The 72089-nt window shown below is 38.9% G+C and overlaps 4 protein-coding genes and 1 long non-coding RNA gene across 5 annotated transcripts; 1 reads left to right on the forward strand and 4 right to left on the reverse strand.

Annotated features, from left to right (window-relative positions):
- Window positions 1–11634: 11634 nt before the first annotated feature.
- On the reverse strand, window positions 11635–13676 carry LOC115783484 (thyrotropin-releasing hormone receptor). Its single transcript, XM_030734319.1, has 2 exons — window positions 12900–13676; window positions 11635–12024 (listed from the first exon to the last, which is right to left on the reverse strand). Exons 1-2 carry the CDS (start codon window positions 13674–13676, stop codon window positions 11635–11637), a joined length of 1167 nt encoding a protein of 388 aa, XP_030590179.1.
- Window positions 13677–16824: 3148 nt separating this feature from the next.
- On the reverse strand, window positions 16825–19152 carry ocstamp (osteoclast stimulatory transmembrane protein). Its single transcript, XM_030734810.1, has 3 exons — window positions 19115–19152; window positions 17320–18328; window positions 16825–17226 (listed from the first exon to the last, which is right to left on the reverse strand). Exons 1-3 carry the CDS (start codon window positions 19150–19152, stop codon window positions 16876–16878), a joined length of 1398 nt encoding a protein of 465 aa, XP_030590670.1. The 3' UTR covers window positions 16825–16875.
- A 9216-nt stretch (window positions 19153–28368) lies between these two features.
- On the forward strand, window positions 28369–28786 carry LOC115783826 (uncharacterized). Its single transcript, XR_004020241.1, has 3 exons — window positions 28369–28401; window positions 28568–28608; window positions 28714–28786. It is a non-coding gene; the product is annotated as an uncharacterized LOC115783826 (long non-coding RNA).
- A 667-nt stretch (window positions 28787–29453) lies between these two features.
- On the reverse strand, window positions 29454–41074 carry slc13a3 (solute carrier family 13 member 3). The gene is made up of 13 exons (XM_030734838.1): window positions 40672–41074; window positions 39903–40168; window positions 39369–39547; window positions 38601–38670; window positions 37509–37688; window positions 37284–37409; window positions 37054–37146; window positions 36844–36948; window positions 36638–36735; window positions 34071–34183; window positions 33403–33564; window positions 32071–32208; window positions 29454–31989 (listed from the first exon to the last, which is right to left on the reverse strand). The coding sequence occupies exons 1-13, from the start codon at window positions 40774–40776 to the stop codon at window positions 31807–31809; spliced, it is 1818 nt and encodes a 605-aa protein (XP_030590698.1). The 5' UTR covers window positions 40777–41074; the 3' UTR covers window positions 29454–31806.
- A 24391-nt stretch (window positions 41075–65465) lies between these two features.
- tcf15 (transcription factor 15) lies at window positions 65466–66845 on the reverse strand. The gene is made up of 2 exons (XM_030734420.1): window positions 66153–66845; window positions 65466–65707 (listed from the first exon to the last, which is right to left on the reverse strand). The coding sequence occupies exons 1-2, from the start codon at window positions 66630–66632 to the stop codon at window positions 65645–65647; spliced, it is 543 nt and encodes a 180-aa protein (XP_030590280.1). The 5' UTR covers window positions 66633–66845; the 3' UTR covers window positions 65466–65644.
- Between the last annotated feature and the right edge of the window lie 5244 nt (window positions 66846–72089).

The following is a 72089-nucleotide window of genomic DNA, read 5'->3' on the forward strand; positions in this document are numbered from 1 at the left end:
CTGCAGAGAGCACCTGTTGTCAGAAGGGGAAATGTCAGAAATGGGTGGTGCTGCAGTTGTGGAGAAGAGTGAAGGGACACACAAAGAAATGAAGCTAAATTCAATTTTTTTTTTTTTTTTTCAAAAAACAACAACAAAAACTTGCAACAATGAAAAGTGTCCACTGCAGCTACTGACTGTACTTTCATACAGTTTCCCCTCCTATCTTCCGGAACATGCGTCATCCACGTCAAGCAACATGCAGTTGTGATTTTGGAGGACTGCACAGGAGTATATCTGCGTTGGTTGGTTGGTTGGGCTCTCCATAGACAAATACCTCAACAAATGGAAACAATTGTGGTGCTATTGACTAATTAAACATTAGCCAACCTCCATTCTTACCAAATCCCTGCAGCAAGAGGACTACATGAAAAGACTCATTGATTTGTAACATCTGGCAACATCTGTGTTTTCGTGTGAGTCCAGAAATTTCAGTCACAACAAGTTTCATCTAATTTGGTAATTTTTCTAATTTGACCAAAACAATATCTATAAGTAATATTTACAATGAAATTGCCTCTGAAATATGCAGTGATGTGTGTTGTGATGCACCAGTTCCAGTTAATCAATTTTGGAAGGATTTTATCTGAAACAAGTGAAGACGTTAAATAAAGGCACAGCTTAAACATCCTGTATTTGTGATGGTTGCACAGGCAAACACAAAGACTCATTCAGCTCCTGTAAACATGCACGGTATATTACTGCACACTTCTTATTCATCATTACTTTAATCTATAGAGCAGGAATCAAGGTCAGGCTGTCTCATAGCAACCTCTCCATAACCTCCACATTCAGGGAGGTCTCTGATGCTAATAGGCCCTGATTCCGAGAGACTCAGGGTAGGAAAACCCATGGTGAGATGTACACTGAAAGAATATACAGTTTATTTCCAAGCAGTATGAATATATGTACTGCTAAGATGGAAAAACTGAGCCTGTTTGATGAAGAGAAGGAAGTCAAATATATCTGATTTTTTTTTTTAATTTTGTCTACCAAATATACAGGTTTGTTCATATGAAAAAAAGTAAATGAAGAAGGTCCAACAACAAAACTGGCAAAAAAAAAAAGTCAGACATTGAATATCTGTCAGTGTTTCCTCAAGCATATAAACATATTCTTTAAATATTTAGAGAAATTAAAAAGATAAAAGTAAATGGATTAATTCATAGAGTTATAAGATCTTGCTATTCTCAGCCCTGCATCACTTTGAGGCAGCCTCCATGATTTAGTAAATTGGGGAGCTGTCCACAGAATTGTAATGTTGCCATGAAGTTTGCTCTTGCCTTAAATGGTCATGTGGTGAGGTGAGGAAGAGACCCAAATGCAGGGCACTGGTGCAGGCAAAAGGCAAAACTCAGGAAAATAAAATCCACAAGTAAAATTAAAGGTGAATTACAAAAGACAAAAACAGGACTGTGTACACACTGTGTACATAATGAGACCCAGGTGGGAACAGGGTACTGGTGGAGACAAAGTAAGGTGCTCAAGCACAAAGGAGGGAACTCAAAGACACAAGACACAAAGGAAAATAATTACCCAAATACAGCAGGAATATGGAGGCGCGAACACACACAGACAAGTCAAAACACCGGGATGATAAACATGTTAGGAATTAAAATAAAATCAAAACAGGATCAAAGAACCTGTTTTTTGCAAATTGATGTGTATTCAGAAATCATGTTTAACATCAGTTAAGGAAGGCCACAAGGTCAATCCCAGCAGATGAGTGGAAATGCCAGGCCACATCAGCTGATGTGATCACACTTTAGTGCAGCCAGTTGGTAAATCTTGAATAGGGTATGCTGCTTAAGATGTTTTAACATGCCCAATCCTGCTGCACATCTGCAAGTCACTAAGCAACCTGCCTTCACCTGAGTGCCTCCCTTCACTGTGTCTCAGTTTTACAGGTGTTGCTATTTCTCTCCCCCCTTCACCTTTCCATATATTGAAGGGCAGGGAAGTCCCACAATGGAGCCATATCGCCAAAGATAAATTACTACTTGGTGGGTTTGACTGAGTTAGCCATTTAAACTTACTGTTTGCCAAATAACCTTTATTTTATAGACAATCCCTGGAAAAATCAGAGCACCATTGCAGCTGTTTTAAAATACTAGCAATTAGGTTCTTCAAAGGTAAGCTGTAAATTGAGATTTTGGAAGCATATCAATATTAACAATGTTTGAGTAGTAAATGGCACTCTTAAAATGAAATGACAGTAAATATGGTGCACTTGTAAATTGTGAGCGATTTCAAACAGACAGTGGGAAAAGTACCAACAGTAACAGCTCTGAGGCCAGCTCACTCAAGTTTATAAATTCAAGTTTATTTCCAACTTCTAGTTTGCAGCTCTGAGATTACATTAGTTTTGAACTTTTGGCTGCTGTCAAAATATTTTATTGTTAAGATTATCTTGTTTATTTTGTAATGTTAACGTGAAATTTGATGAAAAGTTGTCACTTGGTGTATGCTCTGTGCAGTTAGAGACTTGTATCTTTAGGTGAGCAGTATGTTAAAGCCTGTGGTGTTGTGTCTGCCATGATTATGGCAATGATAGCATAACAGCACACAATCTGATAGTGAGCATAAATCCTGTCATCTAGATTTACTTGGAAGTGTTTTCATAGCCACCAGCTGCAGAGAGGCTCTGCTGAGGAAAGGAAATCAATTATGTTGGTGTCACGATTCACTGCTTTTTTTAATGTGTGCATTGCAAGAATACTGGATTGTTTGAGTAACTTTTTTTTGTTTTAAAACACTATGTTGATCCTTGTGCAAGTTGATCTTCTCACATAATAAAGTGCCAGTCTATTTACATTTTAATGGATTTAAGAAAAAAAAATGTAAATGTAAATTTATACATGCCTCACTGCTTTGAATATGATCAAGTACGTACCTGTCTAAAAGTCAGTGAGAGAAAAACTGATTTTTTTTAGTGCTCTGCTCCAGCAGGCTTCAGAGACCAGTCTGGCAGGCTGTTGGATTGCAACATAAACATGTATATTAAATATTAATTCATGTTTAATGCATTTTCATTGTCATTTCATAACAGCATTTTATGGTTTAAAAAGTTATATAAGAATACAAGTTCTTGGTAGCAGGTGTTTAAATCGTTGATGTTCTGCTTCTTAAAGCTACAGCTGCTGAATTTGATAAAGATATAAAAAACAGTGTCTTACATTTGACTACATCTACAGTGTTTTAGCAATATTTCTATATTTGCAATTAGAGTATTACAGTATTTTTCTACCACTCACATGTTGTCATGATCCACAGCATTATTTCTATAGTTTAATCTGCACATTGGAATTGCAGTTATATAAAAAGAAAAGACACCCCCTAATATACTAAGGTTTTACATATCAGGGCACAGGTTCAAAAATTAAATAAATATAACCTCAGATGAACACGACCACCTGACATATTACACAGTGTCATTATGTAAGAAAAACTAAGCCATAAGCGCTGAAGCCAAGTCAGTAAAACTAAGACCAACCATACTGCTTCCATAGGAACTAAGAAGGCAAGTAGATGATCAGCAATAGTAATCACCTCTATAAAAGCAGAAGATTTGACTGTTTGCTGTCTGGAGCTTTCAGGTGTATTTTAATATAATGCCAGGGAGGAAAGCAGCAGTGATCTTAAAGAAGCAGTTGTCGCTGGAAGGGTTATGAGGCCATTTCCAAACAATTTAAAGTCCATCATTCTACAGTGAGAAAGCTTATCCACAAATGGAAAACATTAAAGACAGCTGTCAGCTGTTTTAGGAGTGGATTTCCAAGAATATTCCAAGATGAGACTGTGCAATGTTCAGAGAAACTACAGAAAGCCCAAGAGCTACATCTCAGACTCTACAGGCCTTGTCCAATGTCACGTGACAGCATGCTCTTTTAAAGGACTCTTATAATTCCCCTCAAAACACATGCGGACATACTGATTTATTCAAAAACTTCTCTCTAAATTCACTGTGAAATCTACACAGCGCTGACAAAAAGACAATATAAGACACAGCTTGCACAATGACATTCTGCTGGTAAAAAAACAAAGAAAACTAATAAATTCCTGGTTGGCTTTATACGCTTACTAATGCTTGCAGCTGTGGCTTAAGTCCATTCACACAAGACCAGCACAATGTGACTTGTAAGGAAGCTTGACCTTCAGAATAAAAGCACCATAATTTGAGCTAAATAAAATAAAAAGGTACAAATTAAATAATTGGAAGAGAGAAAAGAGAAATCTAATGAAATCTAAATTATGTAAACAATATGGCAGTTACAACTGTATACCTTAAATATTTGCATACTGTGTTGCACACTTGCACAGACACTGAGCATGTGTGCGTGTATCTCAAACATCAGCTTGGCTAAGTTCAGCTCCTTTCTCATCTTGGAAACTTGGTGCCAACATTCAAAAACTTGAAGAGCTTTTGTTCTCGCTCCTTTTTTTTTTTTTAAAGAGAAAGGACAATATTTTAAAGTTCGAATTGTGTTTATGTATTTATATTTTTTTCTTCGAGACCTTCAGGGTGTTTATTTTTGTGCACGTCAGACTTCTTTGAAGAACAAAACAAAAGCAAAAGTTTTGCTTTGAGGGTGTTAAAAGTGTTAGATGTACTAAAACCCATCTCCTGCCTTCCTGCTTCATGTCACAATAAAGTCTGGACTCTGCACTTTGTAGTTTTGCAAAGAGTTTCTAAGAGACCAATTCATTCAAACACAGGAGGATTAATGGATAAGAAAAAAAAATAAGCAGCCTCTTCATTAGAGTGTAATGGGCTTCCTGTTCAACACAGAACACTCTGGCTGTCCTTTGATTATTTATGTTGATACCAAGAAGACAAGAGCTCTTGACAGTCGTATGTTATTAAATAAATGAATAATAACAAATGAACAAATTATTCATCCTGGCAGAAGAGCGGCTCCATGTTCTCCATTATCAAAAGGGCTTAAGGGTTTAAAATATAAAATACTTGCTGATGCCTGTTCTCTCTATATTCATCTGATTTATGCATGATTTTTACAAAAAAGGCTTGGTCTGATAAGAGCTTTGAGATTCATATGCAAAACAAATACAACTGTATTTGGTTCATTTCTTAATCACATTAAGATATTTTCCCTTACATCTGTTATGTTTATTGAATATAAGGGTTGTAAATTAAGAGTGCTCTAGACATGAAATGATGAAACCTTGATATTAGACATTGCCAAAGTGCCAGATAACAATGTCAGTCTATGTACAAGTAATTGCTGTGAGCTAAAATCCTAGGCTTCAGACACTAATCTCTACAATTAAATCTGTATGATGTCGCTGATCACGTCATCCCTTCATGACTACAGTGTACCCATCTTCTGATGACAGTCAACAGATCTCAATCCAACAGAGCACCTTTGGGATGTGGTGGGACTAGAGGTTGGCATCATGATGTACAACCAACACATCTGCAGTACTGCATGATCTCATCATGTCATTATAGCACCAAAACAACTTTATCAAAGGCAAGTTAGTTATTTTCCTTTTGTGGCTAGGATGTGGAGAGAGAGGTGGAGTGTAACTGAGTGTGTGTGTGTGTGTGTGTGTGTGTTAGACACCAGGAAAATTGGAAAAAAAAAAAAAAAAAAGATTCACTCAGATCAAAATAGCAGCCCAGCCAAGTAACAAATTAATAGTTATCAGGAGTGTCCAGGGGTGCTACCCACCAAATGTGCTTCACTGAAACTAAAAGCGTCTTACACTTGTCCCAGTGTTTTCACTCACATGGATAAATGTGGAGAGGAGACCCCACCAATCATTAATAAGTTAAAGCATTTAATCAAACCAAAATAGATTAAACAAGCCTAAACAAGACTGCAGCAAGGGAGAGCTATAACAAGAAGGAGGAAAAACACATATCCAGGGCCCACTGTACTACTATCCTACTTGCCACCATTGGTTCTATTAAACAGCCAATCAACCATCAGGAGAAATTAACCTGTTCCACTAACATTACGGTCAGACAATAACAGAAAAGGAAACACCAGAAGTGCTCCAAAAGCTAATCTAAACACATTAACTCCATTTTCCACGTACTTGTGACCATCACTGCCACTTGCAACCAAGATGAGAGCCAAAATACCAGGAGAACCTGAACAACAGGCCACAGGTGCGCCCTATAATCAGGCTTTGATTAGGAAGATGGGGGAGGAGTCAGTGTTCAAGCTGCATTCACAAGCACTACGCAGGAGTAGAATATTTTCCACAATGAATTCCACTATACTTCTTTATGCTTTATCCTAGGCTAATCTAACTCTGCAAGCTTTAATATGATATTTAACTGAAAGTGAATTTTTAAAGTTAAGTAATCATTAAGTAATGCAGTGATTGATGGGCAGCTTCATGTAGTAAATTCAGACATTTCTGAAACTGCTAAAGTACAAAGTGGACTGGATTTTCAGCTATTATTCATTCCTATCTGTACCCATATAAGAGTAACTTAAATAATTTGTTTAATGAAGTGAAAAGAAAATCAGGGTGTATTTGAAGTGGTTGAACAAACACTCGGCTTTAAACCAGGGGACTGGAGTTTGAGCCTTTTGTTTGACCAATTTCATTCGCTGTTTGATTAAGTTCGGGCACCAAAACCACTTAGGGTTAAGAATGTTATGATTTGAGATAAAACTGCTCCCTGGATGACACCAGGTCACATTTTGCATGCACTTATTCACATGGCTGCTAGAAGTTACTTTACCAAAGGTTGTAGCAAAAGCGTGCACAAAAAACCCATGGGGTAGTTTTCTTTTGTTCATAAAGACTGACAAATGAAATGCTGAGTGGGAGATTACACTAAGGTAGAGAGGCTGTGTAACACAGGTTAGGAACTTCAATTCTGCATAAAAGCATTCTGCTTTACCTAATCTTTTTATTTTCACCTTTTAAAAACACTTCACTATTCTCTCAGTTGCATTTAAATTTGAAATGAGCTGCACTTCATTAACATTTTAATTTGGTGTGAAACAATGGCAGCTGTTGAGGTTTTTGCTTTGTTTTTTCTTGTTTTGGTGACATTAAATCATTGATGTTGTTAAAGGTTAAGTATTAAATAATTGGACACAATTTCTAATGGAGTGAAGAAAAAAGAAACAGACAGCCACCGCTCACCAACTAATGAACACTATTAACATGAAAACTGTCTGTTGACAAATCTGTTTAGGATGACAGACACACAAACCTCTGGAGGAAAATTTAAATAAAACGTTCTCAGTTGTCACTGAACAGTTTATGAATTGTTGAATTCCTTCACTGTTATATGGAGAGGGCTGCTTTCAATAAACCACCTCGCTGGTTACTTTCTGCAAGGGACTGAATGATCTGCTACTTGACAACTCTCTGTTAACAACTGCCAGTGCCAAGCAGAGCGTGTTGTCAAACAACAAGACAAAATGTGGTAACCTGCCATGATTTTTCAAACTTGTTGCTTTAAAAGAAATTATATCACTGTTGAATTTGGCCTGTGTTACTTTGAGTCATCTCTTTTGCATGTCTGGATAGTCTCTATGAAACCTGACAACAAGAAGCACACAAAGGTGTTTAAACTGCAGCCTGTGACCTTTCATCTCTTCCAGGAATTTATGTAGTTTTTCTGTTTGTCTTGTATAATTTTTACACACACACACACACACACACACACACACACACACACACACACACACACACACACACACACACACACACACACACACACACACACACACACACGTATGTTCTTTGTTGTGTAATGTTGGTAATATTCAGTGCTGGTTTACGAATGGGATGCCATGTGTGACCAATCTAGTGGCCAGCACGAGGAGAAGGTGCCAGGATGTTGTGGCTCTGTATGGTTCTTCCACATGCTACTGATGCTCTGTTTGTTAAATGAATAAAATGTTAAATTGCCATTATGTCTTGTTTCTTCAGACTCAATTATCCAATCCAATAAATGACACCTGACAAGAGTCAATAGCATAACAAGCCGTTTGCCATTGGTAAGGAAGATTTGGCAAGTTTTTCATGGGCGCAACTCACATAGTCAACTCTGCTGCTCAACCCACAAGTGTGGCACCATTTAGGGTGAAATAAATAGGCTAAGTTTATTTGGAAGCACTTCTATTTTCTTTTATGACAAATGGCATAGTATATTGCACAGTATTTATTCTCCAATTTATGTGAAAAGGGAACTTTTTTTGCCAGTTTTCTGGTCTGGAATGCTCAGGTGTGTGTTCACACAATATTAAAATTTACTCAGGAGTGGATGTCCCAGACAATTCACCCCAAGGTCAGACTGTGCAATGCTGAGAGGAACTGCAAAAAACCCAAGAGCTACATTTCAGACTCTACGGGCCTCAGCTAGCATGTTAAATGTTAAAGTTCATGACAGTACACGTAGAAAAAGATCAAACAAATATGGCTTGTTTGGAATGGAAAGCCTCTTCTCTTTAAAAACAAGATAGCAGTGTGGCTTAGATTTGCAAACTTCTGGAACAATGTCTTTTGGATAGACAAGACCAAAGTGGTGATGTTTGGCCATAATGCACTGCACCATGTTTGGTTAAAAACAAACACACTGCAGCATAATCGACATTACTGAACCCTAACACACACAAGACGCAGCATGTCCAAGCGAGTATAATTCTTTATTCTATATAACTTTATAACGATATAACTTTACACCATGCTTTCACACTATTGCCAGTCAGCTTCTGTGTATTTCGCCAGCTTTTTCGCTGCCAGCTTCTTCGCTGCCAGCTTCCTCGCTGCCAGCTTCCCTCCTTCTGTCACCTCATCCCAGCATGCTACTGTGAGAAATAGAAGAGGCATAATTAGCTGATGGCTGCAAGCCAGCCTCCCCTAGCACTGCCCCCTGAACCCACTTCTCTACCCCTTCCCTGCAGCTGAGCCACAAGCCACATCCTGCCACCACAACACCATATCAGTAACTGTTGAGCACAGTGGTGGAGGGGTGAGGATTTGGGGTTGTTTTTCAACCGGAGGATCTGGGCACCTTGCAGTCATTGAGTCAACCACGAACTCCTCTGCATACCAAAGCATTCTGGAGTCAAATGTGAGGCCATCTGTCCAGCAGCTAAAGCTTGGCCCAAACTGGATCATGCAAACAGGACAATGATCCCAAACAAACCAGCAAATCTGCTGGATTGCAGACATGCTGATTTCAGAATGGGTGAAAAAAAAGAATCAAGCTGTTGCAATGGCCTAGTCAAAGTCGAGACCTCAACCTCTTTGAAATGTTGTGATGTGCCCTCAAAAGAGCTGTATATAAATGAACGTCTGTAAACCTCAATGAACTGAAACAACATTTAAAGATCTTTAAATTTTGGCCCACCCAAATTGCTCCACAATGATGTAAGAGATTGATAAATCATACATTATTATCATATATACATACATATTGTTGATCCTTTTTTCGCACTTTAGAGCTCAGCCAATACCTTCTGGTGGTTCTCTTTGACTCTGTACTGCAGGTTTCTGTCGTCACTGATTCTTTTCTTCAGACTTTTATGATTCGTTATATTAAAACTCTGCATGTGGCATTAATCCATATACAGACACACATTGTGGGTGGAGATAGGTTACTTAATATCTATGAAAACTAACAACAGCTACAGTATGTGCTGCTTGAAATAATCTGTAGAATTACTTGTGATTCACCTTAACATAAGAAAATCTACATTAAATTCCTGTTTTCTAAAAGAAATACTTAAATAATATTATAGAGATGTATTTTAATTCAACCCACAAAACTGTCATAAAGAGAATGAATACAATTAGATATGTAAAGGGATTTGTTAATCCCAGTTCACAGGGAAATACAAGCCTGTTTACAAAATGCCATAGTCAAGTACAGAATAGATAATTGCAATATATTCAACAGACTGTGAAAATGTTTAATACATGGGCCTCACACTGGCTCTTTACATAATAGGTTGACAAATGGAGCTGCATATATTTAGGTGCAACGACATGCAGTGATACAGCTGGCAGCACACGACAACAGCAAGAAGATGAGGGAGAGTGCACACTTGTTGATGCCAGTTACCATCACAATATTTATTTAATAACATGTTTGCTGTTAGATCTCTTTTGGCTAAAATAGCAATTATATTTTAATGTTGTCAAAATTAAACTGACATGTTTGCCATCAGGATTTCCATGGTCGTTACCTCTTTCCTGCAGGAACTGTAATCATACAAGCTTGTCCTGCACACGAATTCCTAAAGAGTCAGGAATAATTTTGATAGATGGAGTGAGGAAAAAGATTTGGTTAGTTTTAGGTAGAATAAGCAAATTCAGAGAGTAGAAAATGGTGATTACTGGTGTATGAAGAAAAACATTTTTGCTACTACGTCACACTTGAAAAACTGTGAACACTCATGCAGGAATTCAAATATTCTGTCTCTATGGATCTCTAGTCATGTTGAAATAAGGATAGAAGCAATAGAAGCAATAGAAGATGCACTTACACTGATACAGTCTGATACAGTCTGATACAGTTATTACCCACAGCCAGAAATTCATTTTAAGCTCAGTTTGCTGATGCTGTCTGTATATATTGTGTTGTTTACATGCAATAAATGTAATAATCCTTGGTGAAAAAAGAGAGAAACAATGGACTGTGGTGTGTGTGTGTGTGGGGGGGGGCTGTTTGAGTGGCCTGTGGGTGTCTCATTGACACACACATAGGCCACTCCAGCCAGTTCAGCACATGAAGAGCAGAAGAGCAGTTGTTATTAACATTTGTAGAGCCACATGCTGCTGAGAATTAGCTGCAGAGAACTAGGTCTTGACAAAACTGGTTATCATAAAGCCTGGACAATGTCTTGAGGCAAAATAAAAACCCAAAGCATGAAATCCCCAGTGTGTCTTATTACAAAGCATTTGAAAGAACAAATACATTTTGTTTAACAGACATTGTAACAAGAGCAGCTGGAGTTGTCATACCTCCACCAAGACTAAAAATTCCCTCCACATCATGCATGAAAGGAGTCACTAAAAGATATATGGCTGCAAAATATTTTGTGAGATTTTCTTGAGATCATCAAGACAATGTCTCCCATTTTTTTCTAATTCAATGTGACATGCATTTGTGAAGACATGCTGCAAAATGCAGCAATAAAGATCGAAAAAGATTTGGATCTGGATCTGGAACATTCTCAAAAGTTAATAACTTCTAATTTGGGCTAAGCCCCACGTCTGGTAAAATCTGAATCCATCTATAACATTTTTGAGTAATCCTGCAAACAAACAAACCAAATCAATAAAATAACTTCCTTGGGCGAGATAACTGAGCTCATGAATGCTTGGGCTGATGTACTGTAATGTATTTACAACATAGGTGTTACAATACTGTGCCACAAAGTACCACAACTATAAGACCACACATGAAAATATAATTTCACAGCTGTTAAAAAGAAAATCGACAGTTTTCAGCGCATGCTTTTGTTTTTTACAGGTGCAAAGAACAGAGAACCTCAACATTTTCATAAATAATTTATCATGCACCCACAGCCTATAACAATGGATTCATCAAACACACACACTCAATGAAATGCTTCATTTGTTCACAAGATTTCATGAAGAAATGCTGACTGCTTCATCATCTGTCATGTTTGACCTGTGAGTGATGTGGTAACTGACGTCTTCTTGCTCTGTGACTGGCTCGTTGCACTCATGGGATGAATTCTTCATCACGCTGTAATACATCGGCACATTGTACTCAGCCTCCCTCTGTCCCCAGTGGCACTTGCAGAGCTTTTTGAATGCAACACGAAACTTCTGAGACATGAGATTATAAACGATGGGGTTGATGGCACTGTTGGTGTAGATGCACATCCGGCAGAAGAGCAGGAACCAGGTGTTGTGGTAAGGTGGGTCAATGAAGGAGTTGACCACCACCAACGTTCGGTAAGGCATCCAGAGCAAGGCGAAGAGGATGACCACTACAGCCAGCATCTTTGTTATCTATTGAGACAGCGGAGGAAGAAAATGAGGAATAACAATTAAGAAGATTGCAATTATCTGAATTATCTCAGCAGACATACTGCATGCCGTGACTCACAGTTGTACTGTCAAGTGAGTGTTGTAGAGGATGTTCAATGAGAATCAATGAGGCATACAAATAGCTCTGAGGCTGTGCATAAGGACAGAATAGGTCAGTTTGCAAACATGCTTGCGGTGAAAATCAAAGAACCTGTCAGCAAAAGTGATAAAGTCTGCTGTCATAGACAGGCAAATAATAGATAATATGTTGATATGTTGATCAGAGCACTGAGTTTAAATCCTTGAAGATATTCATAGTGTTTACTTTTGCTAATTAGTTCTGAACACACACAGTTCCTCCATCAGCTGAGGCTGATGAGACTATTTATACTTTCGCAGATAACCTTTTGATTATAAACCAAACATTTGGACAAATGAATTTGTTTGATGAACTGATTCCTTAAGCTAGATCAAAATGTAATGGAGGAACAAAACAATCACAGTACAGCCTGAGGGGGGTGTGAGTGGCCAATCCAAATGTCACGGCAATCGCTCTAATAGTTTTCTATTAGTTTCCTCAAAACCACAAATGCCAGCTTAGTGGTGGTGGCAGACACTGGTTTCCTCCCCTGGGAATATTAATTTATTGGCAGGATGTTGAATAATTTCAGTCTGGGACAGTCAAACCCATCCATAAAGCCATTTTGAACCCAAACAAGTACCCTATTAAGATTGAACCTTAGTCTTTTTTGACATTTTAAAGGATTTTTAATGACAACTACTCAGAAGATTCCCAAAAAATTGTTTTTACGTTTACTTTCTTTTTCCTCTAAACTGTTTTTATCGCTTTGCAGTACCTGTTTTCTTGCAGAGACTGCACCCTTGTTGACTTTGTTGGTGGTGTTAGAGTGCCCCTGATGAACTGACCCTCCTCCGGCTCGGTCGTTGAGATGCGACGGTAGAGGGCTCATGAACAAAATCCTGGCAATGAGCCCATACAGCACAGTGGCCACAATGAGCGGGATCACGTAAAACAGAGTGAAGTCAAGGAAATAAATTGGCATGTAGAGACTCCTGGAGACACGGTAGCCACAGGTGACAACCACCCCGTTGGTATAGACAGTCTCATCTGTGTCCACTAAAAAGAACCACATTGTGCAGTAGAGTGAGGTGAAGATCCAGACCCCAGCTATGATTCGCTTAGCTCGGGAAACAGTACATATGAACTGTGCCTTTATGGAGTGACAAATGGCAATGTATCTTTCAATGGTGAATGCTGTGATGGAGCAGGATGACACATTGATGCCCAGGTACTGAAGATAAGTTATACACAAGCATCCTGTGTAGCCATATATCCAGAAGGCTACAACATCAGAGATATTAGGCAGGCCTGCAGCCAAGAGCACAATGAGGTCTGCGACAGCCAAGCTGACAAGGTAACAATTAGTAGGGGTCACCATGTGTTTAGTGCGCAGTACAACCAGCACCACCATGATATTCCCAGCAATCCCAACTCCACAAATGAGCATTGTCAAAAATATTGTTATGACTTGTTCTTCAAGAGGGTTCAGAGGCATTTCTGTCAGGTTCACAACCCGACTGATATCGTGAAAGGTGGTCGTGTTGTTCTCCATCTTGCTCGATTCAATTAACCTTCAGGGGCGCAAAAAAAAGAGAATCCTCAAGACAGAAACATGGAGAAACAAAATTATTAGAAAACCACATTGTTGGCATTTAATATTACAATTCACTTTTTTGTAAAAGCCTGTATTTTATGTAATACTCCCTCTCCCAGCTGCAGTTTGAAAATGGTCTACAGATGCACCGATCTCAATAAAAGAGGCAACAATTCAAATTCAAACAAAAAAATCTGTACATAAAAAACATCTAAAGCTTTTCTGATATAAAAATATAATGTGTCTGTGTTTTGCAAAACATTAACAAATTGCAGTTGGAAAACAATGACATAAATAATAACCTAAATTCATTAAGTCCATAAGATTTGGGGGTAAATCATGCATTTTGTTAAGATTGTTAAAGTTACACTTTTGAAGAATAATACTGTACAATACTCATTCACCCCAAGCTCCTGGACTTGTGTTATAATTATTTAGGCACGAGGCTTGAACACATCACTTTGTGACAATTCAGGAAATGACGGATGCTGTAGAAGGTTCTATAAACAATAATATATTAGTAAAATAGTCCTAACAGCCACCAATGCACTCATTAAAGGTACCAAATTTCAAATGATGAAAATGTGCCATAATTATGGATCTAAAATGCCAAACCTGTGCCTTAATATATGCCAACATTGGCTTCATTCAGCTTATTATTAAACTTGGCTGACACATTGATTTTATTAGATACTTGGCTGCAATCAGAAAAGCCTTGAAACTGAGATGGTTGTTCTCTGTGTTAAAGCCCATCATGCACACTAAAGCCACAATTTCCAACAATATTACCCTTTAAAATAATCTCACAGGGCAATGCTAGTCTCTTCAGCAAACGAAAGAAAAAGAGTTTGATTCTGTATAATAAAATAATAATAAAATAATGAGATGATTAAGAAATGAAAAATGACCAGCTTACCATCATTTGTGAAAGGCAGTGCTCAGGTGCAATCTAAGAAACACAGATGACGGCTCAGTCCTCTTTCAGAGTTGCTCCAGTCGCCCACATCTGTCTCTCTCGCTCTTGCTCTCTCTCTCTCTCTCTTTCCCAGTGTACTCCTCCCTCCATCTCACACCACTCACCATTATATCCAAACCCACCTCCTACAGTCACCACATAAAAATCAATTTCATCTTACCATCTAAGCCCTGAATGTCATGTCAGCCTCTGTGGCAATAACCCTGTAATCACTGAAAGAACAGCGTAGGTATCAAACATTTGAACACACCATCCACTGCAGTGATTGAACATGGAATTAAAATGACACTAATTGCTGCTTTAAGTACACCCTTTGTGAACACCAGATGTAATTTAGTTAACACTTCTCCTTGTGCAATTTATATTAAATTCTACAGTTTTGCAAAGTGTGTAGAATTAGAAAAATTCTTCTCCCCTGAGGGGCAAACAGACACAGACATCCTAAGATTAAGAGTCTTGCTTTTCCCATGATGCACATTTGGGAATGCTTTCACAGCTTCCGGCAGTCTGCATGTGTGGGTAGATGCTGGTACTGTTAAATTCTTGCACTCCCCATAGCAGGAAAAAAAAAAAAAAGTAAGTAACATTAAAAATGTTCATCTACAAAATCAGAAATGATTAAAAACCCTGCACCTGTGGACAGAGCTGTCACTGAGAATACAGATTATTGCATTCTGCTAATTTTCTGATTGAACTGTCGCATTCTATGAAGTCTGCCTATATAATGTGTCTGAACAAAGATTATAGTCAGCATGTTTATCTTTAGAAGCACACACTATCAAGTTGTCAAATGCACCAAAAATATCAGATTTTATGAAAAATATATATAAATTTTGTGTGATAAAAAAAAAGCAGTCATAAAAACACTTGAATTTAAAGGGATTTATTTTATTTTATTTTCATTAAAACACACTAGCAACAAATCATAATATCAGACAACAGACAAATAATTTATTATTATCATCTCTACCTGGCTGAGACAATTGTGAAGTGGGCAAAAGTCAGGAGTAAAAATAGACAGTGAGGTCTTCTATTAATATTCTGGTACGAGGTCTTAAAATAAACTCTCACAGCCTCATGGGAATTTTAAGCAGGAGTACAGTGATATGCAAAAGAGAAAGGAAATAGGGGCACTGTGATTAAAATAAGCTGGTGAATCATTGGACGTGTGGATGAAACAAATTCATTTAATCTATTAAAGCTATTCAGGTCAGTACAGTATTCAAAAAAAAACTGTAAGATCCAATCAGTTACTGTTCATTTCCTGACTGGAGATACTACTTTATATTAGTCTGTCTTCAGCTTTCCAAAGCACCATAGTGGCATCTAGTGGGGCTGAGTGGTAAAACAAACAAATAACAAAAAAAGAAGAAGAAGAAGAAAAGGAAGAAGAAGAAGAAAAAACCATTTGTCTGTGATTTTTGCATGGGGGCAAAGTTAGCAGACAGGTTTCTGTCTAAAACAAGATGCAAACGCAGCAGAATTGGCGGTGCATCGCTTTAAACCACAGGCATGAAGCTTTGAAGAGGCGAGTTTTGAGTGTTGACTCGCTTGCAGAGGAAAGGTGTTATAACTATGACTCATCCACAGGATGTACTGTATGCACTTTACATTGTGCAAAACAGAAACAAAGAAGACCACTCAATGTTACAGAACTTAGAACAAAGCAAAACACAAAAACAGGCATGTTAGCAGCTTTGTGATCAGTCAGCAGAGTCTTATCATGCTTTGACTTGCTGATGAACATTACACAAAAAACATTTTTTATAGGGCATCAGCTGCAATATTGAACAAAAAGGTCCTAAATTTAACACCTTGTAAAAGAATTACCTTATATAAGACCAGGGGCTGAAGCTGGGATAGAATGAAATAAGGGGTTGCAAGGCCCAGTGTGAGATAAATAATTGTGATTATTGTGAACTGTGAATCATGCATAGCTATTCTATCAGAATCCATCAATAAAAATATGGAATTAAAATAAAAGGTCGACTTTGAATCTAGTTTCTGCAGTTACCTAGCTGGTCACAAATAAAGCATACACAAATGACACAAACAGAACAGATAATTATATATAAAGTTACACAGCCACACTGCTGGTACCACTAAATAAACAACTAACGCAGGGGTCTGAATGTGCAACACAGTATCACGGCAGTCTATTAATCAGTTGTGACATGTCATTCAAATTTGCACATTAACAGAAATCTCCCCTTTTTGCTGATTTTTATTTTGCTTCCCTTGGATTTTCCTCATCAAGTAAGCCGTTCTCTTCTCCTCTTGCTTTCTGAAGAAGGATGCAGAGATTTTTCCACGTAGCCGCCTGGCATAAACCTCAAGGAAAACCAGAACGTAGCTCATTAGCCAGAGACATCCCAGCATGAGTGTGACTCCCAGATTTGGAGCTGAAGTTGTCACATCACAGAGAGATGGCCCAGGGCTGAAACTCCACTTGTAATCCCTGTGGAAGTTTACCAGCTCCCGTTTGACACACGATTGTGGGATAATACAGAAAGCAGGGGGGAACCACTGAACCTAAAAGCAAAAACAAATATGTAAAAAAAACCCCAAAAAAGCCCAAAAGCAAAAAAAAAAAAAAAAGATTAAATGGAAAGTGTGCTGTCTTACCTTATAATTGACGCTTATAACGGCAGATGTAGGTGGAAAATCCAGCAACCATGGCACAATCATCTGAACTATGTAGTACACAACATAATCCAAAACTACTATTAAGGTTATTGCAATGAAATATAATGTTACCACAACCAGTGATAGGAAAGAGGAGGTACATTCCCGACTTATTATTTTACAGTTTGTGAGCTTTATTTCATTTTTAGCTGGTCTTTTATTACTGGGCATTTTTTGCAAGAGCTCTTTGGAGATGTAACTATTATCAAAATGAACTGATGTCAGATAAGATTTCAGGTAGCGTGCAGATTCAGCGATCAGCAGTGCAACAAAGATGGCAGCAAGAATCCGGTTTGACAGCAGTTTGTATTCTTTGAGCAGGTTCCTGGCATGTGAGAAGTTCACCTCTATCTGCCCGATTATCTTAATAAACCTGCTTTTGACTTCTGACACGTCAATATGTGTGTAATGATCCAAAGTCCTTAAGTTGGTAACAATGCTCAAGTCCTCCCACTTCACTTTGATGGCTTCTTCGACAAGGTCTCTCTTAGCTTTGTTCAAAGGCTCGGATGAGTTTAATAAAGTCTTTGCAAAACCCTCTGTAGTGCACTTCAGGATGCGTGCCACTGCCCCCACATTTACTGTGATATTAGGGATGACTTTCAACACCAAAATCATGACAGAGGCCGTAATGAGGAGTTTGCGTCCTTGTTTGGTGCACACTGTAGGAAGAATCATTGTCAGCACACAGCGCAGGGGATGACACAGGAAGGAGACCAAAACCATGGCCACGCTGTAGATACAGGTGGTTTGAAATGATGTTTCATAATCATATTTCAGAGTCTTTGACAGCCAGCGGTGAAGAAAGATACCAGTAACACAGGAAAGTGTGAAACAGAGAGACAGCAGAGTGAAGATGTCTCTGCCTGCAGGAGAAGGTGCAGAATAAACATCCCAGAGGTATAACAGCAGAGACTTTAAGGCCTGTCTGCAGGATCCTGCCCTGTTTCTGAGGAAAAAAACAATTCAACATGCATTATTTAGATTATTATAAAGATTCAAAGGAGAAGTTGCACTTAGACGTGGCTCTAAGCATTACTAATTAACTTCACAGTGCTGTGAAAACTCATTTGCCCCCTTCCTGATTTTTTTTTTTGCATGATTGTCACATTTCAGATCAAACAACATTTAATATTAAACAAAGATAACCTGAGTAAATTCAAAATGCAGCTTTAAAACCAGGATTTCAGTTATTAAAGGAAATAAGATATCCAAACATACCTAGCCCTATGTGAAAAAATATTTTAGAAAGCAGAGTTCAATGTCACCAGCCCAGCCCAGGTCTGATTTCTGCCAGACCTGTTAAGTCAAGAAATGACTTAAAAAGAATGTCTGACAAAGTGAAAGTAGGCTAAAAGATCTCAAAAAGCAAGAAGCTCAAGAGCAAAGGAGAAAAAAAATCACTGACATCTATCAATCTGGAAAGCCATTTATAAAGCTAAAATATTGAAACATATCTTTAACTAAAAAAATTATATTTATTTCACCTGCATCTGAAACTGTGAAACTAAGTACAATTTTTTTTTTCCTGTTGTGTAATTTTACAAATCAGTAATGCATTTTCAGATCCCAGGCATATAAAAGATACATCTGATAGCAAAAGAAGTTATGTAATAATAATAATAATAATAATAATAATAACAACAACAACAACATTAATGACAGTACAGATATATAAAACCTTTTGAGTCACTGGACCATTGAAAATAATTAAAAATAGATCAACAACTCTTACCTGAACGGCAGAACAAAATTTTCTGTGATCAGCTTCATTCTCTCTAAGAAATTATGAGCCTGAGGTGGAGGAAAAACAAAATAGAATTAGGAAGTGTTGTTGAAGCTAAAAAGGGGAAGTTTGCACAACAGTCACAGTCATGTTGGTGTTTGTTGGTCGCCTACATGTTTTCACGTGGGAAATTAAAGCACAGTCCCTCTCCATCTAAACCATCCATGACACAAAATCATATGGAGAGGCATGACACATTCCAGTGTGGTAGGTCACGCTAACTAAAGTGCAGTTTCAGAATGATTTAGAGATTAGATAATGGTGACACTGTCAATACAAGTGTGATTGCTTAAAACTCCTGAAAACAGTTTAGCTGACATCACAGTGTACAGTATGTCATCTACTAGTTTCCTGTAGTTTGTCACATGAATATAAAGCTGGTGCGAATTTCCACAATTAAACTAAATGGCTGCACGAGAATTTTTTTTGTTATATATAAGTAAGGAAAACATGTCCTAGGACTGATTTTCTGGTAACTTAGTCTTTGTATTAAACTAAATATTTTCTGATGACTGATAATTTTAAAGGTTTATTCCACTGAAATACTGCTTTCTGTTTTGTTGTGTGTTATGATAGGAAATTATCATATTACAACCATTTTTTTTCCAGTTGTTGAAGGGAGGCAAGGCATGCATGAAGACAACCCAGGGTGCAAATTCAATATTACTTCACACATATTTAAAAAAAGCATGCCTTTCTTTTGCCCATCAGATAAGTGAAAATGGTAGGTGGGAAGTGCATTGGGGTAATCTGCTGCTCTGTATTTTGTCCAGGGATACCACAGCATGCAAACTGGATGAGCTGGAGATCAAATCACTGACCTCAGTGATAAACTTACCACTCTGCCTCTTGATGACAAAACAACTGCTCACAGTAAGACAGGGAGATGAACACAAACTATAAAGAAATACATGTTACTGGCATTTGACTGTCTCTGCAAAACACTTTCAAAATGAATGGCCTGGCTGATACCAAGCAATGAGGGGTATTCAGCCCAGTTTAATTACAAATCTGCAGTTTGCTTTGATTTTAATTAAATTTCACAATGAGTATTAAACAAGCATTCACACTGAAGAGCTGCTGATTTAATTAACTCTACAGGCACAGATCATACTGACAGGCTTTTATCATCTTATAAAGTTTAATTTAAGTGCTTGCTAGAATTTATTTTCATAGTCAATAAGTGACTCAGAGTTTGGCTTACCAAAAAAAATACATTAACAAAAAAACTGGGTATGCAAGCTGTCAGATGATTGTATGCAGTACCTTAAAACTACCACAGTCAGTCACTTTTCTGTGTTTTTGTCCAAATGAGAAAAGAAAAGAAAAAAAAAAAAAATCAGAATTGCCTTCAAGGTTAAACAAATAAAACTTGACATTCAGCAACCACACTGTGTGTTTGATATCTTGTCCACTGTGTCCTTGTTATTCAATTTGGTGCAGGCAATTTTATAAAAAACATAGGTCCTAGGAAGGTCCTGAAACCGCAGGCTCCTTTCACTGCAGGAACAAGCTAATGTTTGACCTGTGATGAGTCATACATATTTTATTTACTTACCAAAAGGCCTTTCATATTCAGGTAGCTTCATGTAAATCTGTTGGTGCTGTGTTTTAACAGTTTGGACATTCAGGCTTACTTTTGTTACAATAGCTTCAGTAAAGCATACCGTGTTTCATTCTTTTTTGACTCTAATAAGGACCATAATGCTCCAAATGAACTGTTATATTTAACAAGACTTTAAACTAGTTTTTAAGACTGTAAACCCATAAGGAAAGCATTTACTGAGGTCATTCAAAGAAGATGAGGGTTATTTTTCCACAGACTTCTATGCAATCAGACTTCTTTTGCAACCAGAGGAGTCAGAGACATTAGAAAGAACACAGGTTTAAGGCGCTGTCGTATTTCTGCAGGCAAAATTAGCAAAAAGCTTTTACAAGTACAAAATTACAGAGAAAAATAAATTCAACTGGAAGGAAAAACACAGGGTAAAAAAAAAAAACAAAAAACAACACCTCATGAAAAAGGAAAGCTGAAGCTTTTTATACTAAGTGATACACTAGGGCTAATCAGCAGAATAGGGTACAGCTGGATACAACAGGTGAGGCTAATCAGGGATACAAAGGAAGTTAAAAACAATAAAAAGATAAACTACAAGTGATGGACTACCAAAATAAATCAGGAAGTAATTAAACACAGAGACAAGTACTTGAGACACAAGGGAACATACAGACTAAAAGTTGGGCAGAAAACCTAATAAGAGTAAAAAGAAAAATGCAAAACAGAGTCAGGACCATGAAAGGCACTTCAGTACAGCTTTCAGAGATGTGCCAGTGCTGAAGACTCCTAAAAATCCTCCTTCAGAGTATTATTCAAGTTGAAGTATGTTTAGCCAACTAGTTAGCTGGGCAGACTGTGAGGACAGAGGAACGTTATTAAAGTTAGAGAAGACACACAATATGCTTATCAGTTATTGTATTGTGATGCTGAGAAATGTTTATATAGAAAAGCCTGTATTCTGTTGATTTACTGCCCCCTTGTGGCCGGATTTGAGTTAGGTTTCGTTTTTGTGTCAGAAAGTCAGTCAGTCGAGCATGGACTCTCACAGCATGGCAGAGAGACAGTGTTTTCAGCGTTTTTAAGCCTTGGAGTATCTTTGTCCGTAAGTTAACTAAATGTTATTGTATCTGAACATTGTTTTGATGAGAAATAACCGAGCTGTTATGTTGCCGTTCATAATGTTTCTGTGTTAGCCATAAATTAGCTAAATGTGTTTCTAGCTGCCTTAACAGCTATACATGCAAGCTAATGCTAATAAGAGATACTTTGATTGCTAACAGACGTCTGTAGCCGATTGTGTGAGCAGAAATGGGTCGACAAGGTTCACACATTCTTTCTTTAATTCGTGTGTTTATTTAAAAGGCAAAATATGCATGTAAAGTGTGCAAAATGTTGATGCATATCTTTTTTATATTTATTTTTTCAGTTTTACATAAAAGATGAAAACGTTATCAACGCCTGAAGTCTTTTTTGTCAGCTATCTGTCTAGCATGGTCCAGAACGCTTGTGCGAGGACAGAATAGTAAAAGGACAGTTACACGGCGGGCTAGAACCAGATTCACTGTCGACCACACACTGCAGCCAAGACAAGAACATCATGGACCAACAAAGGCAAGCAGACCAAACCGGAGATTTTGAGGTCGTGTCACAAATTGCAGGGTCCAAGTCATCTGGGAGATCAAGTAGGTCCTCAGCCAGTGCAGCAGCTACCAAGGCAAAAGCTAAAGCAGAGGCGGCCCTGGTAGAAGCCAGGTATGCAGCACAAGAAGCGGAGATGATGAAAGAAAAGGCCCGCATTGAAGCTGAAAATCGAAAAATGTTAGCTGAAGCAGAACAGCGCAAAGCAGAGTTGGAAGCAAATCTGTATGTCCTAAAAGTAAACAGGAGCGCTAAAGCAGCCTCAGCAGAAGCAGCAGTTTATGAAGCTGCAGCAGCAATAGAGTCTAATCCACTGGAAGAAATGACCCAGATATATCCTGAGGATCGCACTCAACGCACAAACGAGTATGTGCAGGCCCACTACGTGACACCAAACGCTCAGCAGCAAGCTCCGGTCTCACAGGAGTCACCTGCCATACCCATGAGTGCACAACGAGCATGCCCCGATCCGATTCAGCGGTATCCAACTCATGACCAGGACTCCCATTTAGCTAAGCTCCACATCGATAACGAAGGAATGCCTGGGACACAAAACAGAGGCTACCCACTTAGGGTTCCTGCCCCAATGTCTCACACATCCAGTGTGAGAGATTACCCATGTGAACTAGCACAAACAATGGATATCACCAAATATCTTGTTAGAAGGGAGATGGTAAGCTCTGGACTGCTGAAATTTGATGACCGTCCAGAAAATTACTGGGCCTGGAAAACATCTTTCCAAGACATTACTGGAGAGCTCAACTTAACAGCACGTGAAGAACTTGACCTGCTGATAAAGTGGCTCGGTCCAAACTCATCTCCACAAGCCATGCGTATCAGGTCAGTGCATGTCCACAATCCAACATCAGGTGTCGCTATGGTGTGGCAAAGGCTAGATGATACATATGGCTCTCCTGAGATCATAGAGAATGCACTTCTGCTAAAACTAGAGACTTTTCCAAAAATATCTAACAAAGACAACCAGAGTCTTAGAGAACTGGGAGATATTTTAATGGAGGTTCAGTCAGCTAAATCAGGTGGAAAGTTACCAGGTTTAGCCTATCTTGACACGGCAAGGGGGGTTAACCCGATTGTGGAAAAGCTTCCCTATGGCTTACAAGAGCGCTGGATTACACAGGGCTCTAAGTACAAGGAAGAACATAATGTTCCTTTTCCACCCTTCAGCTACTTTGTAAGCTTCATATATGGTCAAGCAAAAACCCGTAATGATCCAAGTTTTGCGTTCTCTACATGCAGTACTGCAACCCATGTAAAGCCAGAGAAACCATTAAGACACAACAATTACAAAACAGTGTCAGTGAGAAAAACTGAAGTTGCAATTGCACCTGCGGTCAACAATAGTGTGTCGGAAAAGAAATTAGAGGAGCCAGCTGAGCGGTGCCCTATTCACAGTAAGCCACACCCCTTAGCAAAGTGTCGGGGGTTTAGAGTCAGACACTTAGATGAGAGAAAAGCTTATCTAAGAGAAAACTCTATCTGTTTTCGTTGTTGCGCATCCACTAAGCACTTGGCCAAAGACTGTAAAGTTGCCGTGAAGTGCAAAGAGTGCAATAGTGACAAGCACCTTACTGCTTTACATCCTGGCCCAGCTCCTTGGGTTACAGACGTTGAAGCGACAAGGCAAGAGCATGGCGGGGAGCAAGAAAATAGCCCATCTCTGGAAGTCACTTCAAAATGTACAGAAATCTGTGACACAGTTCATGGACTCAGGTCATGTTCAAAAATCTCTTTAGTGAACGTGTACCCTGTTAACTGTCCTGATAAAGCACAAAAAATGTATGTGGTCTTAGATGACCAAAGCAACCGATCTCTTGCCAAGTCAGCCTTCTTTGATCTCTTTGGCATTAATGCAGTGTCCTCCACTTATACTCTAAGAACCTGTGCAGGAATAAAGGAGGCAACAGGAAGGAAAGCTCACAATTTTGTTGTGTCGTCGTTAGATGGAAAGACTCATGTAGCACTCCCACCTCTTTTGGAATGCAACACTATGCCAGATGATCGCTCAGAAATTCCTACGCCTGACATTGTGCAACATTTCCCTCACCTAGCTCCTGTTGCAGGTGAAATACCACCGATTGAGCCAGAAACGCTCATCCTTCTCTTATTGGGGAGAGATGTGCTGAGTGTGCACAAAGTACGTGAACAGTACAATGGTCCATACAACACACCATATGCCCAGCGGTTAGATTTGGGGTGGGTCATTGTAGGCGAGGTGTGCCTTGGAGGGGCACACAAACAAACAAAGGTCAATGTCTACAAAACAAATGTGCTAAACAATGGGCGCACTTCCTTTCTTGAGCCATGTCCAAGTGCAATCCATGTAAAAGAGAAGTTTAGTGCTCCCATCCAGCAATCTATAGACCATGCATCGGACATCATACAAACAGCTCCACCCAAGGTAACAGACAACCTGGGGCTTAATGTTTTCCAAAGAAACCCTGATGATGACAAAACAGCCTTGTCTATTGAGGACAAGATCTTTCTTGAAATTATGGACAGAGAGGTTTACATGGATAATGACAATCACTGGGTGGCGCCACTACCATTCCGTACACCACGTCCTCTACTTCCCAACAACAGAGAACAGGCCTTGAAGCGTCTCACTGTTCTGTTACGGACGCTAGAGAAAAGAAAAGACATGAAAGAGCAATTCACTGAATTCATGCAGAAAATCTTTGATAATGACCAGGCAGAAGAGGCACCACCACTCAAACCAGGGGAAGAATGCTGGTACCTACCCACATTTGGAGTGTACCACCCCCAGAAACCAGGCAAAATACGAGTTGTGTTTGACTCAAGTGCCTCATTCAAGGGTATTTCCCTAAATGACGTTCTACTTAGTGGGCCTGACTTAAACAACACACTGCTCGGGGTTCTGTTGCGCTTTAGGCAGGAACAAGTTGCAGTCACCGTAGATGTTGAGCAGATGTTTTACTACTTCAGAGTCAAAGAAAGCCACAGAAATTATCTCCGGTTTCTGTGGTTCCAAGATAATGACCTTAGCAAGGAACTCATGGAGTTTCGCATGAAGGTGCCGGTTTTTGGAAACAGTCCTTCCCCGGCTATTGCAATCTATGGTCTAAGACGGGCAGCTGAACTTGGAGAAGAAGAGTATGGCTCCAACACAAAACAGTTTGTCTTGCGCAACTTCTATGTGGATGATGGACTGGCCTCGGTGCGCAGTGAAGGTGAAGCCATTGAACTCTTAACACGAGCAAGAAACATGATGGCAGAGTCAAATATAAGGCTCCACAAAATAGCCTCGAATGTCACTCATGTGATGAACGCATTTCCCCCAGAAGAAAGAGCAGCAGATCTCAAAGATTTGGATTTGGATGTTGACCCTCTACCTCTTCAGCGAAGCCTTGGGGTTGGCTGGAACCTGGAAAATGACTGTTTCACATTTCGCGTTGCTAAAGACAATAAGCCCTTTACCCGCAGAGGAATACTCTCTGTTGTCAACAGCCTTTATGATCCCCTTGGATTTGCTGCTCCGGTTACGATCCAGGGAAAGGCATTGTACAGAGAGTTAACAGTTGGACAGCAGGACTGGGATGAACCTTTACCGGTAGACCGGGAGGCAGAGTGGTTAAGGTGGACTGATTCACTTACCGCTCTTGAGGAGCTCCAAATCCACAGACCATTTGTTCCAGTTTCATCATCACATGCTCAGAGAAGGGAACTATGCATCTTCTCAGATGCTTCAACAATAGCAATAGCAGCTGCAGCATACCTCAGGGTCATTGACACTGGTAGCCAATGTTATGTTGGATTTATCATGGGCAAATCCAAGCTAGCACCCTCATCCGCGCACACTATCCCACGCTTGGAATTATGTGCAGCTGTATTAGCAGTGGAGTTGGCCCAAGTGATCATAGATGAAAGTGACATTGAGTTTCATGCAGTAAACTTTTATACAGACAGCCGAATAGTTCTAGGCTACATACACAATGTCACCCGGAGATTCTACGTGTATGTGGCTAACAGAGTTGCTCAGATTCACAGGTCTACCAAACCAAACCAGTGGCATTATGTCACTACTGACCAGAACCCTGCGGATCATGGGACTAGAGCTGTATTGGAAGCTCAACTGCAACAGACCACCTGGCTCTCTGGGCCTCAGTTTCTCACACTATCTGACACTGAGCCAAGAGATCCAGAACAGAGCAAAGAGACTTTTGACCTTGTGCAGCCCTCAATGGATGTTGAAATTCGTCCTCAAGTGATTTGCTTAGCGACAAAAACAGAGGAAAAGGAGCTTGGATCTCACCGGTTTGCGCGTTTCTCAAGCTGGAAGTCTCTGGTGAGAGCAATCACATCACTCATTCACATTACTAAGTCATTCTCTAAAGCTTCAAGCACCTGTAAAGGTTGGCACAGTTGCAATCTTGTAAATGCTACAGAAATCTCACAAGCAAAGACAGCAATCATCCAGTGTGTTCAAACTGAGACTTACAAAGAAGAGATTGAAAGCCTTAAAAGAGGAAAAGACATCCCCCCACGCAGTCCTCTTGGAAAGCTCGACCCCTTTATTGATGGTGGGTTGTTAAAGGTTGGAGGACGCTTACAGGCAGCAGATCTTGCAGACGTGGAGAAACACCCCTTGATAATTCCAGGTGATCATCATGTAGCTGTTCTCTTAGTTAGACATTACCACAGCCAAGTAGCTCACCAAGGCAGGCAGTTCACTGAAGGTGCTCTGCGCTCAGCAGGACTATGGATTGTTGGTGGCAAGAGACTAATTTCCAGCACACTCCACAAATGTGTCACATGTAGGAGACTTAGAGGTCGCCTAGAAGGGCAGAAAATGGCTAGCTTGCCCTCCGACAGGCTTGCAGTTGACCCGCCCTTTACTCATGTAGGCCTGGATGTTTTTGGGCCCTGGAATGTCAAGTCCCATCGCACAAGGGCAAATAACATTGATTGTAAAAGGTGGGCTGTAATGTTTACCTGTCTGAGCACCAGGGCCGTCCATATAGAGGTCATAGAGGCAATGTCAACTTCGAGTTTTATAAATGCCTTACGCCGTTTCCTGTCGATCAGAGGACCTGTCAAACACTTACGGTCAGACCAAGGAACAAACTTCATTGGAGCCTGTAAAGAGTTGCAAATCGACACTCAAGGCCCGGAGATCATAGCCTATCTAAGGGACCAAAGCTGCACCTGGACATTCAACGCCCCACATTCATCTCACATGGGAGGAGTGTGGGAGAGGATGATTGGGCTCGTTCGACGCATCCTTGATGGCTTGTTGCTGCAAACCTCAACCACCCGCCTCACACATGAGGTTTTGGTCACCCTTATGGCAGAGGTCATGGCCATAATGAACGCCAGGCCTTTAGTTCCTGTTTCAAACGATCCGGAAGCGCCTGAGGTTCTTTCTCCTGCAATGCTTTTAACGCAGAAGGCTGGTGCTGTCCCAACACCTCCTGGAGACTTTGAACTCAAGGACCTTTACAAAGCCCAGTGGCGGCAAGTGCAAGGTCTAGCGGATCACTTTTGGAAAAGATGGCGGCAAGAGTATCTTGCTACACTGCAAACAAGGCAAAAGTGGAAGGGAGAGAAGCGAAACGTCAAACAGGGTGATATTATTCTATTGAAAGACAGTCAAGTAAAACGCAATGAGTGGCCAATTGGGATTGTAGTGAAGGCCATTCCCAGTGAGGACAACAGAGTGAGAAAAGTTGAGGTTAAAATCGTAAAACAAGGTACCATTAAAACATATCTTAGGCCTGTTACTGATGTAATAGTACTTTTGTCTGAAGCTGAAACTAATGTTTAAAAAAAAAGAAAAAAAGAGTGGTATATTTATTAATATACCAGACGGGGAGTGTATTGTGATGCTGAGAAATGTTTATATAGAAAAGCCTGTATTCTGTTGATTTACTGCCCCCTTGTGGCCGGATTTGAGTTAGGTTTCGTTTTTGTGTCAGAAAGTCAGTCAGTCGAGCATGGACTCTCACAGCATGGCAGAGAGACAGTGTTTTCAGCGTTTTTAAGCCTTGGAGTATCTTTGTCCGTAAGTTAACTAAATGTTATTGTATCTGAACATTGTTTTGATGAGAAATAACCGAGCTGTTATGTTGCCGTTCATAATGTTTCTGTGTTAGCCATAAATTAGCTAAATGTGTTTCTAGCTATACATGCAAGCTAATGCTAATAAGAGATACTTTGATTGCTAACAGACGTCTGTAGCCGATTGTGTGAGCAGAAATGGGTCGACAAGGTTCACACATTCTTTCTTTAATTCGTGTGTTTATTTAAAAGGCAAAATATGCATGTAAAGTGTGCAAAATGTTGATGCATATCTTTTTTATATTTATTTTTTCAGTTTTACATAAAAGATGAAAACGTTATCAACGCCTGAAGTCTTTTTTGTCAGCTATCTGTCTAGCATGGTCCAGAACGCTTGTGCGAGGACAGAATAGTTATGTAAAGTGGTGAAGAGGTAGGCCTATGTGGGTGTGTTTGAAATACTGTAGGGTTTTTGTTTCAAAAGTTGTGAATAATTAAAAAAAAAAAAAGAACAACTCTCAGTTATGAATCCACTTTGGTTCAAAGGTTATTTGTTTGTAACCTTTGTATTTGTTGAACATATGAGTACATCCTGTTTTGGTCTGTTTGTTTTAGCCACTTTCTGGTTTTCCATTGACACACTAAAAACCCTTTTGCTGTGACCCTGCTTACACTGAATAACCAACACATTACTGCACAAGTTAACAATTGTTGTCAGGCCGTGTGACTTCAGTTTACAACACCAATTCAATTCAATTCAATTTATATAGCACCAAATCACAACAAACAGTCGCCTCAAGGTGCAAGGAAACATTAGAAGGAATTTACAGCTGTGCGCTCTGTGTGCGTACATGCCAAAATGTGCCATCACATGGGAAAATTTCTACAGTGTAGCTACAACTGATGTTTCCATTTAAAAGATCAAGTTTAATTGTGTCAAACAACTTTCCTGATAAAATGGGTCACTCACTCAAAAAGAAAACAAAATGTACATGACAAGCAAATGCATAAACAATGTGCAATTAAATCATCAAGATACAAACTGTCTTTATTTATAACAGCACAATATATGAGTTCAGATCACTTTGTAACAAAAGTTACACATTCATTAAATTATATAGATTCATAATGTAATAAAATTGATTTAAAATGTAACGTGTTATGGCTTTAGCAATGAAACATGCCATGTGGTACATAAGTAACAATCTTTCAGTGATTTTAACCATTATATATACACTTTAAAGTGTTATTCACAGTCTCATTCCTTCTTCCAGCAGAGGTCAGCCTGTAGTAACAATACAAACAGCAGAGTCTGCAGTCAGACTGGATATTTAAAAATATAAAACACTCTTCAGTGCTCAAAGCTGTTTTTGAGGTTAAATGTTGCTCTAGTTCAGTTTTAAGAAAGCAGAGAGTAAAATATTTCAGCAGCTTTAAACTCACTTCATCACTTTTTGCACCAAAGCTGTTCACAGCACAAAATTGAGATGTTTGAGAATAAAAAGATACATAGTGACATGATAAATTTTTAAAAGCATCACAAACAATGGAAACTCAGTTTTCTGGCTATGACAGAAAACTGAGTTTCTGTCATAGCCAGAAACTCAGTTATGGGCAGAAGTTTACAGACATCATGGGCATGAACGTCATGGTAAATTTTGGTCTTCTAATGATTGTTCTTTTTCCAGTGTGCAATGATTGTACCTACATCTAGCAACCCTAGAACGCTAACATGTGTTTTAGAACACTGTCACTCTCACATCACCCAACAGTAATACTCTAGAGTTAATGGCTTTAAAAAACAAAACAAAAAACAACTGGTACTCCAGTTTCAATTTATTTAGAATTTTCTCTTGTCCATACAGGGTCAAAAGTATATATACACAGGCCCATGTATACATACACCCCCACTAATGTTTGGTTAAATGTCCCTTAACAAGCTGCACCTTGACAAGATGCCTTTGGTAGCCATCAACAAGATTCTGGCTGAATATATGACCAGCATTTTGCCACCACTTTGCTAAGTTCTGGAACAAGACCCAAAGTGTCACCCTCATATGAGAGGAAATTGGTTAAAATGTTCAGGAGCAACCCAGGACCACAAGGATCAAGCCTCCTATTAACTGGAAACTGCTGGAACACCAGCATCAGTCCACAGTGAAACGAGTGTTACATCGCCATGGACTGAGAGGGTGCTGACCAGGAAAGAAGCCCATGCCCCAAAATCGACACCTTCAATCCATCATCTTCCACTTATCCCGGGTCGGGTTGCGAGGGCAGCAGCCTAAGCAGAGAAGGCCAGGTCTTCCTGGTCTTCCACCTTCTCCAACTCATCAGCGGGGAAACCCCAAGGTGTTCCCAGACCAGCCGAGAGATATAATCTCTCCAGCGTCTCCTGGGATGCCCAGGAGGTATCCTAGTCAGATGCCCAAACCACCTCAAATGGCACCTTTTGATGAGCAGCAGCTTTACTCTGAGCCCCTCCCAAATGGCTGCACTTTTCACCATATCTCTTAGAGCCAGCCACCCTTCAGAGGAAGCTCATTTCAACATCTTCAAGCTTAACTGAAATTTGCAGCTGCCCATATGGGCGAGCCAAATGCCTTTTGGAGAAAGGGTTGATGGTCAGACGAGACAAAGATTGAGCTACTTGGCCACAATGACAAGAGGTATGTTTGGAGGCGTAAAGGAGAGGGAGAACACTGGACCAACTATCAAGCATGGTTGTAGTACCATCATGCTCTGGGGCTGTTTTCCTGCCAATGGTTCTGGTACATTGCACAAAGTCGATGGAATACCTTCAAATTTACCTCACCTGTGTATTCCAACAGGACAATGATCCCAAACAGATCAAAACTGGTTTTGGAATAATTAGAGCAGGCTAACATTAAGCTTCAGAAATGACCTTCCCAAAGCACCAACCTCAACCCTATTGAAAATTTGGGGACTACATTTGAAAGCTGGATCCATACCAGGAAACCTACCAATTTAAAATGAACTAATTCTGACAAGAAGAGTGGTCAAATATCCAGTCAGAATTACGCAATAAGCTTGCTGATAGCTACCAAAAGCATCTTGTCGAGGTGCAATTTACTAAGGGACATTTAACTCATACTTTTGACCCAGTGTGGATTCCAGAAAATACAAAATATATTGAAACTTGCGCACCCAATTCTTGTTTTTTAAAGTAATTAAAAATGTATTCTATAGAGTCAAAGATGTATACTGTATATTCATTCCACCAGGAAAAATAACAGTTCAAAGAAATCACTAAAAGCCCCAAATTACCATGACATTCATGCCGATGAAGAGTTTACAAAACCTCTGACCATAACTGTATGTACTTCAGTTTTTCCTCCCTGCTCACTCTTCTGACACTTATACCTTCAAGCTGAAATCAGATGTGTGATCAAACCGTGACATTGAGTGATTGGGCCACAGAGAAGTGCATGTGGGTTACAAGTGCAGACTTGTTAATTGGTTGAGCCCATTCAGGGTAAGTATTCAAATTAAACATGGCAATGCCCCATGTATTCATTGCCAGAGTGACTGAGAGGATACCCAGGATATTCATCACAAAGCCAGTTTTCACCTGAGGAACCAGAGACAGAAAACATAAGCTGTAATCTTTGAGCAATATTTTCAAGGTCAAGAGCCAATGTGAGGATTTTACCATGTCTTTGACCATGAGATGTCCAGATGCAAAGGCAATAGAGTTGGGTGGTGTGGACACTGGTAGCATGAAGGCATATGAACATCCTACTGTTGCAGGTATCATGAAGTACAGAGGGTTCACTGAAACACGAATAGCCTGTGGAGAAAAAAAACAAAACAAACCATGTTCCCAGCGTCATATTTTTTATTCTTTGAGTATCTTTGCGTGGCAGTTCAAAATAGTCCTTATTTATCACATACTGTAACTTGCTGCAGACCTTCAGCTCATCCACTGTCTGAAACAAGTTGTTAAAGGTTCCTTCCCTCTTTATTTAAGCCAACTCTATTCTAATTGGCTGCTTCTTGGAAACAGAAGGTCTGACAGCAGGTGGGTGGGGCTTCTGCGGTCACAGATAGAACTGTGTGTCTGAGATGACTAGAGATGGCCCCTCTCAATGGTATTATAGAGACCCGAGTGTAGTTAAAAAAAAAAAAAAAATTGGAAGATAAATCATATGACATCTAGAATCTTGCACTGAAAGTACTTTAAGAGGGCAATGGTGAAATAAAAAGAAATATTTGTTATTTGACAAACATATCCAAAAGGTATGTTAAAATATAGCCTGCTTAATTTAAAATTGAATTAATGTGTTAATTTTGATGATACTGCATAATATTTAAGTTTTATATACTTCATCTTTTGTACTATACTTTCCTAAATTAAGGTACAGAAGCTGGGTTTGCATGGCTCCCTTCAGTGTAAAATGTAACAAGGTCATATTCATTGCCACTGGATTAACACAATACATACTGTAAGAACATTAATCATATCCATCTTCTGCTAATATGAAACTAATATGAGCTGTAAATGCACTAAAGACTAAATCAGCCAGTGAACATACACCTGTACAAATTCAGATAAAGTAAAAGAAGTGCGTGTTTGTAATAAAAGTGTCCCAAAATTTAAACCCAACCTATACAATTACATTCTGTTAATTCTCTGAGCAGTTATTCTTGCTGCATAGGCCCAGATAATAATTGTCTAACAGGTCATGGCCAACAGACTACAAACATGTGTTGCAAGAGTTTAACAAGCCCACTAAACCTCTAAGTAACATTAAGGACAAGGCTGTCAACAGAACTCGTTCACCCTTCACTTCGTCCGGTTTGTCTCCCATGGTCATCTTTGTCAGTGTGTTTGCACTGATATGATGCTATCAGTTTATATTAATTGCCTTACACAGACAAATTGATACATGAAGATGTTTTACTCAGCCAAAGTATAAAACAGGAGTATTTCAATTTTGACTCACATACAGTCATATATAATTAAGTTGCAGACCAGCCTTACCAGTTCAGCAATGACAGGTAGAAATATGATAATGGTGGCAGTGTTGCTGGCAAACTCAGTAAAACAGGCCAGGAAAGCAGTGATCAACATCACAGCTGCAGCAGGAGGGACTTGAGCCAAAGGCTGGAGGTGGCCTCCGATCCAGGATGCAAGTCCAGACTCCTGCAGAATGCCACAAGACAGAGGTTAAGGGTTAAAGATCAAATCACAACATAATAAACCAAAGCTGAGAACTTGAATCAAACAAAGCACACCAGCACTGACAAGAGGAGGAGGAAGAGAGCAGAGACAGTTTATTAAACAGAGTTTGTTTAGCTTTAATTTCCTCCATTTTCCCTCTAAGCTGCAAAAGCTTATACAAACATTAGTGAGCAAACTAAATGATAACAGAATCTTTGGTATTTGGGGAAATGCTCTCAAACTGTTTTCTTGCAGAAGATTCAATAAGATTGATGCCACCTCATACCATATAGCGCTATTAGCTTAGCACAAAAACTGGAAACAGCCAGCCTGGTGCTGTGCAAAAGTAAAAAAAATAAAATACAAGAAAAATTGTAAGAACCTCTAAGACTCACGAATGAGGACATCTGCATTAAGTATTATATGTGTTATTGTTAATACATATAATTATTAAGGTGTAAAGATTTCTACTGGGGTAACATCTGTACCTCACAAGCTTTGGCCATGGCGAAGCCACCTCCAAGCAGCATAATGATATTCCAGGGAACAGATTCCTGGGCTTTTTTCCATGACAGCAGGGGCACATAAGGAGTGTTTGAAGCTGAGAAAAAAATATGGGATGAAACATTTAGGAACTATCTGTAGCGTAATGTAAACCTTGTTGTGCATCATAATCACAAAATTAAAAAACAAAAACAAAAGAATTTATCAGCTGAGACAGTAAGAGTGTACAAATCATTAAACTTCTAAATGGGTGGTTTAAAAAAAAAATGCACTTTTAGTATAAACAACAAGGTGGAAGTAGCAGCTGTGGGTTCAGTGTCTTGGCAAAGAACACTTTACCACATGCATGAATTGGGGATCAAACTCATGTTACTAGCAGAAAAACTGCTCTACCACATAGTCAAGTGAAATATAGATTTTAGTTTTACCATGTTTTTGTACTTCTGTTATTGGCTGTTTTTAGTTTGAGCTCAAAGTCCTGTTCTATTCTAAAAATGTGACCCTCATTGACAGATGAACCCAATGGTTTGCTTTCTTTTCCAGCATCCAGTGGTTTATTTGACCAGCTGAACATAACATACACAGTCGCACACTCACATGCCTTAAGTGTTAAACACACACACACACAGAACATGTTCACACAGTTTATAAACAATACTGCTAAAAGTATTCACTCACCCATCCAAATAATTGAATTCAGGTGTTCAATCACTTCCACAGCCACAGGTGTATAAAAGCAAGCACCTAGGCATGCAGACTGCTGCTGCAATCATTTGTGAGAGAATGGGTCGCTCTCAGGAGCTCAGTGAATTCCAGTGTGGTACTGTGATAGGATACCACCTGTGCAACAAGTCCAGTCATGAAATTTCCGCGCTACTAAATTTTCCACAGTCAGACGTTAAAGTGGAAGCACCTCCAAACTTCATGTGGCCTACAGATGAGCTCAAGAACAGTGTGTGGAGAGCTTCAAGAAATGGGTTTCCATGGCAGAGCAGCTCCATCCAAGCTTTACATCACCAAGCACAATGTAAAGTGTTGGATGCAGTGGTGTAAAGCATGCTACCACGGGACTCTAGAGCATTTGAGAAGTGTTCTCTGGAGTGATGAGTCAGGCTTCTCTGTATGGCAATCTGATACATGAGTCTGGGTTTGGCATTTGCCAGAAGAATGGTACTCATCTGACTGCACTATGCCAAGTGTAAAGTTCGTTGGAGGGGGGAATTATGGTGTGGGGTTGTTTTTCAGGAGTTGGGCTCTGCCCCTTAGTTCCATGAGGAACTCTGTTTCAGCATACCAAGACATTTTGGACAATTTCATGTTCCCAACTTTGTGGGAACAGTTTGGGGATGGCCCCTTCCTGTTCCTATATGACTGTGCATCAGTGCACCAAGCAGGTCCATAAAGACATGAATGAGCAAGTTTGGTGTGGAAGAACTTGACTGGCCTGCACAGAGTCCTGACTTCAACCCGACAGAACACCTTTGGGATAAATTAGAGCGGAGACTGCAAGCCAGGCCTTCTCGTCCATCACCTCACAAATGTGCTTCTGTAAGAATGGTCAAAAATTTTCATAAACTCATAAACACATAAACCCACAAACCGTGTGGAAAGGCGTTCCAGCAGAGTTGAACCTGTTATAGCTGCAAAAGGTGGGCTGACATCATATTAAGCCCATTAAGCATATTAAGAATAACACACATAATAACACAAGAATAACACAATGACAGGCTGGTGACCTGTACAGGGTGTACCCTGCCTCTCGCCCTATGACAGCTGGGATAGGCTCCAGCCCCCCCCCTGAACAGGATAAGCGGAAGAGGATGGATGGATGGATGGATTAAGAATAGGATGTCACTCAAGTTATGTGTGTGAAAGCAGATGAGTGAATACTTTTGGCAATATAGTGTATGCTTTCCCTTTCTCTCTCTCACACAAACAAACAAACAAACAAACACACACTTTTGTTTCCATTATTTCAGGACACTGATTTGCATTTTGGAGTTAACTTACCCAGACAAAGTGGTTTACATCAAAGATTTTTTTTTTCCATCTCTCAAAAAAAGGAGATTCACAATTGGACTATTAAATGGACTGTTCAGACATGCTGCTACAACACAAGTAATACAAAATACAGGTCCACACAAACACACGCAAAAATCCCAAAGTGTGTTCACATAGCTTTGAGAGATTATTCTAATCACAGAAACAGAGAGACTACAGTCTCACTTTCAGACGGGAAATTTCCTCAGACTCTCTAATCTACATTATTAACATTCCTCAGCTTAAATTCTGGGTTTTGCAAAAGCTGTTCTAGAAACAGAGAGACAGTCTTTTTAATTTTTCACAGATATCTGGTCTTAGATATTAACTTTTGACTTGTTCTAATACAAACCAACACACTTCTAACCTGTTGCTTCTACCTGATCTTAACCAAACTTGGTGATTTAGGTGAACTGGAATTACATTAACTTTCACAGCAATACAAAATCCTGCATATGGTATTAAACAGAATTTAATCAGGCAATCATAAATGACATATGCTGTCACTGACCTTGAGGGTCAAACCACCATCTCAGAGAAGGTTTTTGTGAAGGAAAGAAGAACAATATAGACACAATGATGACACCAGTGACTGCATCTGAGACGTACCTGCAGGACAACAAGAGGGACCGAACTGAAATGGACAGATAATTGAGCACAGAAGTAGAATATAATGTGCTGGCTTTGACACAAGAAATTAAAGTGAGCTTCTCTTACCCTTTTTTAAAAAACACAGACCAGCCGCTGACAAACTTTGGATCCCTTGTGAACAGGAGAATGGCAAACAGTACAAAAAAGAAAGAGATAGCTCCCTCTGCAAAGCTGAAATCATGAATACAGAATGAAAGTGAGTTGAAAACACTGTTCTAGAAATGTTCTCATTCAGCATCTATTGCATGAGATTTGAAGACATGCATCAGTCCTCACTTTATGGGCCCTAGGTTTCTGTAATCTTCCTTTATCATGGCCTTGGCTTTGGCTTCTGCCTGGGATCTTCTGTCATTTTTCGCGAAGCACAATCTGGAAAAAAAAAAAATTTAAAACATACTATAAAAATTAACATAAAATTAAGACCTTACTCATGAAATAGTCCAAGATTTGTGCTATGTAATGATGATAGTATTATTGGAAAACCCAACATCAAAGGGATACACAACCTTGCATTCAATCCCCCGTAGAGAAATGCAATCCATAGCCATCCCAAAACCAGGAAGAAGAGCATGAGTGGGAAAGCAAATGCAAACCAAGAGCCAAAATTGATAAGATCACAATCAGGAAAGTAGCTGTGAAAGACAGAATTATTACTGTTAAATACACAAACTCATCAGTTTTATGTTGCAGGAGCAGTTCTGTTTAAAAGCTGCACGCACACACACAGTTACCTTTTCAGCTGTCCAATCAGAATGAGGTTGGGTGCTGTGCCCGTCAGTGTGGCAGTTCCTCCAATACTGGCGGCATAAGGGATACATATCAAGAATCCTTTCCACACTTTGAGCTGATACTGTGCCTCTACTCGAATCTCCTCTGCTGTCATCAGGTCACTCTGTTCAGGTGTATCCGTCCTTTTGGGATTTTCAGAAGCATTATTTTACATAAAATGTGAATTATTACACAAACTTGAGTGTTTATAGAGCTGTTTATTACTCTTAAGTTTGTATGGCAAATATGAAGCTGCTGCCTGATGTCGCCACTACAAAGCAAGATTTGGGGCTAAGCAGGGTCACTTAAGGGTTAACCTTGTTATGAACCCTGTACTTTGCTTGAAAGCAGGTTATGTTCATGATCAGAGAACATCATGAACAAAATCACCACCTACTGGCCAGTCATAGTGTCCATTCCTGGAAACCCATGAACCTCAGTGCTTAGGTAGTAGCAGGGTCAAGTTTAAAATGATCGTATTGTTCTGTGAGCCTAAATATAGCAATATGCGCCTAAAACAGGGCACCTAAACCTCGGGCTGAGCAAAGTTACCAGTTTGAATTCTGCTTTTGCATCTGTTCCATATATTACTGCCAGGCTGCAGATGAAAGAATAAGGCAAAAACTGTTTTATGCACATCAAACAGCATAGCCTGTTAATTTAACAGAAGACACGTTCGTAAATGCAGTCAGATCCTCTTGTATGTCTGTTGACTTACAAGGTCTGTATAGTATAATATAATGTTTATCAAGTCTTACTCTCCACATTTCTGATTGGTTATATAATGCCAGCAACACTACCTGTGCACATGCTTATCCAGCCTGATGTTAGTGTAGATGAAGTTACAGCAGAAAAGAATATCTTTGGCATTTTAAACTTGCTTCATCGCTCAGACACCTGGACTATTTCTTGGATTTTTATACCTTTAGGAACAGGCTACTTTCCTCATTTCCAGTCTTTACCTTGAGCTAAGTTAAGCTAAATGTCTCTTGGTTGTAACGTATTTACCAAGGACATTACTGTAGTGAAATTCCATTAAAAACAAAACTTCTTACCCATCTATTGACATTATTTGTTTTTCTGATGGCACTGAGGGCAGTGAATGCAGTTTTACACTAGACTGACCTGAAAGAAATTAGAGCAAAAAGCGTGTTAGGGTTTCCTTGTTGCACGTCAACCTAAGTGAGTTTCAGTTCTTTTATCATGGTGTACCTTCGCTATACTTAATAGATGACTGAGTCAACAAAGCATCCTTAATCAATTACTACTTGACAATTGCCTAACATTTTATCCGACAGTGTGTTAGGGGGGGAAAAAAAAAAAAAAAAAAAACTGCACAAAGTTCATGTTAGATTACATATTAAAGAATCTTGGGACAAGGTTAAAACAATACAACAGCCATCTTTCCAGTATGTACCAAATATTTCGTAAAGTGACACAGCATCATGATAAATATGATTAAACTCGTCTTTACATCATTCATTCGAATTCATGTTGCTGTTTGTTCATTGGATATGTCAATATTCGCTCTTTTGCAAGAATTCTTTGGGATTTTTTTTTTCGTTCTTAAGCTTTACAAGGTTATCACTAACTGTTTATTTGTAGTTCGGTGCTGGGCAGGTAGAGTGGATTGGTTTGACCATGAGAGTGAATTAAAATACTTTTTTTGAGGAAAACAAACAAAAAACTCAAAAATTGCTAAAATATATACTCTTACTCATAGGTTAATCACGGTAACTGCTTTCATTCAATGTTGTTGCTTAAGTTGTTGAAGAGAAAACTCTGAGTTGTCATCAATAAAACAGCAAAAGCTGACAGCGTACCATTTATTACGGCATTCTCATGATCCTCGACAGATTTGCACTTTTGTTTCAGGCTTTCCAGGTCACCAAAAAGGCTCTCCAAGATGGCATTTGCAATAGGGAGCATCATGGCTGTTGTGGCAGTGTTACTGAGCCACATGGACAGGAAGGATGAGGTCAGCATCATTCCCAATATGAGCCTGAGAAAACAATTCAATCCACATTCTTAAATCAGTTAAAAAAAAAAAACAAAACCCTGTCTGTAAAAAAAAAAAAAAAAAACTCGTGCAAAAGATTCAAACATCTTTGTTAATTCGATCTGCCTCCCTGTTGCAGTATTTCCTGAAACAACTGGTTTTGTGCAAACCTTATTTTAATAGGAGCAAATAGGGCATATGTAACAATGGTTGACTTAGGTGTTTCTGGACAACACAGAAGCCCATGAACCAGTAAAGTCAAAGTCAAATATGTTACAGGCATTACTGAAATTGAGATAAATACAGAATCATCCTTAAAACAGCTTTAAACTGCCTTCCATTAAAGTTTTCTTCTCACCAGGCTGGTTTTACTCCAACAATACCAAGGACCTTTAGGGCTATTCTGCGATGCAGACCCCACTCCTCAATAGACGATGCCATCACAAGACCACTGAGGAAGAGAAAATTGGTCTCGATGAAGTACTGAGGGCAGACTTTTTTGGCTGGAAGAATTCCCAGTGTTGGAAACAGGCAGACTGGAAGCATGGCTGTGACAGCCAGAGGGAGGGCCTCCGTGCACCAAAACACAGCCATGAGCACCACCACATAAAGACATTTTCCCTCCTAAAAGATGAGCAACATGTCAGTAAGATTCAGCCAACATTTAAGAAAAAAAATAATAAATTCACAAGAAGAAAAAGGAAGCTGTAGGATTGTGTTGTGCACTACATTTTCAGGGACCTGGATATCTTCACATGTTAAAATTTATTTCAATACTACATTCATGTTTCCATGTTTGTTTAACATAAACATGACAACATAATCACTTTTTAGTTTTAGATTGGCATTAATGACTCCAGGGCTGCTTCAAATGATTGCTGGTTTATCCACAAATAATGAAAATTCACCCATTAGAAGTTTCAGATGTTTTGTGCTTAAGATTAAAACAATATTTAGGTTGTAGTTCCTAATTAATGGAAACAAGTATTAAATGGACTGAACCCTTTGAGAATTAGTCTTACTTTAAGGACATACTTGCACTTGCATTCATAAGAGGACAGATGTGTTTCGTGTATGCAGTTTCTGGAAAACAGTGGAAGCATAAATGTATCATAAAAACCACTCACCTTCTCCGGTAGAGTAAAAAGTAAAGGCAGAAACACGAGTGGGGTGAGCAGAAGGATTAGCTGTTTGTGGACGCACCACAGCTTCTTAGACACAGATATTTTCATTCCTCAGTGTGAAGTTGTGCTCCGTTTAGAGAAAGTGAAGTCCGGACTGGCTGAGAGGAACCTGTGAGGGAGCACTTTGAAGCCCGTGGCTGAGCACAGAGAAGATTAACCACATGCTTTGCTACAGGTTAACTCCTCCTGCTGTGGTGTTTTAAATGGGATAGTTAACTTCCTACTAAATTTCCAACGGGCAGGCCTTTGGCATGAGAGGAGTTAACCATCCTCAGACATAGAGTGGTGGAAACGGCACCTCTCACGCATGCACGCAGCGCGCTTCAGAAAAGACCCTGCAAACTGTGGGACTGTAAAAAATAACTAGCAGTATCTAAAGTCTTTATTATTTGTTTTCTTTCATCCCTATAATAAATGCATATGAAAGCTGAAGAAACTGTTCAGTTGGCATTATTCATCTGACTTTGCATTTCTGAAAAATTAAAATGTAACAAAACAGGGGCTAAAAACATGCAAAGGCCACAGAGTAAAAGGAAAAACTGACCTAAAGCCCCCCCTCAAAAAAAAAAAAAAAAAGAGTAAACAGAGAGAGCAGGCTAACAAACAAAAACACTGAGAGGAAGGCAGCACTATTTATACAAGTTGACACACTCAGCCTTATCAGGAGGCTAACGACAAACAGATGAAACTAATCAAGGATAATGTGACAGGAGGAAGTAAAACTAGAAACTAGACACGAAAGACAAGAGACTACCAAAATAATGTATTAACTGTATATTTGCATTATTTTTTAGTTTTTAAATACAAAATGTCATTTTAATTTCCTGGGTTTTTTTTAGAGTCTAGTTTTTATTTTAATTTCAGTTAAAAAATTTTTTTTAGAATATTTTTTTTTCTTTTCTTTTTGTACCGGTACCATGTACCTGTTGCCAGTCTGTCACAGTGTCAACACAAAGACAAGGACCACTCACTGACACATTCATACCTACTATCAATTTAAGAGCCAAAGCCATGCAAGTCTTTAGCATTGTGGGAGGAAGCTGGAGTGCCTTGAGAAAACCCAGGCAGGCAAGTCATTTGTGTATTAAGCCCCTAATAAAAATGAGAGGTTTTAAAGGTCAGAATGGGTGTAAAACTGCAGAAGCTGTCAAAGGCTGGGAGCTTTGAAAGGCTCAAAGACAGAGACATTGTAAACAGTTTCCTTCTTTACCTTGCAGACATGAGGAATAAATGGTATCTGCCACTGCACATGATGCATATTTTGATAGTGACATCACAAAATAGAATTGCAATTATGTTCACAGTTTGCTTTTCTTGCCAAGTTTATTGTGGTTTACCTCTTATTTTTCTTTCATTCATTAACTGTTCTGTCATGTTAGACTCACCTGTCCCCACCTGCATTCACTTAATTCCCTAATTAGTTGTCTGTATATTAATAACACAGGTTCACAGTTGACATTTTGACAGTCTTTGGGCTTTCCATCTTTCTATTGGATTTTTTTTGTTAGTTTATTAGTTTTCTTTTTAAAATCCATGCTTGAAATAATTTGCTTCCCAGTCCTCTTGTGCTTTAATTGGGAGCATTCTTATTTAAAGTCATTAACATGTAAATTACAAGCTGTCATTCATATCACTAGCACCCCCCCCCCCCCCGCCCCCTTTTTGTTTTAATGGAAATTCTTTTTGCTTCTTTATATTTTTGCAGTGTCTCTGGCATTTCCTTCTGTTTTTCCTTGTTTCTACTTCCTGTTTTATTTTGGTAACTGCTTTTCCTTGCACGTCTCCTGCATCTTGACTTTCTTTCTTCCTCCAAGCTCAGCGTTCAACACAATCATCCCGGACATTCTCACCACCAAACTGCACACCCTGGGCCTCCCCCCTCTCACATGTTCCTGGATCAAGGACTTAACCAACCAGCCCCAGACTGTGAGACTTGGCCCCCATCTCTCCTCCACCCGCACACTGAGCACTGGCTCCCCACAGGGCTGTGTGCTGAGCCCCCTCCTGTACTGCCTCTACACCCATGACTGCAGTCCGGCCCACAATAACAACCTCATCGTCAAATTTGCTGACGACACCACAGTGGTCGGACTCATCTCAAAGGGAGATGAGGCAGCCTACAGAGAGGAGGTCCTGAAGTTGACAGCCTGGTGTTCAGAGAACAACCTGGTACTGAACACCATGAAAACCAAAGAGATCATCATTGACTTCAGGAAGCACAGGACTGACCCAGCTCCCCTCTACATCAACGGCGAGCGTGTGGAGAGGGTCCACACCTTCAGGTTTCTCGGTGTCCTCATCTCTGCTGATCTCTCTTGGTCAGATAACATCACAGCTGTTATCAAGAAGGATCAGCAGCGACTTCACTTCCTGAGGGTCCTCAGGAAGAACAACTTGGACTCAAACCTGCTGCTGACCTTCTACCGCTCATCCATTGAGAGCCTGCTGATGTACTGTATCACAGTATGGTACGGCAGCTGCACTGAGGCAGACAGGGTCAGGCTTCAGAGGGTAGTCAAGACAGCACAAAGAATCGTTGGCTGCCCTCTCCCCTCCCTGATGGACATCTACACCTCCCGCTGCATCAGCAGAGCCAGGAACATCATCAAGGACAGCTCACACCCTGGCTTTGACCTGTTTGACCTGCTGCCCTCTGGCAGGCGCTACAGGTGCATCAAAGCCAGAACAAACAGACTCAGGAACAGTTTCTTCGCCAGAGCAATCACCACCCTGAACTCACACACTCACCCACCCCAACTGTGCAACACCCACATCTCTGTGCAATATTATATTATTCATACTGAACAATATCTATCACTCCTATATTGTGTAATATCCAGTATTCATTCACTAGTGCAATATTCATTCACCAAGTGCAATATTCATCATCTTCATTATTATATGTATACATGCATTTACTTTCTTACAATGTACAAATGCACCAATGTAGGTATGTATGTATATATTTTTATACATTCTATTTTTTGTATATTTTACACATTGTTTATTTTCTGTATATCTCTCAATCATATTGATTATACTAGATTATAATATTTTTATTTTCATTTTAGAGAGTTTGATTTTCTGTTACATGGCACTGAACAGGAGTGGCCCTCCAATCTCATTGTACATCCTGTATAATGACAATAAAGGCATTCTATTCTATTCTATTCTATTCTATTCCAAGCTGATTTGTGATCGTCTGATCTGCCCTAATTGCTTTCCCTTTTATCTAATCAACACTGTCTGTACTTGGACTTGCCTTTAACTTGTTAGTTGTTTGCTCACTGGCTGCCCATCCCTTGTTTTGCATACCTGGTATTTTAAGTTCTGTTTTATTTACTCACCTTGGAATTTGTATCTCTGGCTTGTGCATTGGCCTTTATAGGCTGGCTTTGTGTGTGTTTATTTAACCTACTTCGGTGTCCTACATTTGAGTCCTCTTTCCAGTGCACTCTGTTGCCCATGCTGTTTTTGTTAGTCAGCAGGTGCTTCTTTGAGCTGGTTTTAAAGCTTCAAATAACTTTGTTTTTAAAAAGTCTAATGATGACTTGCCTGTTTATCTAGGATATTGTAATTTGATTATCATCCATCTTTGTAAACGTTTCCAGGATTATTTTACACAGTCCTAGATATTGTAGTAAATGATCAACCAAGTAGTCTCACGTGATCTTTTAATCTTTTCTGGGTTTCATCTAAGGGTTTTCAACTCTGTAACAAGTGCAGCAAGTCAAATATACAGCATAGGAAACATTTGAATTCCTTGGTTCACAAAATGTTTCCAAAACTAAAAGTTGACAAAGCTTCTTCTTTCCAACTACTTAGTAGTAGTGTGGTGAACACCCTGTTAAGTTGCCAAGCGCGGCACCAGTGGCCTCTCATCCTGTTTTTAGATTGAATGTTCCACGGTTGCATTGACTATATCACATTTTACTGAAAAAAAATTATTAAACTCTTTTTGAAAGTATTTTTAAAACATTGTTTTAAAACAGGAACAGCTCCAGCATCATTCTGGATAACCCAACAGATATCACCACAGTCTGACTGTGGTGATATCTGAGGATTTGCCAGCAGATGGTGGCCTGTGCACATTATTTTCCACTCTGTACCGGCTGAACTGCTTCCAGGGAGACACCTTACCTAGTGTGCCTCGTCTCTAATCCATATTTATAAATCACCATAACATGTTTCTCGTATCTGTCTTTGTAAAGCAGTAGTAGATATTCTCTCCACTCTAGTGACGGGGGGAGGGGGGGGGTTCAATCTAGCTGCTGTATTCCTGTAGCAATAACAGCAAAGGTTAATGCTGCCTGAGCTCCACTTTCACTTCTTAAACAGGAATTAAGGGGTGTACACACAGAAAGAGACTAGAGCAATGTTGTGGAATGTGATTACTTCCTCTCAGCATGCAACTCTCATTTCTGTTTTTGTAAAAATTTGAGCCTACCACTGTCATCTGGAAAGTAGATGAGCTAATTATAAGAAAAGAGGCAAACATGATGAGTACTGATTGTAAGTTAACTTTCAGCAAAAGAAACCTACTAAGTGTGTTTGAAAGTGTGAAGCTGCAGTAGAGCAGTGAAGCTTTGTCTAAAGTCTAAAATACTCATTACCTACAGCCTGAACTGCAAATACACAAAACAAGAAGCTGGCCTGTGCAGGTGTGGATGGATGGCATTTGTTTTGAAATAGTTACAGGTCATACTTCCTCATAAAGGAGCACAAGCTTGTTTTTCTGGACTCTCTCCTGCTCTTCAAAGAGAAAAATCCCCAGAATGCTGAAAACTGTGAAATGATGACTCTATATACACAAGACCCCACTCAGGGAAGATTACTGCATTGTGCTAACACACACCTGAATGCTCCAGACTAGCAAACTGCCAAAACTTCTGCTTTTGTAGAGGTGGTCACACTTGCTGATGATCAGTTAATCAAGTGGATTTAATTAGCAGCACCTGGCTGCTAATTACCCACTTACAGTTTTTCTCAATTGCTCTGCCACAATTCTCACAGCAGAAAAGTCATTCTCACTAACTACTCTTAATGTGGTTCTCAAATCAGTAATGCACCCATATTAGCCTTTCTCATTGTTTTTATAAACAATGCTATTGTTTCTATGCATGCTTCTCCGCTAAAGATGTCTGTTACTGTGTTGCTGCTCAGGCAGCACGGTGGCGCTGTGGTTAGCGCTACTGCCTCACAGCTAGAAGGTCTGGGTTTTAATCCACCTTGGCCCAGGCCTTTCTGTGTGGAGTTTGCACGTTCTCTGTGTGGGTTTTCTATGGGTACTGTCATGTACGGCTGCGTGGCAGGCAGGAAAGTGGACCCCAACGCAGAATACGAAAGACGGAGGTAAGATGATATTATTTGGCATATGCAGGACAGAACACAGGGCTGGACTGAACCAGAAACAAATGCAGAAAAACAGAAGGATAACTAGACTTGAATGCCAAGAACTAATGCAAACCACAGAAGGGACACAGCAGGGGAGCAAATGACAACAACACAACAGGCAGAGAAAAAACGGGACTTAAATACACAGGAGGGCTGATGAGGGAAAAGGAAACAGGTGGGAACACAGGTGACACTGATTACCTTGACAAGACTAGGGGAAGCAAGACTGAACACAACAGACAGGGACCAGACAACTATCAAAGTAAAACAGGAAGACAGAAGAGGGAAACAAAGATGCAGACTTGACACCGGGAAAACATAAGGAACTAGAAAGCAAAACATAACCAAACCCCGCAATCAAAACCCAAAACAGAACAGACAAAATTAAGCAAACCAAAAACACATAGTCACATGTCATGTCTCATGGTCACATGTGGGACCCCGGAGTTAGTGATTCTAAACTGCCCATAGGCATGAATGTGAGTGTGAATAGTTTTCTGTCCCTCTGTGTTAACCCAGTGAAAGAATCGTCCCTTATTTGGCAGTAACTGCCAAATAAGGGACGGGTGACAACCCTACCTGTGACAGGCTGGGTAACCTGTACAGGGTGTACCTTGCCTTTCGTCCTATGACAGCAATCCTAAACAGGACAAGCAGAAGTGGATGGATGGTTGTTGAATCACCTCTCACTTGAATCTCACTGCTCATTAAAACTGTACTTTTGTCAGTCACAACTAGGGTTTAATCCCGGGATCCGGGATTCCCGGGAAATGCGATCAGAACCATTTCCCGTTTCCCGGGAAACGTTAGACGGGAAACCGGGAAAAAAGTCGCGCGCGTCGATTTGACTTTCAGAAAGAAAAGAAAGCTTCAGAATGTTAAATTTAAGGAAATATTGAGAGAAGGGTTCGTTTAATGCGAAAAGCATTACTCTTCATTTCAGGCACGTTCAGCCTCCGTTTAAGGCTTCAGCCTTCATCTCAAGCGTTTTAATAGAGGTATTACACAGTTGTGGTTTTTTCCTCTTTAATTTGTTGAAATCGTAGGCAATGTGTTTACCCTAAGGTATTTTGTATTATATAATTTTATATTATTATATATTGTTATATTGCATTATATAGCCTATAAAATACGCCTGCCCTGAACAATAAAGAAATATCTGTTTAACTTCGAGTGTTTCTTTTCCTCGTTTGCAGCCGCTTACTAACAATCATGAATTAGGATACGGGCCTAATGTGTGAAGAAATTATCATGAAATAGATTGCTTTAACATATTTCGCTTTTAAAATGGAGTTGAGTAAAATGTATATTTTTTAGGCTATAAGGATTGGCCAGTTTTTCAAAAGACGATTCACAGCGAACCTACTTTAACCCTCAGACACGGTGTTATAAATTTGCTGTTGCCAGAATGGCAATGACCAAGTCGTAGTGCGTTACTCAAGGCCCTGTGTTATGTCATATTATAGTGTAGTACGGTAGTTAACTTTTCAATGACTATTACAGCGTTCCACTGGTGGAGATATAGCGCAACAGATGTCGCCACGACAGCGTGGCTGAGCCATTATCAATGCTGTGGAGATGAACCGTATTGTTTTGCACCAGCAATTGTAAAATAGCTTGGTATAATTCCATGTACAATGGAGGAATATTCGAATTATATTTGTTAAGGGAGTGTTGAGGAACGATACAACACCGCATATCTCGAGCACTCGAATCTCGAGATGTAGGTTTTATTGCGTTAATCAAGCCAACGTTACCCCCTACTGGGCATAACAGGACATAGCTGGAAAGCTACCTCTACAATATCACAATAGGTTAAGGCCGACACAGGCTACAGAAGGCCTAATTAAAATAAAAAAATAAATAAACTTTTTCCCGGGATTCCCGGGAAATGGCTCGTCATTTCCCGGGATTTGATTCATGTCATTTTCGGGAAAAATATTAAACCCTAGTCACAACTCTAGATTGCTCACTTTTCTGAATACTGTCCAAAATTTAATTAATGTTTTCAATCAAATTATTTCTACTTTTACTACTTTTTATGTATATATTTCCTCTTTTTTTATATTTCCTCTTTTTCAAACCATTCTCTGTACACCATAGAGATGGTTGTGGGGGAAGTTCCAGTAGGTCATTAGTTTCTGAAATACCCAGGCCAAGAACCATGTCACTTTCAATTTTCTTCCTGATGTTCAGTTTGAAATTCAGCAGATTGTCATGACCATGTCTACATGCCTGAATGCTTTGAATTGCTGACCCATGATTGGTTGATTAGATATTCACATTAATGAGCAGTTGAACAGGTGTACTTAATAAAGTGGCTGCTGAATGTATGTAACATGACTTTACTGGACTATCCAGTAGTTGGTGGTATGTTCAGGGATTGTATAGACTTTTCTTTGTCTGTTTTCTGATACATGTAGTTTCAGGAGTATAATTTTTGTTTTTGTCCATTTCAGCAGTTTTGTGAAGTTTCAACTAAATATTTCATTTTTGTCTCTGAACACTTTTCACTCTACATTTTTGCAGTACTCTTTCCAAAGTCAGTAAGCTTTTGATACAAGTAAAAAAAAAACACTGTGTTAAAAAGGTTTTATTCATTCATCACAGAGTTGAAGTGACTCACTTTTTATGTTTTGACATATGTGAAGGTTTTGATTGTTGTTGTGCACAGGTGAGTCTGCCAACTGCATTAAGAGTGGTAAGAAGGATTCTGCTGTGAGAACTGCACTGAAGCAATTGAGAAAAACTGCAATTCCTATGGAAGCATTAAGTGTGTATTTAGTTTTTCAAAGAACTGAATTATGCATAGCATCAATGAAGCACACTGGTAGACTGTGGAAGTTAAAAGTAAAAAAAAAAAGGAACACTTCAGTTACAGTTCCTTTCATGTTGATGTTAATGTGCCACAAGTTCTCATACAGGAAATGAAAAGACACTATCCATGGAAACCGCATATATAGTGTTGTTTATGATGAATATTCTAATGAACAGGAACAACACATTTGCAGCATGATGCAGGTCACCAAACAATGTGCGGTTTCAGAATGACTTGGAAATATGACTAAATTCAACTTGTTGGAAAAAAGGAAAGTTTGAGGTTGGTTGTTTTCCGACGCCTGGTCTCTTTACTGATTGCTTTCTTCTTGTTGCTGAAACTTCCCACAGTTTGACACACATAAAACTGTTTACTACTGCAAATTGTGCAGCTAAATAACTAGAGTGACTGAAAAAAAAGCTTGTCGTACATGAGTTTTAAAAAATGTGACTATAATGTTTTGCGTGTCACATGCAGTCAGACCTGTTCGTCCATCATTTTATGACAAACTAAGACAAAATTTAAAAAAAAAATCAGGAGTTCATTCCAAGTGTTGAACAGTGGATTTAGTGCTTTTTTACTGAAACCCTCACTATGAGGTCTAAAGAAATGTAGACATTAGACTGCAAATATAAAACAAAACTATTAGAAAATTTGTGAAACTTTAGGAAGGACCAAACTGACAATCTGGTTCATCCTTTAAAAGAATGAATGCAGCGGGAAGCTCAGCAACCACAAAAGCCTTGAAAGACTACAGAAGACGACTAACATACATGATGACAGAATTATTCCCTTGGTTAAGAAAAATCCCTTCACAATACCTAACCAAATCAAGAATACTATAGAGGAAGTATCATTTTCAAATTTTACAATCAAGGGACATCTTCATGAATAGAAATGTGGACAGTTTACAACAAGGAAAAACTGCTGATTTGTAAATGGGGGACTGTATGAAAATGGCTGTATATTTCTTAAAGAGTTTGCTCTCTTTGGACATTTCATTGCTGAGACTCAAGGAAGAAAAGAACAAGGCCAGTGATACAATAATTGAGTTTTTAATGAATGAAATAATATCATCTTTATTGTTTATGAAAAGCTCGATTAAAACAGTTTTAAAGAATTGGGCGCCTAAATGCCTTAAAAAAAATCAGTACAAAACGAAAACTTCATGAATTACAGCAGATTACAAGAGATTATCACAGTTTAGTTGGCATACAGTATATTAGAGCAGAGTGTGATTACACTTGGGACTGTGTGAGCATGTTGGGGTTTTTTTGTTCCACAAAAAAAAAAAAAACCCCGACATTTACCCATGTTTGTTCCTGTTAACCTATTTGTTGCTAATAAGGTTTGACGTGGTGACACCGTTTCATAAGCTATACAAATGAATGTAAAAATTGAATAAATAAGATACGTACATACATACGTAAGAGGCAATAAGGTTTATATAAGTATCCCAGGTGTGTGTGTGTGTGTGTGTGTGTGTGTGTGTATATATATATATATATATATATATATATAAAACCTCTTGATGTCATGTCATTTCAGCTGTGCCACCTAGTATGCTGTCGTCTTGAAGATCTGACATGAATAATCTGGATTTTCACAGAAACAGAGAAAAAGAAGAAAGAAAACAAAATGTGAATTATGTTGGAAGGAAAACAAACTAGTTTGACGTGTAGAAGAAATACCACCACAGTTAAACAGGAAATGTAGAGCAAAGCCTTTGCCTACATTTTCTCAACAACATGCACCACAGCAACCAAACTGTTACAGGGTCCAACTTTATTTAAGATGGAAGAAGGTGATGACAATACCGACTGACAGGAAATGGGTTTTCACGCTGATTAAATTAACTGTGCAGTATTATTACATTAGACTTAGTGTCATAGATTAAATATGCCATTGTTCTAATTATGCCTCTATAATGTTTATCTTTTATTAAAAGATATACTCCCTGACCTCTTCATTAGTTATCTTGATTTTTGCACTCAGAAAAGCAGGGAGAGAGTGGGGGTGGGGTAAAGGTATAATGCACAGGAAGTGGTTGGGGGGAGAATCTACTCTCTTGCATTAGCTTAGCTTATGGGAAACCCACTCAACTAGGTGAGCAATAGGGGTGCCAAAGAAATCATTTCTTCTTCACTCACCTCTTTTTACTTGTGTTTATATGCCACTTTGCATTAATCATTAGTTATTAATCTTTGGCTCTCTTCCACAGCATGTCTTTTGTCCTGTCTCTCTCCCCTCACCCCACACTGGTTGCAGCAGATGGCTGCCCCTGACTGAGCCTGGTTCTGGCAGAGATTTCTTCCTGTTAAAAGGGAGTTTTTCATTCCCACTACTGCCAAGAGCTTGCCCACAGGGGGGTATCTGACTGTTGGGGTTTTCTTTCTATTATTGTAGGATCTTTACAATATAAAGCACCTTGAGGCAGCTGTTGTTATTTGGTGCTATATAAACAAAATTGAATTAATCATGGTCCCTAGTGTTTATTGATGATGTGACTGCTGATAAAAGTAGCGGGATGAATTCTGATGTGTACAGGTGTATACTATCTGCTCAGATTCAGGCAAATGCAGCAAAACTAGTAAGACTGCACTTCACGGTGCAAATGGATAATGACCCAAAGTACACTGCAAAAGCAAACCAAAGAGTTTCTCAAGACAAAGAAACTGGTATTCTTCAACAGCCAAACACCTGATTTCAACTCAATAGAGCATGCTTTCCAGTTATTAAATACAAAACCGAAGGCGGCTGTAGTGGAGGCCTGGCAGAGCCTTTACTGCAGCTGAAGGAGTGCGGAAACAAAAGATTTGGCGATGTACATGGGTTATAGACTTCAGTCAGTCACTGACAAAAAAAAAAAAGTTTTTCCCATAAGTAGATGCAATCCTTATATTTAAAATTGTTATTTTGAACAATTATTTTTGAGCCTTTAAAATGGGGGACTGGCAAACAGTTTATGCAAATGTTTTGTTTAATCCCTTGAATTAAAGCCTGCACTTAAACTACATCTTGAGCTTTGCAAGACAAGTCACTGAATTTTAAAAAAAATGAATTTCTTCTCTGTGTGTCTTTGTGGTTTTTTTGACACAGTTCTATTTTCATCCTTATCTACTTTCATCAACGCGTTTCCACTAGATGTGTTTTTAGGGCCCCCAAAACCAAAAAAAAGTTCAGACTAAGTTTCTTTCTTGGTAAACAGTGGTAAGACATATGTCTTTATTATTTTTTTTTCACCTCAGGTCAGGCTTCACCTTCCACTTAAAATATTAGTTTACATGCAAGAGATTTCTACTTACTGGTGGTTCTGTTTTGAATAGTGACAAAAAAAAAAAACCTGCAGTGTTAGATTTTTTTTTTTTAAGTGTGTTTTGAAAATCAAGTCTTCTGGGTAACAGTTTTTAATTAAATTTAACAACTATTAATTAATAGCTTCTTTGTAAACTTTACTGGAAACAGGATGAAAAAAATCCCCTAACATTTATGAGGTATTAGTCATTTAAAATCAACTCTGTTATTTCCTTAACATAATCAAGTTTTTTGCATGTGCACGTACATACACACGTAGGATCTGTATTTGTCATGGTTAGCGGTGTGCGGCAGGTTTAGGACCCCAACGCAGGAATTGAGACAGAACTGAACATAAACTCACAGCTTTATTGCTCAAAATAGCAGGACTTACAGAGCTGGACAGGAGCCAGCAGAACAAACTAGGAAGTTACTTAATCAGAAATACAGGCAGGCGGCCCCACACACAATGGGTGGGAAACCACTGACGATGACAACGTTGCAGAAAACGCAAGAAAACACAGACAATAAATACACTGGAGGTAATCAGGGAGATAGGACACACCAGGGAGCACAGCTGAACTGAATCAAACTAACAGGACAAGGAAGCAAAGCTGACTGTAAGGCAAACAACACAGAGACTGCCAAAGTAAAGCAGGAAGCGGCAAACAGGACCCAGACTAAGGCATATGGACTTGACACAGAGAAACAAGACAAGCCTGGGGACACAGAGATGGAGACAAAACCCAGACAGAAACACCAGGGAGTCAGAAAATATAACATAAGTAACCAAATCACAGTATCAGCCACAGTAATACCATCATGTAGATGGTTTCATATGCCATCTTAGAGGTCATGAGCATTCTGTTGCTTTGTTTGGGTCCACTGTTACTTTGAAGTGTTACCTGTTAAAGGGTGTGATCGCTTTAATTTTAGTGTAGAAGTTATAGTTGAATCTGTTTGCACCATAGTGCCTGTCACAGGTCACCAGTAAAATTAGCCTAAAACCGTTTAATTTAAGTGTTTGAAGTACTGCATGTACCAAAACATCTTAAATATTTTGAGTAATTTCTCCCCTCGACTCGTACAACACATCCAAACACATACAGACAAATAAAACAATATATTTACCCAAATGCTGATTAGAGAGAGAACTATTTTGGCCAGGGCCACTGCCACATAGCCAGCTATGCTCCACGTGACTGGCAGGTCCTGGATATGTGTCTGGCAGAGCGGACTCGTTTGAGTTGTGTTCAATACGTTTTTCATTGTTGTCAGTGCAGCTGGTGTCACGCACTCTGTATTTAGACAAAATAAAATGAGGGAAAAATATCACATCATTGCAAAGGGATGCTACTTGTATGTCATTTATAATTTATTTTAAATAATACAGAATTTCTGCATTTTTACTTTATTTGCATTATAGAAATTGTTAGAATTAAGCATTCTCCCATTAGCCAAATGTTTACTTAAATCAATAAAAGAGCCTGCGTGGAAAATATACATTGCAAATGTCACTGTGGAAGGGGGGAAAAAAACTCTGTTTCCTGCTTTTTGATGTGCCACAGCGAGAGTTTTCAGAGGTAAAACTGAGGGTAAAGTGTGAAAGACTGAATTAATCTCCTGACACCCTCTATACTCATGTGGGGACCTTACAATTATACTTCTTCTAGGTGGTGTTTTATACTTTAAGCATTTGCTGACTTTACTGTGTTATGTCATAAAATAAACCCATTGTCCCACATGAGGACATACCTTAAAATAAAAAAAAAATTCTATGTAATCAAGCAACATCTTCCCGTTCGAAGAGGAAGCTCATTTCATATGTTTATCAGGTCCAGCTAGTCACAAAAACAAATGATCCCATACAAGATTTTAGCTCACATGAGGTTAAAATTTTGCTTTTTTTTTGGTCAAAATAATTAGATTATCTTTTATATTTGCAACCAACAAATTACACCATACCCATTATTTATGTACAGCATTTAAACCTTTACCTTAATATAACTTAATATGACTACATATCTCAGGATATGTAGTCATATTAAGGCCATTTTTTGTTTTCCTTTACATATATTTGTATATTTTATGTCTAAAGGCTTGCATATCCTGTCCTTGTCTATATTTTGCATGGGGATGAAATACAGTTTCATTATCACCTTACTGTACATTCTTGAATGACAATAAAAATTGCTTTGATTCTGGACAATCATTCAACGAGTAAATGAATGGAAATTGCCTTTTAACATACTGTATGTCCCACACAGCTTTAACTGTACAGTATGAAGACACTGCTTCAAATTTCACCATAATAAACTGCAAATATCTCCATATGCAGTCTAGGCTAATATGTAGCTTATTTCCAACACTCTGCCAGAAGTAGTGAAGCCTCTTATTTGCTACCACTGATTTTTAATTCAGAGCTTACCATGAACAATCAGGACGACTTGATGATTCTGGTTTTGACCCCCTACAGCTGCACTGATGGCACACTCGTATCTGCCTGAATCTTCAGGTGAAACCTTGAACATTAGTAGATTTTGCTTCTCCCCAAATGTAACCCTCCAAGAGCTGTTGTAGTACACTTGTTTGTCACCATTACTCCTCCTGATAATGCCGTGTTTCACCCCATTGTTAAGCTGTTAAAAAAAACAAACAAAAACAGTTTTGATGTTTACAGAATTTTGTTGCATTTATACTTTAAAGTCTGAAATAAGTGACTGACCTTGTACCATGTCACAGAGAGGAAATTTTGGTTCTTTTCTGCAACTGGACACTCAAGTGAGACATCTTCACTGCAGTTCCTTTGAATCTGGGGTTTACTCTGGCTTACATAATGCACCAGCAGCAGCTGAGATAAACAAACCACCATATTCAGAGAGAACAACATGTTTGAATGGATGGGAGCGCCCACAAAAATATTAACAAAACCTTAAAAACTTGAGTTTTGATTTAACTCACCTTAATGATCAATATCAACCGCCACATCATTCACAAGGCATCTGACACTTGAGTTTGCTGTAACAAGTGTTTTTCACTTTCCTTGAAACTGAGTCACAGTTTCCTGTGAAAGGGGCTTTTAAGTATTTACTGTACTGAATGACAAAGCACCCCCATGTGGTGTAATGTGTGTATACAGTGCTGCTTTTTTATTTATTTATTCATTTTGCATATTTGTCACTCTTCATCAAACAGATTTTAATTTTGGACAAAGATAACCTGAATAAATACAGAAATGCAGTTTTAGATGATGATTTCATTTATTAAGGGGAAAAAAGCTACCTAAACCTACCTGGCCCCATGTGAAAAAGTAATTGTGCCTACAATTAATTATTTTAATTTAATACATTTTTTTGGAAAGCTGAGTGCAATTTTAATACCCATGTCCAGTACCAATTATTGCCAGATCTACTGAATCAAAATCACTTAAATATAACCTGTCTGACAAGGTGAAGTAGGCTAAAAGATTCCAAAAAGCAACACATCACACCACAATCTAAAGAAACTCAAGGATAAATGAGAAACAAAATCATTGATATCTATGTGCAGATGATTGAGAATAAGTGAAGAACAAGCACAAAGTATGTCCTCCAAGGTGAATCGGGCCAAACACAAAGTTAAGAGCCTATAATGTTCAGAAACCCCTCAGTAGTGCTGTCTGATGAATCACTGGCATTAATGTTGATATCCCTGATAATGGTAATCCTGCCTAACTTAATAGCCAAAGATAAAAAGTCCTAAAAGTCTGAGAGAAAAGATCCAGCACACCCAAGTGGATGATATATGAAACTACCATACAAGCGGTGAACTCATCCAATTTTGATCATCATCATCATCTCAGAGGAGTTGTAAGATCTTGAAGACATCATCTGGGATAAAAATGTGTTTTTAAATATAGCAACAGCTCCACCTCCTCGGCCAGAAATCTGGGGGAGCACAGAAAATGAGCAGTCTCTGGGACATAGTTTTAAAATTGTGAGAGTTTGTGTAGGAGACTTTGTGCAGTGTAGGATGTCTTGAATGGTTCATAATAGACACTAGAAGTCAAGTTATCCATCCATTTTCTTAATGACTTTTTGGACTGTGTCACAGGGGGTGCATAGAGAGTATGAAACACAGATGTGGCGTCAAGGTCAGAAAAATTAAGAGTGCCTAAAAACCTGCATTCTATCTGAACACCACTGGATGGTGATAACTGTGGTTGCAAAAGGACTTCCAGTCCTATAATAGTCTGTGGGAAAACAGCTTTCTGTCTTGCCTTTCCTTCTGAGTTTATGGTCTCAGTCAATCATTTTCAGTCACAATGAATGAAAATTTAAGTCTATTTTGTAAATCTTATTCATTCCATGTTTTAAAATGGGGGATTATCTGTGGTATGAAACCAGAGGGTTATTAGTTACTAACTAATTAGTTACATTAGTTACTAATTAATGAGTTGTTAGTCAAAAGTCACTGGCCAAAGAGCATGCTTTTTCACAGTAAGGCCCCCTCCTCATCGCATTCGATTTTTTTCTCTAACGGATGACATCATGGTAGCCACGTCCAAAGACAGACAACCACACACTCTCACTTCTAGATCTGTGGCCAATTTAAAATCACCAAAACTGAATCATAAAAATAACTTTATACAGCATCTTTCAAAGTGATTTACAGAGCAAGATGGGAAGCAAACAGTAAATAAAACATTTAAGAAGAGATAAACGTGAAACAACGTAAGGCTGTAGAACATAACGTAATGAAGGACAACATAGACACATGTTTTTGTTTTGTTTTTTGTGTTTCAGTAAGACATTTAGCTGCTGCATTTTTGACCAGCTGTAGTTTGTGTAAACTTTGTTGGCTCAAACATCTGTATAATGAACTGCAATAATCTAACCTAAGAGAGATAAAAGCATGTATATCCGTCTCTAGATTTCTTTTAGATAAAACTTAATGCATCTTACTGAGTCTCCTAAGCCACCTAAAACAAGACTGGGCAACTGAATTGACAATATTGGATCAACTTTTATGGATAAGGAATTCAGGTGTGTTGTACTGAGTGTGCTAGACACACTGAGGCCAATAACAGTCACCTCTGTTTTATCCATATGTAGCTGCACTAAGCTCTGTGCCCTTCAGCACTTAATGTCATGGATACAGTCACTGAGTGCATTGAATTTAAGAATGTCATTGGTCTAAAAGAGATGTACAGCTGTGTATCATCTGTATAGGCGTGCCCCAGGGGTAACATGTAAAAGAAAACAGAAGGGGTTCAAGCACAGACCCCTGAGGTATGCCCCAGGACATCTTCACTGAGGACAACTGTGATTTTTCCAATGACTTGTCAATGTCATCAGGAAATTTCCCCACAGACTTCTATACAACCGGAATTCTTTTTGCAACCAGAGACATCTTACCCTGCTGGTCATTAAAAAGAAAACAGGTTTAAGGTCTTCCACTTGGCCTCATGTTTCAGACCCAGATGCCATGCCAATCTTTTATACACTGTATAATTCACACACTTTTCTGCAGCAAACTACTATGTAAGCTCCTTTCCTGAACATTGGAAGCAATTTAGGGTTCACTGTTTGTCTTTAAACACTTTGACACGTGGACAGGAGGGTTTATGGCTGAAGAGCTTTACGACCTGAAACAGCAGGAAACAATAATACAATAAGCCAAAGGAAGACAGTGGATATTTATGAGCATTTTACATGCAATGTAATAATCACAGTGCAAACATAAAAATAAGGACAAGATTAACTGAAGCATAAAATATAGTCAGGTCCATAATTTGTTGGACAAAACTTATTATATACAAAACCGAATTCAGAAGTACTTCCAAACAAGTAGCAGCTGAAGGTGTCTGCATTAAAAATCCTGCAGAGCATCTCACGGGAAGAAACACAGTGTTTGATGACATCTATGAATTCTAGATGTCAGGCATTTATTGACTACAAGAGATTTTCATCCAAGTATTAAAAGCAATCCTTATATTTAAATTTATGTTTACCCAGTTAATTTTGAGCCTCTGAAAATGGAGGAACTATGTATAAAAAATGAATGTAATACCTAAAGCGTTAATGCAAACTATTTGTAAAACCTCCTAAATTAATTTAGAAACTTCAATCACGTATTGGTTGTTTAATTTAAAATCCATTGTGGTGGTGTACAGAGGCAAAATTGCAGAAACTGTGTCTTTGTCCAACAGTTATGATCATAGCTGTAAAAGGTATATGTTGGAACATATGTGTTGTTTGTCAGTACAGATGCACCTTGAGCAAGCTGGATCACTGACCAGAGGGAAGAATGCAAAATCTTTTAGGTATGAAATAAATCTTAAATTGGTCAGTGAAATCTTTCTCCCACAGATGAATTGTCTCACGTTAATCACACACACACACACACACACACACACACACACACACACACACACACACACACACACACACACACACACACACACACACACACACACACACACACACACACACACACACACACACACATATGAGTCTGGCTCATCCTGTTGTTTTTAACACAGGGAACTCCCCATTGTCTTTCTTCAAGCGTATTATTTGTAAGTGCCGTTCTTGTTGACAAAGGAGGTCGATATATGGTTATTAATAGCAGGCCGGCTTTATGGAAAAGGGAAGCATGAGGCCTTTGGATTCCACCATCTGCATTAAACAATACCTCATTCAGCAGCAGCTGGCACAGGGACATAGAAGTTTACTGATGTTACAGCAGAACATTGGTGGAAATGAGGATTTTCTCTCTCTCTCTCTCTCTTTTTTTTTGGCCACTTCCCATTGGACACCAGTGAGTGCAGCTGCGAGCAGTTTTAGATCTGTGACAGGGAATAATCTCAGCAGGAGAAATAAATAGCTTATACAAAAACATGCTACTCCGCATTTCTGAAATACCTCTGTGTTGCAGATGTGCTGATATTCTTGTACTGGATTAAGAAAAGCATGATAACCAAGCTCAAAGGAATTTTAAAGTTCATTCAAACTATGTGTTATGAGGAAATAATGCAGTCATAAAAGTCAGCGACAAAAACTTGTAAGACTTATCGAAGTTGTGATTCTCCAGAGGTTTGATTGCTGGTGTAAATGTGAGTGAGTGCAAGTGTGATGTGTGTCTGATTTTGCCTCTCAGTACTGCTGTTAAAGGGTGTTGCACGCCACACTAAATCCCAGAGGTTGTTAGCACGCCCAGCTGCTTGTGCAGGTCTCCATGTTTCTGTCAGCAAGGTTGTTCACTGCAAACTCTTTCGCCTCTGATTGAGGAAATCCTCTGACTGTTTGCTCTGTTTGCTGAAATGAAACATCCCAATGGTTCCGCCGTCTCTCCCACAGGCCCTGTACACAGAGACTTTCCCATGAAGACCATGCATGTTTACAAGGGTTTGACAGATATATAGCTCTTTGATGGACCATAACAGTACCGGTCTCTCTCTGCTTGCAGGGGGTCACATTATAGATTGAAATAAAATAGCCTGTTTTCATTTATTCCACAATTACATTCTTGTTGAAACTGTAATTGAGAACAAGAAAGAAACTTGAAGCCAATCAAATTATTCTTAGTTCGGTTCAGTTTATCATCCAACAAGAGGAAATCATTGAAACATAAAGACAACAAAACACAGCAGGACAGAACTGAAGACATATCACAATATAGAAAAAAAAGGCTTGTATGCAAAATGAAAAACAAAAATGATTAAATAAATGCTATTTTGAAAACTTGCACCAAAAAAATGCCCCTAATTTTTGGATACCTATATCTCTGAATGGAGGGGGAGAATGTCAGATTCCTTGAATAAGCAGTGCCTGACATTTGTTATGGATTTCTGCTATTTGTTGACCCAAAATGTCTAACAATGAGAGCTGCTACTCAACAGTTACTTGTTATCTTGATGATGTTACTTCAGTGATTTATTTAATTGCTTTCAGTAAATTTGGGTTTGTAATTAGACACCAGTAAAACAATACTTTTTATAATTTTGTTTTTAAATAAATAAGCTAAAGAGCGGCACAGAGTACTTTTGGCTTCCAAAGAGAGGAAACACAAAAAAGTTTGAGATCACCTTGAGCTGGATAAACAACCTTGTAACGTATGTGGTCTTAATGGGGTCCCTAATGGGAAGTATTAACTAAGTACTTTTAAGAAGCTAAGTACCTTTACTTAAGGACATTTACTGTACTTCAGTACAAATCTAAACTTGCTTTTAATGCCTCTTTCTATCTTTAAAATTCAGAGAGAAATCCTCTGTTACATTTATGTCACACTACTTACCACTGAATTTTTATCAAACCAAACACGAGCTTATATTATGATTTTGCTGTACTTAAAATACCCAAACCTGAATTAATGCTGAAAATTATTTAGTAACTAGTTTAATGATTGTTATTTTAATGCAAGTATGACACCACAAACTCATCGGGAAGGTATTTACTGAGGTCATAGATGAAAGGAGCTAAAGGTCCCTTTTCCTGTAGATGTTTATGCAGTTACATTATTTCCAGTTTTTGCCCCCTGTTGGACATTAGAAAGACTTTTGCATTGGCTTCAGTTTTAATCTGGAGGTTACTCCCATTTTTTACACACAGACTGACAGTGTAGTTCCTACAGTCATTCTAGTGTAGCCGAGGCTTTCTGAACACTAGCTCTGCTCCAACCTGACTAACAAAGGTACAATGGGAAAGTAACAATGTTGTATTGTGTTGTGTTTGCAGCCTCATTTTGCAACTTCTAAGCAAGAAAAAAATCATTCTTTATTGTTCTTCCACAAGGTCAAGATGCTTTATTTATATGGGACATAGCAATGACAGAAGTTGATCTTTAGTGCTTTCCACATGAGGAAAATGATTGATGCTTTTAAGTCAAAAAGAACAAATTAAAATCAATGATAAAAAGAAACATGTGTTATGCTAACCACAATCTTAGCTATGAGTACGGGATAGAAAAGACAAATAACTTGACAACCACACAAACATAAACTAGGAAAACATAGTGCTAAGAAAAAAATCACAAGAAATAAACAATAAAATCAAACTTAAAAGGGAGGATAATGAAATAATAGGAGGGGATTTATTGTAGAAAACTAAGAAAATGTATTTAAATTAACACAAATACTTCCCCTAAACACCCAAAAATAAATACTTCTACATTCTGTGGAAGATGATTTTTTTTCCCCTCCCGTTTGATCTGGATAATGTCTTGTACTGCTCAATTCATCTGTAATTGGCTGGAATAAATCCTGTCTTTGTGAGGGACATGAGGCTGCAGAGCTGCATCATGCTGCCTGTTCAATTGTTTATTTAAGGAAGCAAAAAACCCTCAAGTCTGTATTGCTGTATTCTCACCTCAAGGCCTGAGGCTTTGCCAAAGCTCGATTGTCCAAGCCTGAAACAGAACAGATCCGTGTTAAGACGTGTGCATTGTTCCCTAATTTCTTCCCTGGGATTTCCTTTTACCAGCTCTCTCCGCCCACCCTTCACTCTCCATCATCCTCCATCTCCCTCTGAAGGCCTTGCCAAGCTGTCTGGCACATGAAAACAATTGTTCTTGCATGTTCAAGGAGACAAAACTGTCTCCTTGCATTGGCGAGCTTCTCCCCCACAGAAGCTCAGCTGATGGTCAAGCAGACAGACTTCCCCTCCCTCCTCTTCCTCCTTTTTGGAAAAGTGTTTGTGTTCAGTAAAATCAGAAGAATGGTATCTGAGCCTTGAACCACAAAGTGACTCAGAACTATCAATATCTTTGACACGCAGGTGGAGCCAGGGGCCATCTCTTCAGCCAGTGATTGTTTGAAACATGCTGAAACAGACTCTTTGAGAGCAAAAGCCATTAAAATATTACCATGTGCAGGTTTATGTCTAGCAACAGCTCTCTGGCAAGACTACAAAATGCTGAAGATAAGCACCCATATGGGAATCAGTCCCACGTTCCCAGATGATGCTGAAAAATGCTTTACATCCTTCCTGTTTCTGGATCATCTATTTTAACTTTTTTCTATCTTCTGTTAGTGAGGCAAGGACAGGAACACTTTGAGCTGTCTGAGGAGTGATTTGTGCTTCATTTGCAAAGGTGTTCTCATAGAGCGAGCTATTGCTCAACAGTAGTCATTAAACTGTGCTTCCTAAATGTGACTGTTCCTCTTCCATGTCTTTAGATTGCATAACAATCAATCAGCAAGAGGAACAAGCAAATTTTGCCAAAGTATGCTAACTTCCTCTTCTTTTATTCATGAATGACTCAATCCTGTCTATTTCTATCTGTAATGTACAATAAAACAATGAGCATTTCAGTGGGAAACATAAAGAAACAAAGTTTACACACACACAATATGTCTAATCTTTCCACTTTATTGCACAATTAAACATTATTCTAGCATCGTACACCCAAGTCATGTAACACCTACAGGAAAGTACAAAATGCATTAGTTCAATATTTCAGCTTGGGAAAAAAACAAAAAAAAACCAATGAGTAATATATGAAGCATCTGGTATTCAGTTGGGTGTGCATACAAAAAAAATCCCCAAAATATAAAACCTTCCTTCAATGAACAGACATAATACAGCAGAAAGGTATAGCTAATTTAGCAGAAAATGCTCTGTCCTAGTAGTTTTAGGTAAAACAGTCAAGCTCCATCTATTATTGTCATCTCACAGAACATAAAACTGGCAGGAGGAGGTGGAACTGCCGTCTGGCTTCATTTAAGCTCTGCTAAAATTCTCTATTGGGACTGGGATGTCCAAGGAGGAGGAAAAACTTACCAAAGTGAAGCGGTAAACCTTGGCAGCGGTCTCCAGGTGGATCCTCTGGACCCTGTCAGACATGTTAAGCAGATCCAGACTGATTTTTTTTCTGACTTTAGGTACTTGCTGTCTTTGTTTCCGCCCTTTTCTTCTAATCATCTTCATTTTTTAAAAAACTTTTTTATCTTAGGAAAAAAAAAAAAAGTTTCTTGATTTGGTTGAACACTCAGGATTTTGTTTTCTCACTCTGAAAAGTATCACTAGAGATCGGTACATCTGGGTCCCAGTGCTGGATGATGTCAAGACTGGCGGTGACCCAAAGCCCCGCCGCACAGAGAGTTCCTCAGAGAGGTCGGCTGCGTGTTGTTTTCCCTTCCTTTGCCTACGTGACATCTTCCTGCTGGGGGGAGCCTCGGGGAGCCATCTGAGGAGGCCCGGTCCCTGAGTGCGGAGGACAAATTCAACTTATCCTGACAGAGCAGGTGGGGGAGGAAAGTAAACTCAGACCCCCAGCATGCACCTTCAACTGCTTTAAAATTAACTTTCCATACAGCCTCCTTTTTTCACTGGGGAGCCTTCCTCTGTCATTCTGAGGACTGAGTTTGCAGTCTTATTCAAAGAGATGCCAGAAGGGAACTTGCGCTCAGCTCTCTATCGCTGAGCTGCAATCTGCCTGTTAAAACGTTCATTACACTGGCTTTCTTCAGACTGGAGAAGAAGCCCACAGAGGCTGGGCGGCTTTGGCTTAGTAGCATTATGACATACAGGCGCATGACAAATTAAAGGAAAAACTCGAACCCTTGCCCCCTATACTTCGGGAATGTTTTTTGTGCCGTGGTGAGAATTTTGCTGCCATCATTTGGGTCCACTTGTCCCCATAGAGCAGTGGTGGGTAACATGTTTTATTAATTTTACTGGTTTAGATAAAGTCAGTGAAGGCCACACAGTGTATAAAATAATCAAAAAATGTTTATAGGAATGAAAATATTACATTGCATTGGTATTTAGTTAAATAGCAATAAACTTGATTCCTTGGTATAATGCTGCAGGATTGAGATGGTCCAGACTGCCCATGTGCTCTAGACAGAAGAATCACTACAAATCAAAACAAAATGATTCTTTGTGATCGCCTTTATCCTGTTAAAACATTTTTATTTTCATGGGAGTGGTCTCTTCCAGGAGGATAATGCCCCCTCCATAAGGGGGTTGATAGATGGAACTGAATGGCTAAAAAAAAAATATCAAAATGATGGAAATTACATCCTATGGCTTTCACAGTCACCAGTTCTCAACCTATTGGAATACTGATGGAGTTTTTTGGAGCAACATGTTAGATAGTGCTATCCAGCATCCTCATCAAAATACCAAATGAGGGAATATCTTTTGGAAGACCGGTCTTCCATTCCTCCAGTAGATTGTCGGGGTCTCAGGGTCTGAGTGCCAAGGGAAGCTGTTCTGATAGCATGTGGTGCCCAAACACTTTTTTGTTAGTTTTCCCATTAATTTGTCACTTGTCTGCATTTTTCAATGAAAGCTGTCTGAATTTGCTTCATGCCACAGAAACCAGAGTGCAAGAAAAGACATCAAGCACAAGAGAAACTTTTGCAGCTGCAAAATAAATAAAGCAGTAATTATCTGTCATGTTGACAGTGATATGAGAACCTGAATATCAAATCTAGTGGGATTTTTCAACTTGAGCTTAACTACTAATAAGAAATGACATGACAAAACAACAAATATCTTGAGAATCTGCTCTGGGATTAAATTTGCATCATTTGCCATCATTAAATGTCACTTAGGTTTCACTTCAAAACTCCCCTGTGACCTTTGACCTCTCACCCCATCTCTCCCTGTCCTTTGGGCCCACAGCAGTGATTTATCCCTCTGACATACCAACAGCTGTGTTGGGGGCTCCGAACAGAGTGTGGGCTACTATTTGCCGTGACTAATCGATAACAGACTTCAAAAAACACCAATCGTGAGTTCTGGGAAAAACACACCACTCTGTGACACTGGAAACCCCGAACCCCTTGCTTTGGCTCTGCAATGCTTCATAAACAACATCTTGGCACCATCACTGTAAACAGTGGAAATGTTTGTATGTGTGACATCTTTCAGCAAAGACATAAAAAAACAAAAAACATTTAAACCTCAAAATTTGTGATTAGGATCAATGTTTTCAAATGTTTATTAGAAAAGAGCAGTGATTTTCGAAACTGCAGCTGCTCGTTGTATAATGCAAGCACTCTTTTTTTTTAAAGTGGGTGACTAACAGATTGCTGGTCCCAGATATACACACTCCATTAATCTGCTCTTTAGTGCAGGAAATCTGAAATACATTATGATATAATTAAATTGATTTTGTTTGTGCCAATGGCGTTTTTTTTTAAAGAAGGGGAATTGCTTTTGTTTTTATAAAATATATTTTATTTAAACTTTTCTCAAGAAAAAGGAAAAAAAAAAACAACTTTCAAAAAAAAAATGCACTGCATCTTTGAAAGGCTTATGCGTAAATTTCCAGTCAAGTATAAATATCTCTTTCTTTGGTTCCATTATTTGATCCAGCATGTGTACGTGTACATGAGCGCGCTCTCCGAAACCAGCTTTGACTCTTCCCTGAGAAAGTCTTTGAGGAGTTTCAGGTTGTCAGTCATTCACTGGTCTTCAGTCAGCGTCTCATTCGCAGCGGACCCAGCCCTCTCATTTTCAAACAGTCTTTTCCATCTTTGATCTGGAAAGAAAGAAATGCCTCGGTCATATATAAGGATTAAACTTTTTTTTTTTTACATACTTATAAAAGCGATATTTTCATGTGAATTAAAGTAGTTTCTACGAACCAACAACTAAATTTTTAACTTTACCGCTGACAAAAGTGTTTTGCATGGCTGTGATTTCCTTAAGGACGATTTTCTTAAGTAAAAACACCCTCTGTGTGAAGAATTTAAAGCGAGGGTTAAGAGGTTGCAGTGTGTTATACTGCGAACAAACTTTAAGATAAGAGAGAGAGAGAGAGAGAGAGAGCTGCAATGGCAAGGGATAAACATGGTGTAGTTTACTGCGCACGGTTAGACCAACAAATTCTATTATAGAGCTATGTGATCAGGTTATTGGCATGTTTAACACAGCTGTCTAATTTAAGCCTTTTTAACCTGACCATGGAGATATAAATCATTTACCCCTTTTCTCTGGTTGCTCAAACAGAAGGTACAGATGGTCCGCGGCTGTTTTGCCCCACTCTCTCCTTGCGCGTAGACCGCGCCGAGGCATGGCTGCCCATCTGCGCCACCGTCTCCAATTAGAAGCACGTTGGCTAAATGAGAAATGTAGCTGGATGCCAGTCGAAGAGTTTCAATCTTGGAGAGCTTTCTGTCCACGGGCTCCGTGGGTATGAGAGTCCGAAGAGCAGTGAAAGCGGTGTTGACACTCTGCGTCCTGCCTCTCTCCCTGGCGTTAGCTGCGCTCCTCTGTTTCATGATCACCGCAGAGTCTCCTTCCAGTTGGCTGGAAATCCGTGTTCGTTTGTCGGTGGAGCTACAGTAACTTTGCTCCGAGCTGCCGTCGCTCTCGCTGCGGTTTTCATCGTCCTCTGAGGTAACTGTGAAGTCCGAGTAGATCATGTGCGTCGCCACAGGCCGCAGCATGGCAAAAGTCATCATTTAAAAAAAAAAGTTACCAGTCCCGACTCCAGATCCGCTGCGCAATCAGTCCAAAAACACTCTCAGGGACCGTCCCAACCTACATCGCAATATGGCACGACGTTTCCCACACATAACCACCTCCGAAAACGCACGTTTCTAATGAAGCTCACCAATTTCTTATAAGTCCGCTTGCATAGGGCCTAGTCAGGGATGGACACAGACTACCTGGTCAGCTGGGCTCTTATAACTGAATGGGAGGAGCTGACAACAACACTTACAGTTACACTAGCCTCTCAAGTGAAAAGGACTCAGTAAACTGGGGTCCTTTCCACTTAAAGGGGAAACGTTAGGATTCATTTGAGAGAGAGTTGCTAGAAATTAGATACATTTTGAGTTTCACAGCTAGAAGATAAAAGGATCTCTGGGACTTCACAAATACATTGTAGCTACCTCCACACAGGCAGAGCAATGTGACATATGATATATATTTATATATTATGTAACAGTGGTAGTATCTAGTAGTAGTAGTAGTAGTAGTGCAAGTGGCATCACAGTGTTGTATTCATTTATTGTAACCTACTTTATATTATTGGTGATTAAGTCCATAACATTCAAGTTTTTAATAAACTGATGTGTCTTTTAGAATGTAAAAACAAACTAATAATTTTGCTGCCAAGGAAAAAGGAAGGAAACATAATACTAACATAAGATAATAACATAATAATAATGATAACAGCACTCTTAAAAGAGTAGCACTTATTGGAAATATAAGGCGGCATAATACAGAAGTACTCAAACTACCAAATGTAGTACTGAACTAAATGTACTTAGTTTCATTCTACTTCTGCATATATGTATGGCATGCAGTCAAACCTTACTTAATATATAATAAATGTTTCTGCAGAAGCTGCATGATTAGAAATTTGCAAAATTCAAAAGCACAGATTTATGTGTATGATCTTTAAATGCATTTGGGAATTGAATTTTGCTCTCCAGTTATTTTACAATCGAATGTCTTTCTTCTTGTGAAATGGTTATATTTTTGCCACACACTGAGGTCTGTTGTGGTGGGCTGGTAAACCACATCAGTAAAGGCAAGCCCCAAATTAATCTCCTGAGACCTGAGCTTCTGATTGCGATGCATTTTTCATTTCTGCTAGATATTTGTGATTTGATGGACCTGATATGTATATAAACTAAGAGTCCTCTTCAGACAGGAAGCTGTACTTTGTTAGATGGTTGTGACATACTTTTATCAAAAAAAAAAAAGTCCTCAGATGGGGATAGTGGGTTTATTTTACAACATAACACAACATTACTGAGCAGAATGAAGTATAATGGGCCGCAAAGACAAACTGTAATGTCCCCATAAGGGGACGCAGGGTGTTAGAAGATAATATACACCATTTGAGTGCAGTTTACAATCTGATTTTCCCACTGTTATATGTAATAACAATACAAAGAAGAAGGGGAATTTATTTTATTTGAATTTGTTCTTTGGGAACATACAATAAACATCTATAGCACAGCAACAAAGAGACTTAGACTAACTCAAGTAAATAATCCTAGTGTTGCATCCCCATGTTAAATGCTTTTTTGGCTCTTACTGGTGATCTCAGGTCACAGTGGGAGAAAGTTAAGTAAGAATAAACAAACAATGAACAGATGATCCTGGAATCACAAGAATTTTCTCTGTTGCTGCCGATAGTTTTTTTTTTAAAAAAAGGATGATTTAGTCTCTCTAAAGCCACATGAGCAGAAGCAGATCAGCAGCACGTTCAGCCACTTCAGTGTGCCTCTGCTGCATCACCAGTCAGACACCCAAACTGTCTGCTGAGGGAGGGCTTATAAAACAAAATGAATCAAACACAGGACCCTGCAGAGCCAGAGGCTGTGTGAATATTTCAGCTTCAGAAATAAGATACTCTCTCCAGAGATTCAGCTTCATCTGAATTAATTAAAAATATTATGAGCTACGGAAGATACGCAACCCGATTTTAATTTGTTTTGATGTCTGATGATCCAGTAATAACACATTAAAGGTCAATGAAGCCTCTCAACTATTAACCAACAAATTAGATTGCTGTACGGTTAATTACATTTATCATGAAGTCTTGCTGGGAATTTATTATTATCTTTGTGTAGTGTGTGAGCCTGCAGCTGCTCCTTACACACTGGTTCACATGCCCTACAGTAGTTTCTGAGCATTTTGACTTGGCACCAAGATGAAGCTTTCTGAGAACAACTCTCTTATTTCATGGCTCTGTGATAGGCTCTTGTCCTCCTGCAGAAGAAGCAGAATATCAGTTTATCCAGAGCAATGAGGTGAAAGCATGTTGTTTGAGATCTGTATTACTGTGTTTCAGATATCTCTGAGAACAGCGGCTCACACAGAGGAAGGTTTTCTATGTGTAGCGTTGCAGGTTTTGCTATCCTGTTGATGGCCTGTCTGTCACTGATGCAGCATTTTGTTCATACATTTGTGGTTCACAAACAGGATGAGAATCAGGATGAGACCAAGATCCCGTGATTTTCATCTTGTGCCCTTTTGAGACCAGCATTTTTGGCTTTTAGTACAATTTTTCAATAGCTCTGAAGTGATTACTAAAAAGTTATGATGCCCAGAAGATGAAACAATTAGAAATCCAGTATTTCCTCCAGCTCCTTCAGGACAGATTGTTGTTCCCAGTAGAGTAGCTTTCTAGTCCTTCCTAGTACTTCTCATGTCTTCCTCATGTATCACCTCTTGCCAGTTTTTTTTTTTTAATCATAATGACTGCCCCTTTTTCCATTTTCTCCTTTGACTCCATCTGTATGACTCTAACCTTGAATTAAAATTTTGTATTTTAGACTTTGCTGGGTTGGTGCTATGATTTACTAAAATAAATTGTTATGCTCCATTTTTTTTTCTTTTGTTGCATCAGATGTGGTGGCGCTACACTAAAGACATTTTAGAAGGGGTTCAGTGACTACAATGTCTATTGACTGGCTTGCATTCACTCTCCAGTTTACAGTTCTGACTAGACTGAAGTATCTTTTTTTTTTTTCTGACATCTTTTACATCCCACTCAGGTCTGGTGTATCCATCTGATGTATCTGGTGTATTTTGGCTTTACAGTTTTGTAGCTATTAAGTTGTGATGTCTTGACTTCTAGCGGCACCAGGTCAACTCTCTAGTTGGCAACTAAAAGACAACTTTTTCATTAACTTCGATTGAAGGATACTTACTCTTTAGTGCTATTCAACATGTGATAGCATGTTAACATGCTAACCTTATATGGTGAAGATGGCAAATATTATACATTATGTATACAGTGCATCATAGATTTATTAGACCAGCTGTCATAAAAGAAGAAGACACAACTATTTTAGAAATCTGTCAAAAAAAAATTTTAAACTAAAAATGACTGAATTCAGTTTTTACACCCAAAGTTGAGCTGGCACACAGGACTTCTCAGAGAAGTCAGAAATTAATCAAGTGTAACCAAAACTACTTTTTGCTCTTCGGGATTGTAAGTAAATAACAGCATTTTGGCATCTTAATAAAAAAATAATAATGCTTTACTATTTATTTCTGCTTTTTTGTAAAACAATAATTTGGAAGTTCACGGTTGACCACAATAATTAGATTTTAGCATTAAAAATATCATTTTGGTTAAAAAGCTTGCACATACTGGCCGAATAACCATTACAGAAACATAAGAAATGATTTGGGTAATTAATGCTGACATGAACATTTAGATCAAAGCAGATATTTGCCCAAGTATAACTTCACAGAGCCAGTTTCTAATTAATTACACCATTCAGGAGGGAAAAAAGTTTAAAAGACATTAATGCTGTTACTTTTTGAAGTGGCTAAGGCACAGTATTGTCCAGTAACTGACTGCTGCAGAGCATGATGATAGCACTTTGTTGCTCTGCTCCATTCTTCTGATGTCCTGTGCTGCTGACACAAAAGATCTGATTAATATGCTCTTTAATAAGTAAATTCCTTCAAAGGGCATAGCTGGTGATGCTGTGTTTGTATGGCCATCAACAAATCCACTCATGTGATAAAAAATCAACAGTGGATAGTTCCAACTAAATTGTGTTGCGTGTGTATTAGCAATTATAGTTTATTCCTTTGTGACATCAAGCTCCATTGTTGTTCAAAAGCTATTAAAAAGACATCAGTGGGCTCAACACTATTGCACAATGTGACGTGTTTCTTTTTTACAATCAGCATGGGCTCTGAAGTTTATTTTGAGCTGACCTGAGACACACTTTCCTGTTGTGCTAAATACACATTTTAACACTAAATCTGCAGCTGAAATAGACCCCAGAAAATACAATATTTTGTACTGTTTAGTAATGTTGGGTACACTTAAACCATTTAGTCATTTTTACAAATGATGTCTTGCAATTGCGATTCAATTACATCGTCAGTAACTCGAGGCTGGTAGCCCACAGACAGGCTGGAAAAAACTTAAAGTATCAGCAGAAGGGACTTATTACTCACTGTTGGTCTTTTAGGATTTGAGGGCTTTTTCCAATTTTTTTCCAGAAGCACTAAAGGTAGGTTAAGAAGTCTGGTTGTATAGAGATTCATGGGGAAAAGACCCTCACAGTCACTTTACTTGACAGCTTGGGTGTATCACCCATCTCACAAGTTTGTTATCCAGCTCAAGATTTTCTCAAAAATTTGTTTTGTTACTCTTTGGAAATCAAAAATACTTTGAGCCATTCATCATCGTTTTTTCTTCCCTTTTAAATATCTTTTAAAATCTTAGGTTTCTGAATAGGTTTTGATGAGTCTTGCTATTCCCACTTTCATTAATGCACACTCGCATTTTTCACATTAAAAAATGGTTTCAGTCTTCAAACTGCTCTAAATGCTCATTTTCAAACGTTTTTTTCTATTCACAGCCCTGTGTGATGTCAGAGAGATAATACAGTAAGGTCATCTAAGGCACACGGCTCTGGCTGCGAGCACAGAGACTCACCACCTGCTGTTCCAACCTTCTGTTTAAGAGCGGCAGCCAATCAGAAGTAATTTTCTGTAAAGAAAAGGTGAACTTAAAGGGAGGGGTACTAAACCAGCTTGTTGCAGACAGTGAACGAATTCAGGGGCTGCACAAGGCCCAGCATTATATAAACATAGATTATTGTGAACTTTGATTCATGCAAAGCTTTTCTAGGGGAGTCCAATAATAAAAATATATAAGTTAAATATTAACTAATTAATTAAAGTTATTACATACATCTGTGTTGGACAAGCTGGGGAAAAAATATTGTATTCAGTTTTCATTTCACCCATGGCTGTATCAGATTTAAGTGATGCCAAAAAAAGGCACCTTGGGCTTTTTCCTGCACCTTCAACAGAAGTCAGCAAAGCAATGTTAGAGGACTAAGCTGGTAAATACATGATAATTAACCACTGACAATTCTTTCTTGAGTTTGATTTTCATTTATGGTCAAAACTCTCCAATAGAGCCA

Source organism: Archocentrus centrarchus, chromosome 7 (genome assembly GCF_007364275.1).
Source record: "Archocentrus centrarchus isolate MPI-CPG fArcCen1 chromosome 7, fArcCen1, whole genome shotgun sequence".
NCBI classification, from domain to species: domain Eukaryota; kingdom Metazoa; phylum Chordata; class Actinopteri; order Cichliformes; family Cichlidae; genus Archocentrus; species Archocentrus centrarchus.

Excerpts from the sequence above, each read along its gene's own strand:
- LOC115783484 (XM_030734319.1), bottom strand. The coding sequence starts at position 13,676 with ATGGAGAACAACACGACCACCTTTCACGATATCAGTCGGGTTGTGAAC. Across the intron at positions 12,025-12,899 it reads CAGTCTCTGCAAGAAAACAG|ATAACAAAGATGCTGGCTGT; the intron begins GTACTGCAAAGC and ends CTGTCTCAATAG.
- ocstamp (XM_030734810.1), bottom strand. The coding sequence starts at position 19,152 with ATGAAGCTGATCACAGAAAATTTTGTTCTGCCGTTCAG. Across the intron at positions 18,329-19,114 it reads AATTTTGTTCTGCCGTTCAG|AAACAGGGCAGGATCCTGCA; the intron begins GTAAGAGTTGTT and ends TTTTTTCCTCAG. Across the intron at positions 17,227-17,319 it reads TTATAAGCGTCAATTATAAG|GTTCAGTGGTTCCCCCCTGC; the intron begins GTAAGACAGCAC and ends TTTTGCTTTTAG.
- slc13a3 (XM_030734838.1), bottom strand. The coding sequence starts at position 40,776 with ATGAAAATATCTGTGTCTAAGAAGCTGTGGTGCGTCCACAAACAGCTA. Across the intron at positions 36,949-37,053 it reads AGAAACCTAGGGCCCATAAA|CTTTGCAGAGGGAGCTATCT; the intron begins GTGAGGACTGAT and ends TCATGATTTCAG. Across the intron at positions 32,209-33,402 it reads TACCTGTCATTGCTGAACTG|GCTATTCGTGTTTCAGTGAA; the intron begins GTAAGGCTGGTC and ends TTTTCTCCACAG.
- tcf15 (XM_030734420.1), bottom strand. The coding sequence starts at position 66,632 with ATGATGACTTTTGCCATGCTGCGGCCTGTGGCGACGCACATGATCTAC. Across the intron at positions 65,708-66,152 it reads TGAGCAACCAGAGAAAAGGG|ATCAAAGATGGAAAAGACTG; the intron begins GTAAATGATTTA and ends CTTTCTTTCCAG.